Below are 72,089 nucleotides of genomic sequence, written 5' to 3'. Positions count from 1 at the left end.
AGCTTTCCCTCCTCTCATTTGATTGCAATCCACCGTGAAGTTCAGTGGACGCTGGCTGTCATACTACCTGGAGCTCTATGGGGCAGCAGCTCCTCAACAAGTATGTATATATGTGAGGTTTAGGCCACCCTTGACCCTTTCAGTAGTTATCAGCATCAAGTTAAGAGCCGGACATGATCAAGGGAGAGGATAAAAAGCGCAGAAATGATAGCCTGTATCATTTTTAACACACATTTATTACATAGTTGTTTCATTTAGTGCTAAGAATCTATACGTGCACTTTTAAAAATTTACTTTACATCTCCTTTGAGTATCCCTCAAATAAAAGTAAAGAAATCCGAGGTCTTACCGATATGGCACTAATCCTCCTGGGCTGTGTACATACAATGTAGCAAGAAGAACCTTTTCCCCTGTTGATATGGTCATCCAGAATAAACTGTGTTACTTGTGTAGTCTTACCACAGCCAGTTTCTCCACTAATAACGGTCACTTGATTTGAATTTATCATTTTAATTATCATCTAAAATCCAAGGAAATAAATAGTGTTCTTTAGTTAAACTGTTGTACATTTAAATAGCATATAACAACAAATGTCTAGCCACAACAGTAGAAGATATTTAATCGTTTTCTTACCTCCTTCATACCGTAGGAAGGCAACTTCTCACGAAATGTCTAGAAAGCAAGGCAAAATAAATAAGCACTATTATTGGTTACTGAATGAAGGATATTTTTTTATTCCATTAAATGTTGAAATAGGTTATATTAAATTTACAGTATTTACTCTAATTATCTTACAACTCATTCGTTGCTAGTGGGCTTTGATATGTATTAATGCTTTCCAGTATTGAACAAGTGTATAAACCTGTGACAGGAAGTTGTCACTGTGCTGAAAGTAGACATAATAGCTATGAGACAGCACCTGCATTTCAAGATATTTATAATTTGTTCTCTTTTTCTGCATCTCTTCTCTAAGCTGTTGATCCAAATATGTGCCTGCTTCATTTTCCTCAGCAGCATATTCAGAATCCCAATCATGATCCTTTACTTCAGATGATGCTGGCTGCCTTAATTGAGGAGACACGTTGTTTCTGAAAAAAAAATTTTTTTTATATAAACTTTGATAGGATGAATGTTTGTTAGAAACGGTAGCCCTTACATTATCTTTAGCCAGAATCTATAACCCATAAGGAAGCCAAAATCTTCATAATTTTGCACACCTTACACCAATGCCCTTTGTGGCGCAAAATGTATAGAGTAAAAGAAAACAAACATGTCTGCAGTAAATAGTTATAAGAATAACATACCGTTCATTCTCAGTAGCCCACCAGGATCCTTTAGAGCAACTTGACCTTTCATTGTTATTCTGTGCCTGCACAGAGTTCAGCAGTCGAGCAATATGTTTCTCCCTGGATTCATCCATTTTTACAACAGCTCTCTAGAAAAGAAAACAAAAAAAATGTTTGTTTAGCACATAGAATGTGTGATGATCAAAACTCAAGTTTTGTAATAAATTCCTTTCACATAAAAGATTGATGTTACCTCAAAATGTTTTTAGATCTATTTTAGTTTTCTAGTTTTGTTTTCAGCAGAAAACTGCACCAGACTTCTTCTTTCTTCAAATTTCCTGGGGCAGACGCATGCGCAGTAGAATGAAAAAGCCTACTTTTTAGTTAAAGTTTGGCTTTTCACTTTAATGTGCATGCGCAGCCATAGGACGAAAGAAAGAAGAAGCTGGAAGAGAAGTGCTCTGTGGTGTTCACAGGAATAACCCCGGGACGGTGCAGTTTTCATCAGATAGGAGCCCGGGGATTCAGGTAAGTAAACATTTGGCAGCCCCAGGTGCTAAATGACTTTTCTTCTTCTTGCATGTAGGTACTGTTTCTTAATGTGGTGAAGACTATCAAATGCATCAGATAATTGAAGAGCAGTTGCTGCCACTTGTTTATCTGTACCTACAGTGGTGCCTGGACCTTTGTGAACTTTTAATATTTTTATATGAATGTGACCAAAACTTCATCTGATTTTCAAATATAATCTTGCAACCTTTTCCAGCTTTATGGGCATCAACAACTCTATTTTCTGAGGTCCTCAGATGCCTCCTTTGTTCGCACCAAGATAAATATCCACAAATGTGATGTATGTGTGATCAGGCTTTGCTGGATGCCCTTCTTTAAATAAAACCGGATTGTCATCCCATTGGCTGAAAACACCATACTATGATTTTTCTTTCAAATTATATGATAAAGTATTCACTTACTTTTGTCACACGTAGATATTCATTTTTTTACAATAAATACATGACAATGTTTTCTTCCTCTACTTTTAGAACTTGTCAGATGATGTTTTAGGTCAAATACATATAAAAATACATAAAATGTAATGGGTTCATGAACTTTCAAGCACCACAGTATGTCCTATCAATGATTGCTACAATATGCTTACGTATACATCAGGCAACATCTATAAAATGGTAATATAGACTGCACTGCACAAAAAGAGTTCTGCCAAAAAAAACGTTTTGACCGAGAGGTCATGTGATTATTACAAAGTTTGTAAACAAATCGACAAGCCCTCGTGGTTTTAGGCACACTGGAAACAAAGCGGGAGTATATTTCTGTTTAGACTGATAATCTTGTAAGGCTTCTAGCTATACTTCAATCAGAAGCAACCCATATATGAATACAGGCAGCAGGTATACTCCTTCATAATGAAATTCTAAAACCACTTTTATCCCATTTGCAAATCAATATTCTGTGCCTGGCAGGACACTGATCTATGAAAATTTAGACACTATTACTGCAACTATCACATCTGTCCACTTTATATCACTTGCTACTTACCAGAACTTGGGGAAACAGCCTTCTGTTGGAAGATTTCAGCAATGACAAGTCAACATTAACTCCATTCTGTAAGTGATTAGTCGACCAGACTTTTGATAGCACTCTACTTGTGTTTTAGCTTTCGTTGTCCTTTAAAGGGGTGGTTCACATTTAATTTAACTAACTTTAGTATGCCACAGAATGGCCAATTCTAAGCAACTTTTCAATTGGCCTTCATTATTTATGTTTTATATTTTTTTTCATTATTAGCCTTGTTCTTCTAACTCTTGCCAGCTTTTGAATGGGGATCACTGACCCCATCTAAAAAAACAAATCCTCTGTAAGGCTACAAATGTATTGTTTTTACTATTTTTTTTTTATTACTCATCTTTCTATTCACACACTCCCCTATTCATAGACCAGTCTCTTCAAATCAAGGCATGATTGCTAAGGTAATTTGGACCCTGACTACCAGATGTTGCTCTCCGACCCCTTGGAAGTTGCTCCTAGCGGCCTCAAAGTAGATGCTAATTTTTGAATTTGGTTGCATAAATACCATGGGTACTGCCAAACAGAGCCTCCTGTAGGCTGCCAGTCTACACAGGGGATACCAAATAGCCAATTACAGACCATATTTGGCACCCCCAGGAACTTTTTGCATTTTTATGTTACCCTTTTACATATGAATGTGGCTCAGGGGTAAAGAAAAAAAAAAAAGGTTGGGGAACCCCTGTTCTAAAGCCTATTGGCTCCTTGTGCCATCTCTCTCAACCCTTGTGCACGTGGGACTGTATACTGGGACTTTTTGGATTGTTTTTTTCTTATGAGATTAAAGAAGTCACAAAACACCCTCTGTTCTGTTAAAGGTTGCCTTCAGATTAACCTCTTTTATAAACACATCTGTATCCAAATGGTGATTTTTATGGTTTTAGAAATACTAGCCTTTCTATGCTGCCTTTTTAAGTCTACAGCTGAAAATATGCTACAGTTGCTGCGGACAAATTCTTCTTGCTAAATTTACTTTTAAGGACCACTCACATTCATTTTCCACTCTGATTTCATTCCGACGCCATTACTCCCAAGTAACCAGATAACACATTGAGGGTAATGGGCACAGAGTACCTTTTGTGTCCTGCACTTAAATCTCCTCCAGTGTGGGACAATAAAATGTTGCGAGGGAAGTAAAACAAACTAATGGGCCACATAACATCAACACTTTAGGGTCAAGCAACTTTATGAATAAGACATTTTTCAAACATGTTATGGGGCAGATTTATCAAGGGTCGAGGTGAATTTTCGAACAAAAAAAAAAATAGAATTTCGAGCTAGGGAATAGTCAAAATTCAATTAGAATTTGAAGAATTCGAATATCGAAATTTATCATGTTCTGTCTCTTCAAAAATTCAACCTTTCGCCAACTAAAACCTGCCGAATTGCTGTTTTAGCCTATGGGGGGGCTCTTCTAGAACCTATTTGGAGCCAATTGGTGGACTTTGAAAAATCAAAGGTTTTTTTTGGGGAAAAACTTTGAATCTAATTCGACCGAATGCACTATTCCTTGGATTCATACGAATACAGACCTATTCGATCGAAAACAGACCTATTCGACCAAAAAAAAACTTTGACTTAATTTCAGTTGGTCTTTTTGAATTTCGAAGTTTTTTCAATTGGAAATTCGACCCTTGATAAATATGCCCCTAACTGTTCATCAGTCACTGGCCCCCAGCAGTCATACGATCTGCTATTTCGCTACAGGGGCAAACATCTGACTGGTTGCTATAGGTTACTAGACCTGCGCACTGTTGCAGCTATTAGAGCACATGACAAAGGGGTGCAGAAAGAATTGGGATGGGGAAGGAAGAGAAGGGAACACAAGTGTTTGCACAGAGGCTTATTAACTTATAGTAATGGTCACAGCTTTCACCCTCCCCAAACTACCTCCAGCCTCTCTTTTTCTTTGCTTTTATGGCCTTGTCTCCGGGCATACCATAAACCGATCTCCCGGCCTTTCAGATGTGGCGGGGGTTTCTCTCTTCTGCCACCTCTCGGATTCTCCACAGAGCCGCTTTCATACTGGGACGAAAAGCTTCTTGCTCTGCCCCGTCTGCCTCTGCCTCGTCCCCATCCTCTCCGCTGCTCGTAACTCATGCTTCACAGCCGCCTACTACAAAGCAGGAGTAGCGAAAGCCTGCAACAAGTATAAGTGAATGGATTTGAGCCTAAGCAGGCACCGTAGTATCGCCAGCAAAATTATTGCAATAAATGGTATAGCTCTATCGGCTTCCGTACCGGCTTCCGATTACACACATACGTAAATTTCATGCGTAAAGCCGGGTACGACGGCGTGATGCCAACATTTAGTAAAAAAAAAAAAAAAAAAAAAGAATAAAAAAAAAATCACACGTAGTTCTGATAAAACCATGCGTAATAATCTGATTAAAGCAGTTGGACCATATTTGAGCACTTTTTGTGTGACAACATTGCTGGCTTATTGCAGCTCACCAGTAGTATTAAAGAAGTATAAAAGGGAAGAAACACTTGAAGAGATAGACAAAATGTTTGTATTAAAAGCCTGAATAAAACCTACATGCCATGTGAATGAGTACACAGGTGTTGCTCAAAAGTTATTCTCAGTTCAATTTGAGAACAGGCCCATGTATCAGTAGTACCCTCAGTACAATAGTAACTTTACTCCTCCCAAGTATGCCGCATTAGGCGGGAAAGTCCCGATTTTACCTGCCTGTCCCGCCGTCCCGGATAGCAGGTGAAGATGTCCTGCTGTTCGAATCTTCCTTGCTCCTTCCGGGGGCAGTTTCCGGAGCGACGGAGGGGGGAGCACTTGTCTCCTTCGGCTCCTTCCGGCTTGCTTCTTCCGCTCGCGCTGCAGATTGTTTCTCTCCTTCCGGTGGGCGGTGCTTAGTCAGCGACGTCAGTCTTCTCTCTGCATCAGGACGTCACACTAGCAGCCGATTGGATGGTCTTTCTGGAGGATGTGCCAGCAGCTTGATTGATGATCACTCCCTCGGTCCTCTGCGCGTGTCAAGAAGGAATGTCTGGCTTTCTGTTCTGCTGCTTTGCAGTCTGCCAGGCTGTTCTTTTGTTCTGCTGCTGCTGCTGGAGGTGGGATTAGCTCAGGGGCCTCAGCACTGTGAACTGTGTCCCTGCTGCTGCTGCTTTGTGAAATCAACTGGAACTTTTCAGTAACTTCAAGACTGTCATGAGCAAAACCAAGGGGGCTAGATTTTTGTCTGTATTATCAGTTAATGTCATTTTGAAAGGTATAAAAAAAAAATAAGAAAAAAGGGCAACACAAGTTTGTTGATTAATTTCCCTTTTTTCTTACTCTTTTTTTTTACCTTTCAAAATGACATTGCTGACCTTGTTGTGGGCAGTGAAGTACAATGAATACACAGTGTTAGGGATCTCCCAGCATGTCAGCCACTTCAACTCATGTGAGGCAACCCTGATACAGCTGTGGTACAGTAACTAATTAAAAGGATACTTTCACGGAAAAAATGTTTTTTTCAAAATGAATAAGTTAATAGTGCTGCATCAGCAGAATTCTGCACTGAAATCCATTTCTCAAAAGAACAAACAGATTTTTTTATATTCAATTTTGAAATCTGACATGGGGCCAGACATATTGTCAATTTCCCAGCTGCCCCAAGTCATGTGACTTGTGCTCTGATAAACTTCAATCACTCTTTACTGCTGTACTGCAAGTTGGAGTGATATCAACCCCTCCCTCCCCCCCCCCCCAGCAGCCAAACAAAAGAACAATGGGAAGGTAACCAGATAGCAGCTCCCTAACACAAGATAACAGCTGCCTGGTAGATCTAAGAACAGCACTCAATAGTAAAAACCCATGTCTCACTAAGACACATTCAGTTACATTGAGAAGGAAAAACAGCAGCCTGCCAGAAAGCATTTCTCTCCTAACGTGCAGGCACAAGTCACATGACCGGGACAGCTGGGAAATTGACAAAATGTCTAGCCCCATGTCAGATTTCAAAACTGAATATAAAAAAATCTGTTTGCTCTTTTGAGAAATGGATTTCAGTGCAGAATTCTGCTGGAGCAGCACTATTAACTGATGCATTTTGAAAAATTTATTTTCTCGTGACAGTATCCCTTTAAATAAACTGCTCCTCCACCTAGTAACTTCAGCAAGAACAGTACTATTATGAATGAACGGGGGGGGGGAGGTTCATTGTAGATTCATTATAGTACTGCCCTTGCTCAAGTTATTAGGGGGAGGGGCAGTTTTACACCACAACTGTATCAGGACTGCCTCAAATGAGTTGAAGTGGCTGGCAGTGCGCATTCCAAGATTGGCATATGACGAGCTACCTATACTAAAGGACAGCTGGGTGCTTTATGAATAAATGCTAATTAAACGTGTATGTATGATTGAAAATATGTATGCTTGATAGCTTATTGTGTGTCCAGAATATTCATTCTCTGTATATTTCTATTTATACATATTGATTCCCATAGACAGTAAAGTATGAGAGTATAGCTTATTGTGTGCCCAGAACATCCCTTCTCTGTATATTTGTATTTATACATATGGGAGGAGGTGCTTGCCTTTCATGGGATAGTAACATGAGTGCTTTATGATTGGAAGAACAACAAAATCATATATTTAAATATTCTGGTTTTATATGTCTTCAAACAGGGACTTATTTGTAGCAATTTCAGCCATCTTGAAAAATACATATTTTGGCACAGTCTGGTGAGTTTGTTGTTGCAGCAATGTTTATTTTAACATGTTAAATAAAGTTGTTCCAAAACTAAAAACATCTGTGTTGTTGTTTTGTCATTGTTGTTAAAGGGATCCTGTCATCAGAAAACATGTTTTTTTCAAAACGCATCAGTTAATAGTGCTACTCCAGCAGGATTCTGCACTGAAATCCATTTCTCAAAAGAGCAAACAGATTTTTTTTATATTCAATTTTGAAATCTGACATGGGGCTAGACATTTTGTCAATTTCCCAGCTGCTCCATGTCATGTGACTTGTGCCTGCACTTTAGGAGAGAAATGCTTTCTGGCAGGCTGCTGTTTTTCCTTCTCAATGTAACTGAATGTGTCTCAGTGGGACATGGGTTTTTACTATTGAGTGTTGTTCTTAGACCTACCAGGCAGCTGTTATCTTGTGTTAGGGAGATGCTATCTGGTTACCTTCCCATTGTTCTTTTGTTTGGATGTTGTTTACAACTTGCAGTACAGCAGTAAAGAGTGATTGAAGTTTATCAGAGCACAAGTCACATGACTTGGGGCAGCTGGGAAATTGACAATGGGGCAGCATGAGAAATGGATTTCAGTGCAGAATTCTGCTGGAGCAGCACTATTAACTAATTCATTTTGAAAAAAAATTTTTTCCCATGACAGTATCCCTTTAAAGATGCCCTGCAGTAAATGTGCTGTTCTGTAGGGGTGCATGCTATCTTTCCTTTCAGCAGAAGTTTGCATTGCTTTAAACTGGACATCATTTTTATCAACATTAGGTATTTAAAGGGGTGGTTCGCCTTTTTCATTTCTATTGTTTTCAGGTTGTTTAGCAGAAATAAACAGGTTTTTTTTCCATTTTTTCCAAAATCTAAGTTAAGTTGAATGTCCCTGTCTGTGGTGCTTCAGTCTCAGTAATTCAGGTGCAGACTCTGAACGGTTACAATTTTGAAACATTTAGTTGATACATTTCTCAGCAGCATCTCAGGAGTATTAGCAACTATTGTATCAATTCTAACAGCCACCCAGTGATTCTGCTCAGCAGGGACAAAGATAAGAAATATATCAACTAAATGTATCAATGTAGAACAGTTTAGAGGGCCGGTGACCCCCCCCCCCAAGCTGCTTTAGAAGGTGAAAAATACATAGAAAATAGAGAGTAATTGTCTAAAAATGTCTATTTCTGGTGAGCAATCTGAAACCAACTGAACTGAAAAAAGTCTTGGAAGTTGAGCACCCCCTTAAATATAACCTCAACATGAGTCAAAGTGTACTTTTTTTTATATGTATTTTGTAGTTATGGCCTCTATCTATAATAGTAGTTGGGCTGTTCTCAGTCTTGAATATGTGGTGTATCAGAGTACAACTATGATATGCGAAAATTTGTCAGCATGACTGACATATAGCATAGATATATAACTTGGCTTCCCCACCCCAGATATATTAAAGAGTAAACACATTTTACCAGGTTGAGGTTATATTTTTCAGTTTAAATGGTTCCACCTACTGTTAATTTAGCAGTGACTACAATGGTTGGAATTGTTTTACTTTCATCCCCAATGATAGCTTTTACAGAGTAACTACTAACCACTTACTAACAGAAATGGCTGATTACTCAGAGTCACCTAAGAAAAAAGCTAAAAGGCTCTGTCTGTTTAAAGATAACTGGCGGAAAGAGCACCAATTTCTGCAGAAGTCAAGGCGAGGCTCATCATATGCATCATGTGCCAGAGAGAAAAGGATTCTCCAGACAATACAAGACCCCATTTCCAAGTTATACTTTTTATTTTTGCACGCTGTATTTTCAGTATTCAATACATTTAATGTACTTCTGCAAACAAAAGCTCCGATGGTACATGTCTTGCATCCAGCCATGCTGACATTATATAGGGACCTGTTAGTGAGATTTGGGAAACCATCAGTAATTGCTGGGGTACAGGACATAACTAGGGATGGGCAAATTTTTTTGCCTTGTTTCACCGCAGAATAGACTTGTATGGCTGCGTGCGTCAAAAAAAAAAAAAAGACGCTCGACAAAAAAAAATTCACCGCACGTCAAAATTTTTTTTACACCCATAGACTTTAATGGCCGTTGGCGACAAATTGTCGCCTGCAAATTTTTGACAAAATGGGACAAATTTGCCCATCCCTACACATAACTGACATCAGTTATAATGATACAGCACTACATCTACCAGCAAATTAAATTATGCTTGGTTTTGAAACCAGGAATTATGCAAGGAGAGAGAATCTGATTGACACGTCTAGGTTCAAATCATTTGTCAAGGAAGCTGTGAACCAGCAGTCTTCCAGCATTTCCAAATGAGCGAATAGATGAATTCTGGCAGAAATTATCCCTTATCCAAGATTCTGCAGCTGGCCAGCCTCAGTACAGAATCCTTTGTAAACTTGCAAAGTTTATACGTCTGATTCCTCATAGCAATGCTACATGTGAGAGGTTATTTAGCACTGTCAGAAAAATAATAACTGACCAACAAAGTTCCTTGGGGAAGAATCCAATAACCCAACAACCTGGACCAAACGTCTACGAGGAAGCAACTACTGTAAGAAATACATTATGTGCAATTCTTGCTTCCAAAATGAATCTGTTCTCCCAAACAAAGTGTCACCAGTGGAAGCCTTCCCCTAAATCAGCCACTTACATCAGTTTGTCCAGTCGTAGACAGCCTTCCTCTTTATCTAGGTTAGGTCCATTAGCGGCTGCTAGTAGTGAAAGTGTAGCTGGGCCTAGCAGTGAAGCAGTGACTGCTCTTGGAGAATCCTCATCTAGCAGAGAACCATCCTCTGCTGCTCTTAGGGGTACTTCAGCTGTATCCAGTGTTGTAAGTGAACCTTCAGCTGGCTCTAGCAGTGAACAATCCACTGCTGTTGTTATGGAACCTGGGTCTAGCAAGGAACCATGTCCTGCTACTGCTGCTGCTGAAGAGACATTGCATTAAACACATTATGTTAACATTAAAAAATTAAACTGTTATGATATTTATAAACACTATTTAAAGTTTAATCATAACTCAGTTAGTGTAATTTATAATTTTTTAATGTAATTAGGGGAGCACTTACTGAGCAGGGTTATTGGTGGGGGTAGAGGGTGTCTCTCATAAAGAGCTGGCACCACAATGTGCTAATGTGCCATTAAATGCTGACAGCCAGCAATACTTCTGACACACAAATTCACCTTTTCAGCAACTAGTTTTGTCCCTCTTTCTTGTTCTAAAATGTTGGGAGGTATAGGGTTGCCGGTAAAAATTATGCTTGATGTCGATGTTATTAATAGGAAAAAATGGCAAGAATATAAGAAGGCCAGTATTTTTTTCCAGAAAAAGGTGGCAACCCTATATCAGACTAAAATCCATTTCCTTTCCTCAGGCCCGGACTTGTGAAAAAGGCCACCAAGGCCCGGGCCTAGGGCGGCAGGATTTTAGGGGGCAGCATGCTGCTAGGGTTGCCACCTTTTCTGGAAAAAAATACCGGCCTTCTTATATATTTAGCTTTTTTCCCTATTAATAACATTGGGATCATCCATCATTTTTACCGGCCAGGCCGGTAAAATACCGGCCAGGTGGCAACCCTACATGCTGCCCAACCACACCCACATTGGTTCAAAAAAACTGAGGATGTGCAGGCCACACAATCATGTTTTTTAATTTCCCATGCGCCAGTCCCCTTTGCTTCGGTCCCGATGATGAAAATTTGCACGAATAAAGGGGTGGGGACAAGGTTGACGAATGGCAGTGGACCTAGGGTCGCTCGGTTTGTAAATCCAACCCTGAGTAAGAAGCTGAACTCCTATGCTATGATGCTTGGGTTTGGTAGTGTAATCGTTAATTTTACTATAAGGGTTAAAGTTATATATCAGGCCTGACCCAGTATACACAGAGACCCCCTGCAGATTCATGCCCCTTTCAGTAGTCCTATTCTATAGTACTATTCTAAGTCGACCATCATGGACACTGGTTACAAATTACCTTTTCATTGCTGTATCATTGGGGTATCTCCAGAGCAGGGTCTTAGTACTTTGTATGTTTCATTGTTTTATGGTTTGCGGTGCCAGATTGGGAGGTGCAACTCCCTACAAGTGTTCAAGGTTCCTACGTATGCCTCCCACATCATTTTCTTCATCACTGTTTTTCTGTCTTCATATAAACAATGTTTTGTGTGAAGCTGTATAAAACCCCCACCCTGTGCTATGTCTGTGTTCTGCCTCGTGTGAGTACAGAATCCACTCAATAAACTTCACTCTTTACCTCAAGTGATCTCCTCTTTCACGTGAATTCCCACAAGAGTAGCTATAACAATTCCTTGCTAGAGTTTTAATACCTCTGTGGGCCAAAACAATGCAGTGGACAATAAACTCTGCATGATATGGACTTAGCCCTGGGCACAATTAAACCTTCTTTAAGATAATATAATTTATAACTACCTGTGTGTAGGTAGATACAGTGCATGAGGGTTTATTTATGTATACATGAACAGTTGCACAACTGCACTTTTCCTGCAGTGAGTTCCCTGTAGGTATTTGTGTCCAAAAACATGCTTTTCACTTCAGTAATGTTGTATTTGCTGCCACTCAGACTCAGTCCTGCCTACTGCTGTGAACTGGGCACGACTGTGCCTATTGATGCAGTGAACCCCGAATCTACTTCCACCTCCTGACCAGTCAGTAGCTTCAGAATTCCCTTTGCATCCAGTGTCAATAGGTGCTGTGCACTAAAAAATTGGAAACAGACATCACTTGCACAACGAATACTAGAAATGATGCCTGGCACACTTCTGCACAATTACGTGAACAGTTGTGTTTATTTTGAAGAATTGGACACAAATGCATCAGGCGCAGTGCAATTACATCAGACACATTGCCCCCTTGTGCCTGCAATGACACTGGAATCCTGAGAAAAATGCTGCATTGTGAAAAAAAAAAATGAGAACGGCTGGAAATTGCACATTGCTCATTGTACTTGTAGATGTAAATGAGGCCTATGATGTACAAATGTTTTTGCCGCACTATACTTTAAGGACAACTTATTTTTTTTTCATCATAGATTTTTATTGGGTAATTTTGTTAAGTAAGGAGCGGGTACAGAAAGAAGAAAAGGGGGAAGGGGAAATACACACCATTAGTAACGCAACCAAAATATGACAAGGACAACTTGTTCTGTGCACAAAAACTTATTGCTTTATGGATGTCTCTGCAAAAAGGAGAACGCTCACAATATCCTGCTTTATGATAAAAGAATGAACAATTTTTTAATGGGGATTTGAACTGAAAATAACATTTTGCCTATTGAAAGAAAAGTGTAATTCTATACAATTTCCAATAAACGTTGGAAATATAGCCTATGTTTAATAGAGTAAACCCATTGTTTTGGGGCTAGTTTCCCTTTCTGCTACAAATTTTACCTGCAAGTTTGCAAGTGACCATTACATTTTTCAATGTGTCACATTTCGTAGATACCCTTGAAACTTACTCTGCATTTTTGCTTTTGAGAGAAGTGTCCAAATCTACCCAATAATTTCCAGAGCTGCAAAGTGAAATAAAACGGTATCAAATATTAGGCATTAAGCAAATATACAATTTAACACAATATACAAAATGTTGTCTAAATATAATTAATGTATTTTACCTATCAATCCAAAGTTTTCTTTTGCCATTACATATGCACAAGTCATGCATGTAAAGCTGCTTCATTGTGATAGGGGAAAAAAACTTCACTTACAACAATAATTCTTATGATGTATTTTAATCATTGTATGGGGTGTTATTCAGTATGACTTTAATAGCACCTTGAATCCAAGCTCTGCAGTGCTTTTCCACTTTAAATGTTTGTTACTTTTATAACTAAAGAATAGTGTGGCATTTGAAAGTGACTTGGTAATCTTAGGATCCTCTGTATTGTGTAACTGCCTAGTAACAGGGTTATCCTTAAATAAATATAAAACTGTGTATGAACTGAGCAAATAGGCATATTCTCCCACCCCCTCCCTTTAAAAAGGTGCTGGACGTGAAAAGCCTATCAGACAAATGTGCAAGTTTTTGGTTTGGCGTCCCTCTTAAATCAACAGAGATTCTAAATTGATCTGACTTTCTGCCAGACTAACTGAGAAAAGCATCTTCAAATATGTAATTTGGACCATAACAGCTAAACTAGCACACCACGCAGAGCTGCCTGCCATGTTTTATTTGCATTGCATATCTAAGTGTGAGAACAGTATAAGGATGTTGATGTTTTTCTTAAGCTCAGATGTACAGATTGTGCTAACAGCTGTAAGTGGGACTCCCCTGAAATAAAATGGCAACGTTAATTGCATCTTGGAAGTGGCGTCTGTCTCATCACTATGTCAGTTGTTTGGCCACAGTATAGATTAAACCATTAGTCACAGGAGGTGGTTTAAATCTTTATGCACCCTTTATCCAGTCATTCAGATAGATAGATAGATGGATAGAGAGAGAGAGAGAGAGAGAGAGAGAGAGAGAGAGAGAGAGAGATGATAGATAGATAGATAGATAGTTAGATAGATAGATAGATAGATAGATAGATAGATAGATGATAGATAGATAGATAGATAGATAGAGGTCAGAAAGATAGGTAGATAACATAGATAGCTAGAGGTTAGATAGATAGATAGATAGATAGATAGATAGATAGATAGATAGCAGTGGCGTAACTAGATGTTGCTGGGCCCCACAGCAAATTAATTTTAGGGCCCCCAACATATCCAGTGTTTGTCCTGTTTTAACAATATATGTTGAAATTGCTCATCAATGAGAGCCTCATGGGGCCCCCTGTACCTCCTGGGCCCCCCTGCAGCCGCAGGGTCTGCTTCCTCTGTAGTTACGCCCCTGATAGATAGGTAGATATATAGATAGATAGATAGATAGATAGATAGATAGATAGATAGATTACATAGATAGAAGAGAAAGAAGGGGTTGTGATGATGAGAACCCACAATGTTTTGACTATGAGGTACTTCCTTACATTGCTTTTACTTTACAGACAGCTTGCTTGGACCAGTTATGCAAAAGTTGCTCCATTACCTGTTTTTATAACAGCTTATGGAGCAGATAGATAGATAGATAGATAGATAACATAGATAGATAGATAGATGATAGATAGATAGATAGATAACATAGATAACATAGATAGAAGAGAAAGAAAGGGTTGTGAAAGGGTAGTTGTGATACCATAGATAGATAGAGGTCAGATAGATAGATAGATAGATAGATAGATAGATAGATAGATAGATAGATAGATAGATAGATAGATAGATCGATTACATAGATAGAAGAGAAAGAAGGGGTTGTGATGATGAGAACCCACAATGTTTTGACTATGAGGTACTTCCTTACATTGCTTTTACTTTACAGCTCGGCGTGTCTTCTCCCGGTGCCGCAAAATCCAAGATGGCGGCACCCATACAGCACACGTGGGTGCCGTGACGCGGGCGCAGTGACACCGGCACAATGACGTCATGAAGCGGCGCTGAAGATTCATCATAAAAGGGAGCCCTGGACTTTGCCCAAGTATAGGAACTGTTTGTTAATCGTTCCTTGGTGATCTAATATTATTGTGATTGTTTATTTGGACCTTGACCCCTGCCTAGACGTTGATTCTGCTAAATTTCTTCCTGCCTTGTGAACCTTTTGCCTGTGACCTGACCACATCTCCCATTTAACCCTTTGGCTACCTCGACCTGGACTTCTGCCCCTGGGCTTCCTCTTTGGTCCGGACTACTCCCTGGTGGGAGCGGATAGGCCCCCTGGCACTCACTAACTCAGCATGATAGACAAATCATGCTGCTTAAAGGGGTTGTTCACCTTCAAAACACTTTTTTTTCTGTTCAATTGTTTTCAGATTCTTCACCATAACCAAAGACGTTCTTCAATTGCTTTCCATAAATTTTATTTTTTTCCCAAAAAATGTTTTCTCTTGAGGTTTATTTTCCCCCGAGGCTGCTAAAAGTCCAAATTGAAAATTCTCCTTCTCAAATCTGCCAACATCACATAGAAGTCAATGGCAGATGTCCCTTTACAAATGGAAGATATCATGATCTGTGCAGGGTTTCATACAATAATCTGAAAAATTCATGTTTTTTTGGGTGAAAATCAGAAAAAAAAATCATACGTCTTTTCCCACACCAAATTTTTCAAATTATTTTATTGATAAATAAGGTAAAATTGTGGATTAGAGTTTGGTCGAAGTTGTTTAATAAAATAATGAGAAAAAAAATTGTTATTGGTAAATAACCCCCTAATTGTCATTCTCGTACCTTTTGGAATCACCTTCTGTCTTTAGTTTTCTGGTTTATGTATAAACTATGCCACTGCAGAGTGCAAGGTATAAACCTGTGAGAGAAGTGCAGATGTTAAGTTAAGTTGACTATAAGGGTTATTTTCAACACACTGGGGAAGTGCAACAAGGCCCCCTTAGAGCCCATTCTCTGTTCCTGTAGCAGTCGTGCCAGATAAATGAAGACAGTGAAAGACTCAATATTTTCTCTAGCAATTTTATATGGACTTTGATTTAACTTAGCAGGTCATGTTTGATCAATGACATAATCTGTTTAGACAAAAGTTCCTTTACATCTGTTTATCTATAGGGGGGACACAGAAAAGCTGCGTATTCCCTGCAGTGCATACACCTAAGGACTTCTGCATACAAATCATTTTAATTGCTTCAATCAAAAATACCTGATGTGTCACAGCCCTAATTGAATAGGCAGGAGAATAGACATGGTTTAATAGACACTATGCAGAAATGCTTCTGATTAGGGAATCCTCTTGCCTATCAAATTAAACTTTCCCCATGGGCTTCTACACTACAGATCTTCCTTAGCCCTAGGGATTGTAAACTGCTTACTAAATAACTGAATATTTTAAAAACAATGCAAAAAATATTGCTGAGGTCATTAAAAGAAAGCTATTAGTTTCTTTGGAAGACCAATAAACCTTCAAAGATTAAATTCACTACCGGGGTAATAAAATGATGTGTGCAGCAGTTTTGATACTCCTGTTATATGTGCCTGTTTAACGAAACAGTTTAATTATCTGTAAGGTTCCCTTTAATGGGAAACATTTATCCAGGTTATTTTTATTTTTTGTTCCCTGATGAGATAAATATCCCTTCAAGATATATGTAATATTACTCAGAGTAAGCTTTGTCAGTAAGCATATATGCTTGTGGAACAGTTAGAAAAAAATGAGCCCCCCTCCCTAAACCGAATGCAAGAGCTACAGCCATAAATGATTTATGTTGGTGTGTGGCCCTATTTGATATACATCTGTGATTTGGAAGCAATTCTTATGATAATTTTTAGTTCCACAAAACTCTGCAGGGCATAAATCAAGATATCAAAGTTGTTTTTCTCGCTGTACATTTTGCAGACTGGTATTATAACTGTGTAGACAACATCATTAGCCACTTATAGCACAAAAAGCATTCAGGCAAGTCCTCAGACTGGGGGCATGTATTTGTTTGTCTGTATACAATTTGCTGTAAATCAAGGTACATGGTTATGGCTACACCTGCCAAGACTCATTGCCTGAATGGCAGGTTACTATTCACCATCCTAAGATCCCTGCTTGAAAAATTGTATTTCTATTCATTTGGATGCTCAGATGCTCATATTAAATTTAGAGCAGGGACATTATACTCATCTTCAATAAAACTGAAAGTTTGTAGTCTACAGATTCAAGCAGTCTTGTCCCGTTTATTATGAAAGAATCTCTGTAACTACAGCGATGCAAAACTTGTCATTCTGATCATTCCTCCAAAATAAACAAGCGCCAATGCAAAAAATGTAACATAAATGAAGTGCACTGAGGGTTGGCTCTCTGAAAGTAATTGAATGATGTAAAAAAAACAAGGCAATGCAGATGTAAAGCTACAGCCTAAACCAGTGTACAATAATACTATGTAGACAGGTCAGTCGCTGTCATTGTCCCTCTGCTAAGCACCACCCAGTGCAATATAAATTTGCAGTTTAACAACCATTTAGGAAACTTTAGTATCCATTAATATTGATATAAATGTAATTTTACATTTCTTTTAATGGTTGCCACCTGACCAGTCTTTCTAGGACACTCGCAGAAGGAATAGGCAAGATACTCTGAACTCTGAAAAAAACTTAGTTTTTTGCAGAAAACTCAGAACAATTCAGAGTTTTTCGGGTTAAACTCAGAAGTTTTTGGGCATTTTTCTTCATAAATAAGGCCCATTCTGGAATTCAGAGTTGCTCATAGTTGGATATTAGAAATACTGAGATAAATTAGGACCTTGATAAATATCCCCCTGAATCTTTGAAAGACTACAACACGAACTCTGTGATAATTGCCAAATGGAATGATAGGTGAGCCAGGGATTTTGCGTCTTCAAGTGAGTTGATCCCCTCAAAGACTTATCTCTAATAATTCTGTGTTGGTATTGGTTTGCTGGAAGGGATATTCTGAAATCTGTTGTAAGCATACCAAAATCTATGAATGCATAACCGTGATAAAGCTATACTGATGGATTTGTTTTCTCTTATAGCTTTTGCTACCAATATTTTTATAAACCAGCAGTTCTTTCAATTGCTGAGAAGGGCTATATAACTGAAGTCATTTTGTGTATTTTAGAAGTATTACTTTAGTATGTTACAAAGAGATGTTATTATTTTATGTTGCTTACAGAGATATTCTTATTCAGTGCTGCGTAGCAAATACTAGCACATTTCCACTCTATAAATGCCCTATGAAAGGTCAACTGTTGTCCATCCTTTACTGCTTATCCTTGCTTTGGGGGAGTTTCCCACCTGGGACCTCTCAGTTTTCTGGGATACTGAATTGTTTTGTACAGGGAAAATAAATATTCCATAAAATGCTTCTTCTTCAAATAACAGAGACTAAATTACATCGTTTAAAAGGTGGAAAGCACTGTCATACTGGTTTATTGCATTTTGGTTGATTTAAGCAGGCCATTATATTTAGAAGGAAGAAAATTGCCTTCCTGTAACATCCATAAGTTGATGTTGCTTATTTGTGATGTACATGAATAGAACAGAGCTGTGTGCCTAATTCATGTTAGTTTTGTTATCCTCACAGCAGAAGTGCTTGTAAGATTTTGAAGTAAGGTGTATATTTATGTCAGTCCTTAAGCAAAAATGATACATAATCATCAGAGCTCTGCATACATAAGCTATTTTCAATCTCTGAGCATTGCCTACATTTAGTTTCACCCAAAGCTTGAATTAGGCTATTCCTGAACAAGAATATACTGTCCAAATTAAATTAGTACATGACACCAGCAAATAGTTTTAAAATTGCCCCTTTAGGTATATACTTTTCCACAAATACACTTTTTTGACACAAGTAAATGTTTAATTTTTCATGCATATGTTTTAAAAAATTGTTCTTTTTAAATGAACTCCATTCTCCCTTTACATGCATATGTTTTAAAAGATTGTTCTTTTTAAATGAAATACCTCGTCAGTTGACTATTGAATCACACTAAAAGCAAGATAATTTAAAGGTTTTGTAATAATCAAAGACTTTGGGGGTTGATACATTAGGATAATTTACCCATGGGCAGTAACCCATGACAACCAATCAAATCATTGAATTCATTGTTCTTCCTGCAGCTGGATGGAAAAAGCCAATCATTGATTGGTTACTATGGGTTACCACCCATGGACAAATTTGCCCAGTTTTAATAAATAATCCCCCAAAACAACAGCTACTGTATGTGTTATTATGCATAAAGTAAATTTTAGTGAAATAGAGAGAATACAATTGTAAGTTGTAAAAAGTTCAGTTCAAAGAAATATTTGGTTGGTGCTTTTCTACATGAAAACAAAAGATCATCTTTGTCTTGTAGATGGAAGACATTTTCAGCTTTGACATAAATGTCTTTGGTGTAAGAACAGTATGAATTATGAAGATGCCTGTCAGGCGGTTGTCAAGGAAGAATCCCTTAAACAAGTCATAAATATACAATTATCTATGCCAATTTTAAGACTGATTCATGCTTCTTCAGTGCATCTTTTTCCCTGATATGTTATGTCAGGGCTACAACAGAGGGCTTCACATCAGGTTCTAGGAAGGACTGAACTTGGTAAAATAAGGTATTTTCAGCTTTTTGTCTATATACTTTTTTTAAAACGTTTCTGAAATATAATGATTTGAAGAAAGGATCAACTGACCTCTTAAAGGGATGGGTTACATTTATGTTAACTTTAAATATATTATAGAATGGCTAATTCTAAGCAACTTTTTGATTGGCATTCATTTTTTTATAGTTTTGAATTATTTGCCTTCTTCTGACTCTTTCCAGCTTTCAAGTGGGGCTTCACTGGTAGCTGTTGGCCAGAGACAGTACCTCTGGCAAATAACATGAGTTGGTTATAAATCAGCACTTAAAATATATGTATTTAAAGCTTTGAGCTCATGAGAAAAAAATGGGGAACAGCTCTAATATTGAAGGAGGGTAAATTGAAAAACAATAATATTGAGAATGGCTGTATGCAGTTACATTTGACAAGAAAAATAGTTTTTACACAGTGAATATTATTTTTTAAAACTAAATTAGGATTGCTTTGGGAAATTTTTTATTGTCTTGTACATGCTATGCTTTAATTTAGCATTTTTTTGTTGGTGAAAAGCTAATATCATACCAGCAGTGTTCTTCAAAATCCTGGGGCTTGTTTGTTATTTGACTGACCTCTGATTCTGTTATTGACCAAAGAGTTCCCTGATGTTTGTTCTGAATCTGTGAGAATATCTGTAAATAAAATCCCTTACTCCTCCTAGAAGCCCCTTCCACAATCAATATTTTTGTTAAGCCTGTGTATTTAAGTGTCGGACACACATCTTGTCTGCATATTGTACATGCTGGAGTTTTCATATCCAAGTGATAACACTACCAAATCAATTTGCAGAAATCCATGAATAAGAATCCATCCTTTCTTATTCATATAAGCAGGGCCGGGCCAAGGTATTTTGGCACCCTAGGCAAGGGCTTCAATCAGGGCACCCCCCACCCAGTCCTGCATTATCATTTCACACCTTACCATTTATATTGCCCCCTGTACCTGTGCCAGCACCTATCATATTGCCTCCATTTGTACCTATGCTAATTGCAGCCAATCCTTCAGATTGCCCCCAATCTGTGCCTGTGCCAACATAAGCCAAAACAGCCATCATATTGTTACCCCCAATCTGTACTTATACCAGCGGCAGCTAAAAAATCCATCATATTGCCCCAAACATCTGTGTACCTGTGCCAGCAGCCATATCATATCATATTGCCCCTAATTTGTATCTGTGCCAGCAGGGGGCAAAAATCCATCTTATTGCCCCCAATTTGTATCTGTGCCAGCAGGAGCCAAAAATCCATCATATTGCCCCATCCTCTGTGTATCTGTGCCAGCAGCCACCATATTGCCCCATGTACCTGAGCCAGCAGCAGCCAATCCTTCATAGTGCCCCCAATCTGTACCTTTGCCAGCAGCAGCCAAAATAAAATCCACAATATTGCCCCCCCCCATATATGTACTTGTGCCAGCAGCAGCCAAAAATCCATCATATCATCTGTTTACCTGTGCAAGTAGCAGCCAAGATATTGCCCACAAATATGTACCTGTGCCAGCAGGTTTAGGGTTTAAAAAAAAGAAAGAAACTTCCCCTGAAAAGTGTGCCCCCCCATGATTGCGCCCTAGGTGGGCGCCTACTCTGCCTACCCCTAGTTCCGGCCCTGTATAAGGAAAAAGAAAATACATAAATGAATTTTCTAGCATAGTACTGTTCAACCTATTACACATAGAAGGCTAATTGTTTCTCATACCACATGTTCTAGGTCTGGATTATATGAAAATAATAATACTATACAAAGAAGTCTATGGAGCCCTCAAGCAACCCTGGAGCCAATAAAATCCATTGGTCACACCCAGCCCACAGTCCTCCAATTGGACAGCACAAGGGATGCTGCTCATTCCCATTTAAAATACATAAATAGACATAAAAAATCCAGCCACACAAGTTATGTGACACACCGGCTAAAGGCCAAGCAACGTAAAGCAAAGCTATACAGTATGTGTGTAATGGCAACACAATAAGAATAAAATGCTAAATAATATTTGAGCTCCGCCCTGTGGGATATCGACTAGGCCCTCTTTTTCCTAGGCATCTACTGATAAGTTGGACTTCCTATACTAGGGAAAGAGCAATTCTGGAGCTATAATAATATGGAAATGTCCTAATACAGAACTTGGGAGTGACGTGATATAGGTCTCAAAGTTTGTGCCAGGTTATGGCAACCCATAGAAGTATTTTATTCAAACTTGTGACCAGTATATGCTAGGTTGGATTGGCTGCTATGGGTTAGAGCTGTGTCAAGATTGATGGATTGTAAGAACTATGGTAATTGGCTTTGTCAGATATTGTTATAAATAATAAATTCCTCGTGCCAAGCAACTGCAGCAAATGCTAATAGATCTTAGCATGTAGGGAAACAGATATTATTTGTTTGTCATTGGTCAGGCAACATCATGTATAGAGTGTACAGTTTAGGGCAGCCATGGAAATCTCTTCAGATGTTGTTCAAATACAAGTCCCAGCATCACTCCGATCAGTGGGGGATTAATGTGGGGGGGGGCCTAGGCTACATATAAACAGGCCCCCTTCTAGGCTTCTGCTGGGTCCAGATGTCTGCAGATCCAGGCACTTATGCACCTAAGCTCTCAATGCTGGGTTGGGTTTTGGCTCACATGCATCTGGGAGCATGCACACACTTAACCTGCCTTCTTCTTCCAGCAGGTGCACCTGACTGAACCCAACAAATAAAAATAATTATTAAAAGAAAACAGAAAATATAATTAAAAAAACTAGAGGGGCCCTGATCACACTAGGCCCCTAGGCTATAACCTAGGGTAGCCTGTGCATTTTTAAACAGGAAACCACGTAAAATAAGAAAGTGTGTGTGGTATGACAATGTTCTTTGTTGACCATTAGGTAGAGGAATCTTACAGGGGACATGGAAACATTAAATACAGTATATATCATAATCACTAGGATGGTACTAAAAGCCAAAGATGAAATACAAATAAATATTTTTAATTATCAGCATAAGATAGGTTTTTCCAGGAAATATTAGTTACTGCCATTAGAGTTTGGATGCCTTCAGATGGGCAGTCAGGAAGGCTTTATTAAAGATTTACACCCCTTTGGTGGATGAACATAGCAAATCTAAAATCAGATTTGTCTTTATTTACCTGCTCAAAATGAGAAAATATTTTTGAAAGAGCTTTACAAGTAGCCTTGTAAGATTTGCAGATTGTAAATTAACCTGAATTGGTAAAAATCTATCTATAAGAAGCTGCACCTATTATCTACATCTGCATTTCTTCATAAAAAAAAAATCTGTTTTTTGAGTATTGTGATGCATGGTTTTAATCAGCAGTGCATTGCCAAGCTGTATTTCAGTATCTTATTCATAGAGAAATACATGCTATATGAACTGTAAATAAACATGTGAGGAAACTGTCGATAGAAAGCCATTTGCAGATTTTAACATAGAACATGAAATAACTGCATACACATGCTCGTCTTAATCATTTATTTACCAGTAACACTTGGATGGGATTTCAAAAGGCAGCACAAAATGTTAGTTGCAGTTTAAGCATCAGGTACACCTAATACATTTTTATACATTGTATTGGCTATATAAAAAATCTCTTAATGGTTTGCACTTACATTCATCATAAATCTATCTCCCCATGCTAGCCTGGTACGCTTTGTGTTGTTTCATTGAGCACCTCGCTAAACTGAGCTCATGTAAGTGTGAGTCATACTAACCAACCAAGCACATCCATTTAATGTTTTCTTGGAAGGGAGAATCTAAGAAGTCTTAATGGAGCAGACAGTTTCTAACCATCGGTATAAGAATTTATGAACACTACTTTCTAAAATGTCAGGAAGGGATAATTATTGTGACCACATTATCCTTTGTACAAATATCAAAGCATTTAAAATAATCTAATCCTACAAGAATATATGGCTCTTCAATATTTAGCTATGTGACCATTTTATCACAATTCAATTCTTTTTTATAATTTGTAACTGAATCTTGAATCTGGCAGGTACAGTAAATGCTCTTGTATTGTACTATAATAGTGGAGATAAGACCGGAGAGTTGCCATAGCAGAAATGTAGGTGGCTGTGGAAATGCAAGAAAAAGAAAATACATAAATAAATAAAGTAAAGTCACAAAGAAATAAAGGGCAATATGCAAAACATTAAGAAACAGACATGCATGTTTGCCTCTATTTTGTGACAGTTACTTTCCTGTATGGCTATTGACTGGGGCCAATAAGGCAAAGCATTTTGCTCCAAACTCTGTGCAGTGAACAATCTTCTTTTTTGTTGGTATTAATGCAATGTTCAGCCCTCCCATTAAGCAAGCATACTTAAAAATGTAAGTTTAAAACTTGTATTTACAGTCTACCATAGGACAGGTGGTAAGGACAGATTCTTAGCACCCTGTGGCTGCCGGCACTCCCTTACTTGCGCATCTGTATACATGGAGGAAGTGCATGAATACAGAGCAGCGCTGGTGCTACCTGCTGGGCCTGGTGCAAAAACATGGCAGTTTGTTCCTGTTTTGCCTGCACCCTGCATGTCGCATCTGTTTTTGATCCTGTACACATAACAGTATTTTCTTTAAAGCAGAAGTCAGCCCTCTTTTTTTCCCTGTTTCTAACCAAGTATCCACGATAAATGCTTGAGGGTTGACTTTTCTTTGGGTTGTATCTTTAATATCATAAAGTCAAAGGTCATACCATTTAATAGTCTAATCGTTTTTTAAGGACGACTGACAGTGTTATCTTATTTTTTCAGACATCCAAACCATTCTCATAATAAATGTAAAAAAAAGTTTTATACAGGTGATATGTTTTTATTCCCAGTGTAGAAAGGCTGATGTGTTAATATGCACTCTTAAATACGTTTAGTTTTTTTTATCTTACCTAGTTAAATAAATCAGATTTGTATTTGGAGACTGCTCAAAGTAAAGGGTTAATTTGTAATTTTTTTCACAAATCATCACATGATGCCCATCAATGATGCCCATCAATCAAGAGTCAATACTAGTGGCCATTAAGGTGCCATTTAGGTGTCATTAATCATTTTAGAATGACATTTAGACTATTATGATGCTTATTAAAAGTATGATTAAGTGATTAAGGCTACGATTAAAGGAGAAGGAAAGTCTTCTTGCACTTGGGGTGGCAAATTTTAGGCACCCCCAAGTGAATGCATTTACTTACCTGAAAAAAAACAGTGTTCCTATCAGCAGAAAACTGCACTGGCCCGGGGTTCTTCCAGCGAGCACCACGGATCGATCCTGTTCCGGCTTCCTCTTTCTTTGTGCGGCTGTGCATGCGCAGTAGAACTAACAGTCAAACTATAACTAAAAAGTCAGCTATTTCGATCTACTGCACATGCGTCTGCCCTGGGAAATTTGAAGAAAGAAAAATTAGGAGGAGGATCGATCCGTGGTGCTCGCTGGAATAACCCCGGAATGGGGTTTTAGGTAAGTAAATACAATCACTTGGGGGTGCCTAACGTTTGGCACCCCCCAAGTTCAAGTAGACTTTCCTTCTCCTCTAAGTGCCCATTTTTGACTGAGGTCCGGTTTGTGCCAGCCTTTGTTCTGCATGGTTGTGTTATTAAAAGTAAGCAGGTTCTCTGTGGTTTAGAACATGGTGTTTTTAATTTGTGACAATGAATATTAAATGTCTCACTGGCAAACGAGTTTGGCTGTTACTGATCTAAATATGACTGATGACTATGTTTCCAAACATTTAAAAACATTGAATTCCTTTCATTCATACTGCTGCATTAGAAATGAGGCTATTACTGCAAAGCAAGCAGATACGGTAAGTTAGGATAGTTAGAAATGTGCACTTTGCAAGGCAGTTTACTGTTAGTAAAGCTCAGGAAAAATATACTATAGTGATAATTGCGTTGACACGTTATTTTTTTACACTTGCTTTAATTGTCCCTATCTCTCTCCCTTTTCCTGTAAGCTTTGTTTAACAATTGTATTTCTTCTTGGTAGCTGTCCCTCTCAGCATGCTGCTTTTTACTGTTTTGCCTGTGAGCTTCCACTGTATCTGGAATGGAAATGTTAATGTCGCTGTCATGGTTATTTGTTGGAATGATGAGTGAGTAGGAAGCTGTTTCTCCTAGGTCACATGAAACAAAGCGATTTTCTTTCCTTGAGTAGCGAAGGGAAGGGGACCTGGCTTGCGTTGAAGATTGGCTTATATTGCTTATGATTGAGACAGTGTCCATGGCTTCTTCATTGTCACAGATTTCAAGGACTTCCAGGTGGATCTTTACATTTGTGTCAGGAAACTGGTTTGGGGAATCCTCCTTATTTGGCTCATGGCCCACACTTTTTGATCGGTACACCTCCATCTTCTTAGACGTCGGAGTTATCTTTTGTCCATCACTGCTTACTTCATAGGTAGATAGGGAAAGGGTTTTACCAGTGGGTGCATGAAGTGAAACGGTTCCTTGGAAAGCACACAATGGAATAGCCAGAGCTGCTCCTGAACGCTGAAAAATAAATATATAAATAAGTTCAAAATATAAGGAAAATGATTGTACTTTAATTTCCTATCACTTTTAGTCATTTTGGTTAGCCTTGGTTATTTATTATGATTGGGCAATGCACACAATCTCTAAAGCACTGGAGATTTACTGTGTTACTTTAGTGTTACTTACACCAGCCCCTGCAACTACTTCATTACATGATCTGTACCAAGAGGTGATGAACAATGTGGCTTTACAATTAAGAAAAAACGGAACACATTGTATGTTTTCCATCAATGATTGGATTTACAGTCACTGAAAATTGTGTGACACTCTTTAAACCTTTGAAGAAATGAGATAGGAACTTTAACTTTAGCACAGGTCTGATTCAGAAGATTACCGAAGCAGCTGAAGATGGTGCCCGTGAACTCCGCTGGACAGACTCTGCACAGAGGGGTAAGTAAGGAGTTATGGGCATTTGCCCGGGGGGGGGGGCAGCTAGGCTGGGGGGGAGGTCTATGTAGGGTAGGGGTAGGGTTTTTTTTATTAAGGGTTTGTTTCTCCTTTAAAGGAGTGGTTCACTTTTAAGTTAACTGTTACTATGTTGTAGAATGGGCAATTCTTGGCAACTTTTTCATTGGTCTTTGTTATTTATTTATTTTTTAGATTTTTTTAAATATTTTTTAATTGTTTGCCTTTTTCTTCTGACTCATTTCAGTTTTCAAATGGGGGTCACTGACCCCATTTTAAAACAGATGCTTTGTAAAGCTACAAATGTATTGTTACTGCTGCTTTTTATTACTATTCAGGTCCTCTCCTATTCATATTCCAGTCTCTTATTCAAATTAGTGCATGGTTGCTAGGGTAATTTGTACCCTAGCAGCCAGATTGCTAAAATAGCAATCTGGAGAGCTGTTGAATAAACACCCTAAATAATAAAAAAATGAAAATCAATTGCAAATTGTCCTGGGATATCATACTAAAAGTTGGCTGAATAATGAACAACCCCTTTAAAAAATGAATCTTAAATCGTTTACAAAGAGACATTGGTCATGCTTGTTGCTTCTATGGAAGGATTGTGCATACAGAGCAATAGGATATCATGTATTTGTAAGTTTTAGAGTAACGCTATTACTATGAGCTTTGTTAGCTATGGTAGCTACAAGACACATGTATCAATATACTGTTTACAAAATAGAATGATTTGTGTATACTGTAAGCTACTGTGCACTGTACTGTAGAGCAGAGCCGGGCCAACCCGGCCAGGCGCCCTAGGCAACCTGGCCGGCCACTGCGCCGGCTGAGTGTGCACTCGATAGAGCATGCGCGAAGCTGCGTTCCAGCGCGCATGCGCAGAAACACATTTCCACGATGGATAGAAGTGGCAGCCGGGTAGAGACGGGACCGGACATGGGGTAGGCGACTGAGCAGGTACGTGCCTGGTGCCCCTCCAGCTTTGCGCCCTAGGCACGTGCCTACTCTGCCTACCCCTAGTTCCGGCCCTACTGTAGAGTTCTGCGCGGGTCCATTTTTTGGAACCTGCACCCGCATCCGCAACCCACATTCTTACCCGATTGGACCCGCTACCAACCTGCAAGTATGTTATCTGCAACCCAGACCCGATGACCATTAAGAATCAGGAAGTGCTGTCATTGTAAACCGGAAGTGACATTATCGGAAGTAGGCATGATCAGAAAAAAAGGATTAATACAGGAAGTGTTTTTATGTACTTTATGTACTTTATGTGTTTTTATGTACTTTTTATGTACTGTACCACATTCCCTCCATCCTAATGTTTTATAAGTATGCCTTCATAAATATGCTGCCAGTAATGTATTGATCTTTTTTTCCAGATCCTACTGCGTCCCCACAACACTAATGCTAGCATTTCACCATAGAAGAATGTACTGCAGAGCCCAAATCTTCTTAAGTTAATATTTAAATGCAGCTTTTGACATAAGGTAACTTTATTTCTTATTAAATTAAACAAAAGAACAAAAGCTTTCCACACATGCCAAAAACTGATTTATGAGCAGACAATGCAGAAATGCTATTATTATAGAGCATGTCTAATGTCATTAGAGACAAGTAACTGGATCTTAATTGGCACTTTGGCTTTCAATTTATTTCCCTGTCTATATTAAAGCACTTATAAAAGAGTTAGATAATATTTTAGGTATGCATAAACTGCAGATTTGAATTAAACACGCAGGGGTTCGCCCCGCTATACCTGCTATCGTGTGTTTGGTGATTCTTTGGCTTCATGATTACTGGAGAGGTGCCGACCTCTCTTCCAAACACGGGGCGGAGAAATTGGAGAGGTTGGGGAAAGAGGAATCTTTGTTGCAAGGGTTCAACAACATGACATCAACAATGTGTGACATCATCAATGTGTGGCCGCTACAAAACTGCATCCTCTGACCTTTGCAAATACTGAGGGTCATTTATCAACACTAGGCAAATTTGCCCATGGGCAGTAACCCATGGCAACCAATCAGATTGCTGCATTCCTACTTGCAGCTTGCTTCAAAAAGCTAATCACTGATTGGTTGCTATAGATAACTGCCCAAATTTGCCCAGTGTTGATAAATGAGCCCCACTGTTTGCTCTATCACTTTATACTTGCAACTGTAAAAAAGGGACTCATTATTCTGTTGTTCTGTACATATTACTGACCATCATGAGATACAGTATATTTGAGCAGTTTTGTAATCTTTAATGGTGAAGAGAAGGATCTCCCACCTTAACAGTCTGTTTAAATTTTACAATTCGCTTGACACTAAAGCTGGAACTACACGGCGCACGTCCTTGCGATCCGACGCGATGAGAGGGAGCGCAGGCGTCGGATGTGCCGAATCTAATGTGAGTAATACAAATGTCTCATTTACAAACTGATTGCATATGACACAACACAACTGTCGGATTAAGACGCAACGTGCAGCGTTCACATCCGACAGTCGTGTCGGATGCAATCAGTTTGTAGCTGCAACATTTGTATTATTCACATTAGATTCAGCACATCCGACGTGACGCCTACACACATATATATATACATACATATATATCTATATTTATATATATATATATAGATATAGATATAGATATATACTCCTGTAGGCAGCGCTCTGCCTGTAAACTTTTACTCGGGTGCACAGTAAATAAAGTAGACATCAGTGCCAGGCCAAGCCGACTGGGTGCCCAAGGCAACCCGACCAGCCAGACTGCTCCCCCCGCGTCTAAACGTGAACGCGCCTGAATGCAATTTGCGCGCGTATCAAAAGAGAGGAATAAGGGGAGAGCATCTGATGGGGGGAGAGAGTGATGGGCAGGGAGACCATCAGATGGGAGGGGAAAGAAGAGAGGGCAACACAGGGCAGTCAGCAGGAACTAGAGGTAGGCAGAAGATAGCAAACAAGGGAAAGTTGTGCTCATCACAAATTTTTAAAAACATTAAGTCGGGGTGCAATGAGGCTGTCACCACAAAATTCACATAGAAAATACATGAGGTTCTCTGCACTCAACCCATTATCAATATATTAAGGATATTGAAACATTTTTTACCGGCAACTTACTTGCTGCTTTCAAAGTAAAACTCTCAAACTTGGAAAGCAGAACGTAAGTTACATAGTTAGTTACATAGTTAAATTGGGTTGAAAAAAGACAAAGTCCATCAAGTTCAACCCCTCCAAATGAAAACCCAGCATCCATAAGTTGCGGGTAAAACTTATATATATTTAGAATGCATATTTTAATGCATTGCACTTCATTGTTTTTTGTATTTAAGCACTATTGTACTAATTTTTTGCACTAGTACATTGTTATTTAAAACTTACAGAGTTTTGGAATGATCAGGGTACATTTCACTGCTTGTTGTACTTGTATAACGTTGTATGTGTCAAATAAAGGAATATATCTATCATTCAGCCAACATAAATTTGTGACTAGTGTAAGATGTTTACATGTCACTGCTTACATTCTGTATGCCCATCCTACTTAGTTGGCCATTGAAGATGGGCGAAGAGAAGGTGAGGATGGAAATTAAGGTGGTCCTCAGAGTAGAGGTCCCACTGTCTCATCGGCTTTCTGAATTCCAAAACTGCATTATGAAGGGTCACACCAAATGATTTATATTAATCAAACAGCTATGGCAGTTACAGTTAGGAAAAGTATACCCCAGAATAGTTTAGGTCTCTATACAGATGTAATACATAAAACAGCTCATATGTAAAACCCTGTTTCATGTAAACAAATCATTTTCCTATTAATATAGTTAGTTTTTTTAGTAGCATGTGCCATTGTGTAATCCTAAATTAAACATTGCCATTTTAAGAATTAAGGCCTGTCTCTAGTGATGGACGAATTTGCCACGAATTTCACGAATTTCCCTAAACTGGCAAAAAATTTGCGAAACAACGATTTTGACAACAATTCTTTGTCGTCAAAATGGGCGTTGGCGTCAAAGTGAATTTTCAAATTCAAAAACTTAAAATTTCGAAGTTATTTTTGGGTACTTCGACCATCGAATAGGCCAAGTTCGACTTTAATTCGAAGTGAACATACTTCGACTATTCGACCATTCGAAAATCGAAGTACTGTCTCTTTAAAAAACTTCTACTTCGACACTTAAACCTGCCAAATTGCTATGTTAGCCTATGGGGACCTCCTAGAACCTATAGCCAACATTTGGCTAAGTTTTTAGAAGTCAAAGGTTTTTTTTTGAAAATCGTTCGATTAAATCATTCGATTCGAACGATCGAAGATTTTACTTCGATCGAATATGGCCATATTCGATCAAAAAAAACCTTCGACTTTAATTTCGAACTATTGCAGTTCGATGGTCACTTCACTTCGAAATTCGACCCTTGATAAATCTGCCCCTTGATGTACTGTTTATTTAACTCTGGAATATTTAATGACTTAGTAAAGAAACAAATTGACGGGGATGCCTAACCTTCATAAAAATAATTAAGCATAGTGCACTTTTCCCTAGTGTCGATTATTAAAAGTGCTGTGAGATCCCTGACAGATAGCAGCATAGAGAACTGAAGCCCTTGAAGACTGGCCCGCAAGCAATCCTTGGTCCCCTCTCGAGCAATCAGCAAAAACAGCCCGTTTAAAATAAAAAATAAATTATACATTTGCTCAGTGGAGTGCTTCATAAATATTATCATTCAAAGAAGATTTTAATGTCTTTTAAGAATATACATTATTGATAATTCAAGCTGATAAAGGCTGTTTATTGTTTCTGCAATTAGATTGCCACCTTTTGGAATAAGAAATAAATCTAGCACTTGCATCCATGCTATAGTTTGTTCTTGAAGACAATTATTAAAACCATTAAAACTTTGTAAAATGTATAAAGTTATAAATCGTAACCCAATCTGATGTTACTTTTGAACAGCAGACCAAAAATACTACCTACTGAATATTTTCTCTGGGAAGCAAATGCCCACTGACTACAACTGAAGCAAATGCCCACTGAAAACTACGTGTCACGAGAGGTAACAAGTTGTTTTTATTTTTGTCAATGACAGAATGGAATGAGGCACTTCTCCACTGGATAAAATATGCTTTTGGATAAATACTATTTGTGCTATTAGTCTCAAAACACGAAGCCTGCCAAAATTGTTTCCTTATATCCCACCGGCGAATGGTGCACAAAGCCAAAAAATATTGGCACTATAAAAAAACAAATTTGTAAAGAAAATTCAAATCAAAACAACAAGTAAATAATCACAGGAGGACACTCACAACTCACCCCAGTCCCAGGGTGCAAGTCCACAGTAATATTCTAAAAAAATGTGAGTGCTTCCAAAAAAAATTAATGAACCAATGAATTAAAAAAAATACTAAATATTTATTACCTTTCGACATGTCCCAATAAATATTTTATATTTTTTTAATTTGTTGGTTCATTAATTTTTTTTGGAGGCACTCACATTTTTTGGAATATTACTGCTTTTTAAATATGGCAAAATCGCAAACTGTGAATATTTATGCACACACATACAACCATTTGTGAATAAATATGTACTGGATGAACTTTATAAATGACCCCAGTGACAGTTACAATGAGGATGCACAGTCATGCAGTGTAGAGGATCTTGCAAGGCCCATACCCAGGGTGGGGTGGTGGGAGCAGTGAAAAATGCTTACATCACACACAACTGACATCACACACAACATTTTCATAAAAAAGTGCATTTCCTTTCCTTTGCTGGTTTGATAAACTATCCAGCCCTATCTCTGCATTTCTATAGTTTATTCATGAATGTGACTACATACAGTAGATAACAGAAACACATTCTGCTCTTTAGGGGGCAGATTTATCAAGGGTCGAAGTGAATTCGAGGGAATTTTCAAAGTAAAAAAATTCGAAATTCAAAGTAATTTTTTGGATACTTCGACCATCGAATAAGATACTATGACTTCGACTTCGAATTCGATTCAAAGTAAAATAGTTTGAATATATATATATATATATATATATATAAGTACTGTCTCTTTAAAAAAACTTTGAATTCAATACTTCGCCAAATTAAACCTGCCGAAGTGCTATGTTAGCCTATTGGGACCTTCTAGAGCAGTTTTGTAAGTCTAAGTAAAATCGTTCGATCGATTGCTGAAATCCTTCGAATTGTTCGATTTTACTTCGACCGCAGGATAGCCAAATTCGCTGAAAAAACGTTGAATTCGATATTCAAAGTATTTTAATTCGATGGTCGAATTTCGAAGTATTTTTTATCTTCGAAATTCGACCCTTGATAAATCTGCCCCTAGGTGTTAAAAGTTCAGCAGCAGCAGTGCCAAGCTCTAATTACCCTTTCAATCTTTTTCTCCAGGCCATGTACCAAACAGGGTCTAAGAATTTGTACCATTTTTTTCCTTCACTGGAAGGAATCATTCCAATGTTGAAAACAAACTGTTAAATTTGAAAGCTTCTGTATTTTTGCATGAGCACAAGCATTGTTACTGCTAAAAAGCTTTATCAATCTTTATGCAATGTATTGAGCAACATAAATACACTGGATAAATAAATGCCTTTGTATTCCAAAGTTCTAGTTTATACAATCCAAGACATTATTATTATTATTATTATTATTATTAACATGTATTTATATAGCGCCAACATATTGCGTAGCACTGTAAGACATTCTCACATCTGTGTATAACATTATGACCATATGATGGACTCCCTCCAGATTCACTTTTTACTTTGTTGTGCATCATCTTTCTTTCCAAGCAATAACTCTCCTGCATCAGCTGCATTATGCATGAATATACCTGCTCCCTGACTTTATTATACAGCCTATCCATGGGGTGTGTTTTACTGATGTGAGACCCTTACACTGAAAAGTCAGCTCACATTAGTGTCTAGCATTTATGAGTCACACCTCAGTATCCATCCAGGAATCCGTGCTTTAAGCAGATTCTGTTTCATTTACTTGCCTGCGCTGCTTGGGTTCCATTGTTTTATTTTGTTTGAATGTTTAATACTGATGTCAGTGCAGGTAAAAGAAATCATGAAACAGGAGGGTACACATATAATGGATTTGGTTATCACAGTTGTAAATATAACCTATTTTGGGAGCCAATAAAGAATTTGCTAGAGTATACAGCTTGCATTCATTTCTGTCTGGGGAATCTGCTGTGATTATTATTTACATTTTGATGAGATTTTTTTTTTTGTTTTAGTACAATGGAGGTTCCGGCACTAAAATTTATATCACGCCAGGAATCAGCAATATGGAGCCCTTTATATGTTGTTGAACTATAACTCAGTCTAACTACATTAGAAGCCTAGATCAAGTAGTCCTCTTATTTTGCAGAATGAGACGTTTTTATGGTACAGATTTTCTTGGTGGGATAATTAATTAATTAATTAATTGATTGTTTAGCTTTTCACACTGTTCAGTTTTCACTCTGTTGGTAACATCTATGCAAATGTCAAGATGGAATACTAAGAAATGCATTCAAGGAATGATTCACTGCAAAGACACGGGCAGTTTAACTAAAGAGTGAATTGTCGCCAGCGACCGTTTAGCACACAAGTGGAATGCGAATACGATAATTCACTAAAATGGGATTTCTTCCCAGGCGCCGAGTGGTGGTGACTTTTCTCCAACGTTACTTCTGCAGTGCAAGCATTTCATAGTGAAGAAACACTAGCGTTTGTGCCAAAAATCCATTAGTGATCTTGTGCTTAGGTCAATTTGCATACGGCAGGTAATTTAAAGTTGTATGGAGTTCTTTATTATAAATGTTGGTGTAAATGCTTGAAGTTACCATATTTCTTATACATGTCCAGGGAACCTTAATAAAGACAAGAGAGTTAATATAATGCCCCACACATAAGCCCACTGTAAAATGATTAGGAAATGTGTGGAGAAAACTGGTTACCCCAAAAAAGTTTGTCAGGCAAAAAAAGTTTAAGTCAGCACTTTAGCAGACAATTCCGCTTCAAAAAAGGATAAGTCACCAGCGTTTTTTGAGCTTTGATGCATTTACAGTTCACAGGATATGATGTAAATGACAGAAGATTGAGGAAGATCTAGCTGCTTTAAAGCACTTCGCCTGGTCTGAGGTGGCAAAGCCAACTCTGGTGAATGTGAATTTTGGTGGCATTTTAGTGAATTTGCGAAGTAAGATCTGTTTGCCAGAACAAAAAGTTGCCTGGCGATAGAGTGCGAGTGACCGGCAGTCCTGTTTGCTAGCATATTGGCTCCTGTGCCTGTTAGTAAATTGGCGATGTCCCTGCAGGTGGCAAGGCTGGCGAAAAGTCTCTAGCGTTAGCCACTCCGCTCTTTAGTAAATCTACCCCATAGATTTTTGTAACAGCAACAAGGGTACGCATTTCTATATAAGTATATAAATTTGCTTAGCACAGGTTCATATAAAATGTGGACACTGTGGGAGTTAGTAAGGTTTGTTAAAAAAAAAGTTTGTCCTACTCCAGTAACCATAGCTTCAAACTAGAAGGATCATTTACTTTTGCAACTTGCTCATATGAATCCCATTCATAAAAGGTGTATGTATGTAGGGAATGTTCTGCCCAGCTTAGTCTGATAAATATTGTGCAAAGACCAATTGCCACTAGGAACCCTGAAATTACCCCCACCCTGGATATTCCCACAATGGTTTCATATAACTAGCCATGAATGACTTACACTAAGAGAATCACAACTTGCCATTATTAAAGCTGTGCCAAGACTATGTTATACTGTATGAGGCCCAGACCTGTTCCATGTTTGTGAGATTGAAAATAAAGAAATGCAAAAGAGATGGACGTAACAGTGCAAAGCAAATGGATTTACAGTACACAGAACAATTGAATAATACTTCTGGCAAAATGTCTTGAAAACCAACTAAAATAGAGTCATTAATTAATATGTGAAAGGATCAATATATACCAGACATTGATAAATGGTATAACTAATGAACTGAACAAGATCAAGCACATGTTATTGTGCCAAAAGAAAATCTTTTTTTCTCTATGGAATAGTTAAATAATTTAGTTTGCAAAACATAATACTGGCCCTGGTTGTAAATCGTATTCATGCAGCACATTATGGCTTTTGTCATGTCATACTCAGTAGCTACCTACACTACAGGAGCCCAATGTATAATAGACATATTCACTGGACATACAACAGAGCAAAATGAGAAAGGCTTGTTGGGGGCATCGATATTCAAGCTAGAATTTACAATTAGTTCTATGTACAGTATTAGGTGCATAATTCATAACCCTAACCCACTGGGCTTTAGCAGCCGTTTAAAGTAACATGATTTTGGTTTGGATCCATAATGTACAGTCATTAACAATTTTATTTTGACAGGAAAAATCTTACCCTGCAACATGTAACAGGTTTATTTTATGATTTCTATTATGAATTAGGAGTAATGTTGGTCAAGTTATGGTCCATCTCCCCTGCTAATATCGTGACCATGTTGAGCAATATTCAGTGCTATATACTGTACCTTTACCATTGTGGCCCCATCCTTATAGCTGGCACAATGGCATGGGAGCCATTTGTATCTATGCTGTGCAGTAGCTTTTATTGTTTGAGTTGACTTTTTCATTTGCACTTACACATGAAGCAAAGTCGAGTTCAAACTTTCTGTACGCACAACTAGGGATGTCGCGGACTGTTCGCCGGCGAACTTGTTCGCGCGAACATCGGCTGTTCGCGTCCGCCGCAAGTTCGCGAACGTCGCGCGACGTTCGCCAATAGGCGTTCGCGTCAAAATCGTTCGACCATTCGACCATTCGATCGCTAAAATCGAACGATTTTCGTTCGATTCGAACGAAAATCGTTCGATCGAACGATTAAAATCCTTCGATCGTTCGAATCGAACGATTTTCGGATGTTCGAAGTTCGCGAACTGTTCGCGAACTGTTCGCGAACTGTTCGCGAACTGTTCGCAAATTTTGCCGGTGTTCGCGAACGGCGTTCGCGAACACATTATCGGCGGTTCGCTACATCCCTACGCACAACATCCTTCCTGTTGAAATGAACACTGTGTGCACTATGTGCCTCAAATGCTACAGGGCTGATTATTAAATTCTGATGCTAGTTGCACTGGTTTCTGTGCTGCCATGTAGTAATTATCTGTATTAATTACTAATCAGCCTTATATTGTGGCATTTATATTCTATGTGTACTGTATATTGTGAATGGGTCCTAAGCTCAGTAAGTGACAGCAGCACAGAGCATGTGCAGTGAATCAGCAGAAAAGAAGATGGGGAGCTACTGGGGCATCTTTGGAGACACAGATCTTTACTGCTAAAGGCCTGTGGTTGCCCTGGGCTGGTACAGAAGCCCAAACATAATGTACAACATTTCTAGCCCACTTCTTTAGTTAGGCTTTAGTTCTCCTTTAAGATATAATTATTTTGTTTATAACCATACAGCAGTTTCACCCTGTCTATAGTAAGTAGTCTCTGGGCTGCATAATCCATTCATCCTAATTCTGTGATGGTTAGTGTTGGCAGAAAATCACATTCAACAGCTAGGTAACTGCCTTTCTTCACTCTGAATCATCGGCCTGTCTTTATATTCATGTTAAAATGAGAACTATGATTTTGCCAGTTTTTATAAAGGACTATAAGACCTTACAACTAACTTCAGATAAGGCTGAATAAATGATACAAGGATGTGCAACACCATAAAAAGACAAGCTAGCCATCCTGAGTTTGTTGCCTCTTAATAGTAGGCGCTTAATGGTAAATGTGGTAAAAGGAGTTTTGTTTTCACTAATGGGGTCATGTAATAAAATGCACTAAGTTTGCCCAAGTGCAGTAACCCATAGCAATCATCAGGTAGCTGTTTAAAAGCAAACATTTTATTGGTTGTTATGTATTACTGCTTGTGGGCAAACTTAGGGGAAGATTTATCAAGGGTCGAATTTTGAAGTCAAAAATACTTTGAATTCGACCATCGAATTGAAATACTTCGAATTCGAAGTTCAAATTCAAACTTTTTTCATCAAATTTGGGCATTCTGCGGTTGAAGTCAAATTGTTCGATTGAACGATTAAATCCTTCGAATTGAATGATTCAAATGATTTTATCGTACCATCGAACGATTTTACTTTGACTTCAAAAAAAAAAAAATGCTGTAGAAGGTCCCCGTAGGCTAACATATAGTGATGGGCGAATTAGGGGCGTTTTGCTTCGCCGAAATTCCCTGCAACATTCGCGAAACGGCAAAAAATACGTGAAACGGCCGGGCTAGTTTTTGATGCCAGCGTCCGTTTTTGACACCGGCATCCATTTTATTTTACGCTGGCGAATTTCTTCCGCAGTTTCGCAAATTTATTCGCCCATCACTACTAACATAGCACTTCGGCAGGTTTAATTTGGCGAAGTATTGAAGTTGAAGTTTTTTTAAAGAGACAGTACTTCAATTATCGAATGGTCGAAATATTCAAACTATTTTTCTTCGAATTGAATTCGAAGTACATTTGAAGTCGTAGTATCTTATTCGATGGTTGAAGTATCCAAAAAATTACTTCGAATTTCAAATTTTTTTACTTAGAAAATTCCCTCGAATTCACTTCGACCCTTGATAAATCTGCCCCTTAGTGCCTTTTACAACATTTGGGGAAAGAGAGAGTAAGTGCATTCTGAATTGTGAGGAGTAAGCCCCTTCTCAACTGGCTGCTGAAGCTGGCTAGGAATTAAACTATTTATATCAAAGAAGTCTTTCTGTCACCCCCTTGAGTCCATAGGGACTGCCAAGTAGCTGTTATGTAACTCCTATTTGTGAGTCACTGTAACCTCTGCAGTGTGCAATTTATTAAACAAGCCTTTTGGTACATATTTTCTAATCGCCCGCCATTTCTGCTGTATTTGCAATTTAACTCATGTCCCAGATGGACTAGTGTTTCTGGACCAGGAACCCATCCCAACACTCTTACAATTCGACAGTTGCTTTTATAATGCTAAATGAACTACTCTATTTAAATAGGAGAGGTGGATGTTGCTGGTGTCATGCTAAACACATATTACATAAGCAAGTGTAGTGGCCTTGATGGTTACAGGATTGTGCACAAGCCATGAGTTGATGAGAAAGAGCAATATAACGCCTATGGCTGCAGATAATTATTCCCTTAATACAGAAGATTTGTAGAGGAGGTTGGACAAGTGACATCCATTCAGTTCAATCTTTTCACTAAAATTGTGTAATAAAGAATTATGTTATATTAAGAGGCTTTTTATTACGTTCACTTTTAAAAGGCACAGTTTTTCTTTGGGGGGGGGGGGATAAAAACAAAACATTAGTTATGCTGCTGCCGAGCAAATCATTGTGCTCGTAAACCTTTCATTTTGGAAATGAATCATATCATATGCTCATGATTTCACTCTTGGACCATTACTGTAAACTGATCGTAACTCATTATGTCACTGCAGTGTTCCTGTGTATTTTCAATCAATGTGACAGCCTGTCTGGAATAGCTGGTGGCTATTATGTGTTTTAGAAACTAGGACACCATTTTCACTTAAGGACCATATTTAGCAGTGCATTAACTTTTAACAAGCTCAGAGATCATTAATATCAATAGTTACAAAGCATTGTTAAAAATCGTCACAGCTTGGCAGCGGTTTGTTCATTATTTGGTACAGTTTACAAAATACCTAATGGATAAAGAACCCTTGCAGTAAATTTTAAGCATATTAGAGGGGCCCTCTAGCCATATACAGTAGCTGTATGATGCCATAGGTTTTCTGCTTCATACAGGTCATGGAACTGTGAATTGATATACAGGTATAGGATCTCTTATCCGGAAACCTGATATCCAGAAAGCTCAGAATTACGGTATAGCTGTCTCCTATAGACTCCATTTTATCCAAATAATCCAAATTTTTAAAAATGATTTCCTTTTTCTCTGTAATAAAACAGTAGCTTGTACTTGATCCCAACTAAGATATAATTAATCCTTATTGGAAGCAAAACCAGCCTTTTGGGATTATTTAATGTTTAAATGAATTTCTAGTAGATTTAAGGCATGAAGACCCAAATTACGGAAAGATCCATTATCCGGAAAACCCCAGGTCCCGAGCATTCTGGATAACAGGTCCCGTACCTGTACTTGTTTTGGATAGTTACGCCAGTGGCATTTGGTCTGCTGCTGCCATCTTAAAGAAAACAATAGAGCTTTGTATAACACATATATAATGTTGACAGGCACCCAAACACTCGCTTGGTCTGCCTTCATGTATGTACATTATGGGGATATTCATTCAGTAGTACAGGTATGGGATACATTATCTGGCAACCATTATCCAGAACGTTCCGAATTACAGAAAGGCTGTCTCCCATAGAATCCATTTAAACCAAATAATCCAAATTTTTAAAACTTATTACGTTCTTTTTTGATACTTTGTATTTCTCATATTTCTATCCACACCCTCTCCGAATTATATTCCAGTCTCTTATTCAAATCCGTGCATGGTTGCTAGGGTAATTGGGACCCTGTAAACTGGAGAGCTGCTGAATAAAAAGCTAAATAGCTCAAAAACCACAAACAATAAAAAATGGAAACCAACTGCAAATTGTCTCAGAACATCACTCTCTACATCATACTAAAAGTTAACTCAAAGGTGAACAACCCCTTTAAGACACAACTCCACAGTTTTCCCCTTATCTCTGTCCCTTGTTTCCATCCTTTGTTCCTGTATTTCACACCATCCATATAAAACATTTTTAACAATTTCATGAATCCACAGATACAGACTGGAAGTTGGAAATGTTTTTCAGAGAAATTTACAAAATAAAATCCATTACAAATCTATACACGGTTTCTTACTGCTCTGCAGGGGAACAAACAAAGCTGCTTGAGTTCTGCATGACTGGGAAGTAAGGCAGGGGCTCCTCCTGCTGTTCATAAGTATGATTGTTTCCCTGCTCAGCAGTTAGGGGCCGTCTAACAATTCCTATCCACAGCATTAAATGAAGGGAGAATTTGACTGCAAACAGTCAGATTTCTTATAAAAATGGTACATTTGTTTTAATTAAAGTATATTGGAGATAGGTTTCTTTTTCATTAAAGTAAAGTAAATGGGATTTTATTTGTTTGCCTTTACATGCCCTTGAAATGATTTGCTAACTAATGTGAAAACATTACACAGAACATTCAAAAACAAAAAGGTTGCATTTTAATAGCAAAGTATTACTTTAATACACAGTGATTAAAAATTGGGTCAGATCTGCCTGGAAATATGTTTTAATTAAGTTTTACTTGATTTATTAGTTAATGCCTATTTAATGGAAACTCACATTTTGTGAAACTTTCAGAAACCCCTGAACCCAAAATGATTGTTTAATACTTTGATCTCTAAGGCTCATACTGACGGGAGTTTCACCCTTTGGTCAGTTTACTTGTGTTCCACCACAGGGGGGGGCAGAATGAAACTCAGTCTGTATTTCTCTATAGTGTTGTACTCACAAAGTGCTGAATTCAGGTGGAACATATCATTTGCATGAGAAAGATAATTTGTACTAAATTACTATTTTTTTTTTAACTGAAATGACACACAGGTGTTATAAACTGGCAAATACCGAAAAACAGTAATTTCCAGTCAGGAAAGTGTTGACAACTGAGAAACAATTTCAGACTGCTAGGAAAATGGCAGCAAATGTTCAGGAACTCCCAGCTTTTTGGCAGCTCAGTCTCTCTCTCCAGGATAGAAATGGCAGTGGTCTCAGGCTCAGCTCACATGCCTTCTAAAGTGGCACTGGCTCAGTATGATACTAGCTCTAACTCAGATCATTCCCCTTTCATCCTCGCAAATCAGCTTAACCCACTCACACAATCAGGGCCGCAACTAGGGGTAGGCAGAAGAGGCAGCTGCCTAGGGTGCAATAATAGGGGGCGCTGAGCAGCTACTGCTAAAATTGTCTTCTGCCTACCCCTAGTTGGCACCTCTCAGTTACCACCCTTCCTTCCCAATCTTTCCTCCATCGCTGTCCCTCCCTTCCCTCCATCGCTCACCCCTCTCCATCGCACGCATGAGCACATGCATGCAGGGGGCGAGGCTTGCTGGGCGGGTTGCCTAGGGCTCCTGCACACAAAATAATTATATAAATACTGCAAAATTTAACCCCAGCACTCCAATATATAGCCTCCTATTTTTTAATTTTATATTATGGGGAGGTGGCTCTCTCCTCAATGCTTGCTCTCCCAACCCCCGCCTAATGGTGTCTTTGGAAGAGATCATGCTAAACAAAGAGAAAAGCAGGTATGATCTTTCTCTCCCCAAAGATAACATTCTCTTTTTTCACTTAGTTAAGACTGACACATGGACACTGCCTTGACGAGGCGTGTCAGCTTATGCATAATTTGTACAAACTTTGTAATTAAAAGTTTATTTTTTTTACTAGATGTTACAGTTAAGTTGTGCATAAATAGTTTTTCCCAGGGGGCTATATATTGGAGTGCTGGGGTTAAATTGTGCAGTCTGTGTATCAAGCCTCACCCATGTGCACCCAATAAAATGCCTCACCCATGTGCACCCAATAAAATGGGATGAGCGGCATTTCAGTGTGTTTTTTAATTTTATATATCCATATAATACACAAAAGCCATGAATATCCTGTAAATTATATCCTTATAAACGGTGAGTTCTGATGTCATCAGTTATAAACGGTGAGTTCTGATGTAATTTCTGTCACATGACTCACTGAAATTTGTGTATTATAATAAATAAAGTACCCCCAGTTGCAAAATATGAGGATATTAGAAGTTACCTCGGAGTTCCATGACCTGTATAAAAACACTCGGCCTTCGGCCTCGTGTTTTTATATGGTCATGAAACTCCTTGGTAACTTATAATATCCTTATATTTTACAAGAGGGGGTACTTTATTCACTATATAAGCGCACATGCTTTTATTCACATCATGGGATAATAATATCTTTTTTTGTCATTCACAATCATGTGAGATGAACAATGTTTATAACAAATGACCTTACTAAGAGCAGTCTATGCAAATATATATATATATATATATATATATTATACAATGTATTCATGGCTTTTGTGCATTCCTTATAATAAAAATTAAGGCATGGCTTACCTGTCGAGGCGTTCTTTCAGATTTACTCCTGCACCACTCCCAATCGGTGAGCTCTGGTTTGCGACCCTCTTCATGAGACAACCTCCTTTCCTGCCCATCATAAAATGTAGATTTATCAAAGTTTCTGACACCGATTTTCTCTGTCAGAAGATGCCCAAAAGTTTTCTCTTTGCACTGCTCCAGTTTTGCTTCCGTATGAGGAGTTTTCAGTGTATTCATATCTCTCAGCATGGAGCTGTCCTGGAAACTTATGGTGCTGAAATCCAGCATTGCTGAATTGAGGATTCGGTCACAGCGTGGTTCCTTCATGTTTTCACAATCATAGTTGATCAAATTATGATAGGAGGTGGAATTTTCCCCTGTAGGGTGATTGTCCTGCGATATCTTATAAATGCCATAGCCTTTATTGAAGGATAAGTTGAAATCAAGCCCTCTTTTTTTGACTAGAAAAAACAATCAATATTGATAGATTAGAAATAAAATGTATGTCATCGTTCTTAATTAACAATGCATTGTTTTCTAAAGCAATTTTATAACAAATGCAGATGCTGCAGGTGGTTTCATTCTAATTTAAGATCTTGTAAGCAAAAGCTTGGCAGCACCTGAAGTATATTGCACACAAAACCTTTCTGGCAGTCCAACTTTTGAAAGAAATTAAAGTGAATTAGCCCATTACTATATACTGTATAACCCTTATTAAGGAGTATTTATAGAAACATCTATATGCAACTGTATATTATTGCCCTCTGTTGCTTTAAGTCCTCTAATTATTTCCCCAAAAGTGCAGAATTATCCTGAGTAATACTAATGGCCATATAATACATCACAGTTTCCAGTCATCACCTTTTCATTGCATCTGCACTCACAGTGCTGAATAACACTGCAACAATTACAGTCGGTGGTTTACCCTGTCAAGCCAAATGGAGCTTGGATATACCTACACTAACAGATAACGATTTGGCGACTGGGCTACGGCACCTCCTACCGCCTTTGGTGTCAGCTACGGACAAATTGATACAGGTTAAATTTCTTCATCGCATCTATATGACACCAGAGAGACTTAACCTGATAAAACCGGATAGGTCAAAAATCTGTCCTAGATGTGGATTGGAAACCAGAAACTGGTTCCACATGATATGGTCCTGTGTTGAGATCCAAGGCTATTGGACACAGGTCTTCACTTTTATTTCAAAAGTCATGGTGCTTCCAATTGAACCTACCCCATCTGCTGCACTACTTGGATTAACAATGTAGCATATGTGAAAACACTTGAAAAAGGGCCCTTGTTGCCCGAAACATGTCGTGTGGATGCATAATAAACACTAATTAGCAGGTATTCTGCTTTTTGCCTTTTGATTCACAAATTCTACATTTGATATTTTTGGCAAGGGTTTCCCCAATAGCAATATAGAGGGATCCATAAGGATCTGTTAGGAAAAAACATGTCTTAGGAGGCGTGCTACTTCACTGGATACTAGGCTGCCATAGTGTTTGTACCAAAGTTCAGTGCTCCACAGTTCCTCCAACTGTTTGGAGTTTGGAGCAAAAGCAGGAAAAAGTTTATGAAGCTTGTCTGGGATATGGTAGTGAGAATATCAGCGATTTAAAAAAATTGTTATTTTTGTCTGACACGTGATCATCCACCTGGCATTTTCCCAAATGCTAGTCCAGTCTAATAATGGATATGGGAGAATGGAGTCCCATTTGTTCATACATTTATGCCTATCTTGGGAACCACCCTGAGGGGTAGTGAAAATGTTATAAAGGATTGAAATCCAGCCCTTTTGTGGAAGCCCATCGTTGGCCAGGATTTTAAATGCTGTTGGATGGTTGGATTTTGCAAAAGTTGCATATGGCTGTGGAAAATGGCAGAGTTGAAAGTATTCATATTTCCTAAGACTGATTTGCAGAGCTTTATCCCTCAGGTTGGTTTTGGAGAGGAAGTATTTTATTATCTTGGGGGCTCAGGATATCTCTAACGGTGTATATATTTGTTTCAGCCCATCTATTGTAGAAGAAGTAAAAAGTGCCTGCTAGGAAGTTTAGGTTCTTTAAGTAAGTTGTACTTTCAGACCATTCATAAATTAGGTTTATGTTTAAGTTTAGACCAGAGTCGGGTCGCTGAAACTTTGATGGAGGAGTTTGCATTAAAGTGATTTTGGAAAAAATTGACGAATTGAGATGGAAGTCATTAATCACACAGTTTTCAATTTGACCCCAAACAGTAGGTTATGACCAGTGGGACCAGGTTAAGAGATGTCTCAGTTATGTAGCTCCATAATACTTTTGTAAATTAGGTACACCCAAGCTGCCACACCTTAGTGCTGACATCATTACTGATTCTATGCTTATGGTGATTACAAATAAAATTGTGAAAGTCTGAATGTCCTTCATTATGCTGGTATTGCCAACTGTAACGTTGAAAACAGATATAAATATCATGTCGAAATATTCATTCATATGGAGAACTATATCTTATGGCTAAATGCTACGGTAATGTGCAACTTGTCTGTACCAGCATCTTGTTTTCCCCTCTGTTTACTAGAGCATAGCTGCTGGCTGACAAGCAAATATCAACAGTGCTGGAATGTGATGGCCAGTCATTTCTGTAAATATGCCAAGGGCTATTTATTAATAAGGTACTATTCTACTTGTCAGCCAAATGCAGGTAATCTTGTGTTACAGCCTTTCCCAGGCTGAAAAGTTATCATCTGCTCTAAACTAAATGCAAACACTAAGGCGATTATAATTATATTGCTCATGCTTGATAGAGTCTCCCAATTCTTGATGTTTTTATATAAAGTAATTTTTCAGGTTATATTTCTCTTACGAATATTATGAAAATCTGAGAAAATGTTATTTGTTTCAATAAAAGACAACCAGAATTCATCAAAACATGAGCATTTCCTCATTTTGATTACATCATTAATAGGGAAACCATTCTCTGCTTACAAATCAGATTCATCATCAGTTTTCCTTTAATAGACAGTGCTATATATTAAGGCATAGCTTATTCTGAGTGCATCTACAAACTACAGTATATACAGTAGATGCAGTCTTCCACTGTATAGAGCACTTGTAAGGCCCCATCTAGAATATGCCGTACAGTTTTGGTCTCCATCACTCAAACAGGACTTATTGTATTAGAGAGGGTACAGAGATGGGCAAATACGATGGTAAAAGGTATGGAAAATCTTAGCTATGAGGAAAGACTGGCCAAATTGGGGATGTTCACAATGGAGAAGAGATGCTTAAGGGGTGATATGATAACTATGTATACATATAAAAGGGGATCACATAATAATCTCTCTAATGCTGTCACGACCGGCACCCGATACCAGAACAAATGCCAAGCACCCTGGTCTCGGCTCGGCTTCACCAGTAGTGTGACCACTGTTGGGCTTCGGGAGGAGCCCTCAGTTTACTTGGGTGCCACCTGGACTTAACGAGGGGTGCAAGGCAAGATGTTCTGGCTGGCGAAGGGGCACGGCAGTTAGCAGAGTCTTTTAGGCCGAAGGTCACGGTACAAATGGAGCAGGCAAGAGAATCGTCAGACAAGCAGAGTCGAGGCAGGCGGATATCAGAATCGTCAGGCAGGCAAGGGTCAAACCGGGTTGTCAATCAAGGGGCTAAGCAGGAAGAGTTGTCGTAGGCAGGCAAGGGTCAGGATACAGATTTCAGAATAGTCAGGATACAGGCAAGGTCAAACACGGATAATCAGACAGACGAGATTCAGAACAGATGCACAAGGCTCAGGAAACCACTAGAAACAAGTTCTATCACGGGCACTGGCTGGGGGTCAGAATGGGCTTTAAATACATTCAAAATTGGCGCCAAAACGAGCGTCAATACGCGCTGACGCAATCACGCCAGCGCGCCTGTACCTTTAAGAGGCGTGCAGGCACGCCGCACGCGCCCTAGAATAATCAAGATGGCGCCGGACCAGGAGCGCGGCGGCGTGGCGGCCGTCCACGCCGCCGCACACCAGGTAATTTTATTACAAATGCTTTATTTACCAGTAGGTCTTTCCAACTGACACAAGGTTACCCATTCTGATTAGAAGAAAGGAGGTTCCAGCTAAATATTCAGAGGGGTTTTTTTTTCCAGTGAGAGCCGTAAAGATGTGGTATTTTTTCCCTGAATCAGTTGTACAGGCTGATACATTAGATAGCTTTAAGAAGGGGTTGGATGGCTTTTTAGCAAGTGAGGGAATACAGGGTTATCATCATCATCATCATTTATTTATATAGCGATGTCAGGATATGCAGTGCTTTACTGCAGTTATAGCAAACAGGGAATAAATTGTGGATAACAAACAAGGATTACAGAGTACAATAGGGTTAGAAGGACCTAGAGATTAGAGTTTACAAACTAAAAGGTTAGGGTACAATTGAGACTTTAGGATTATATAAACACTTTGTCATTTTTGATACAGCAATGATTAATTAAGGCACATCAAATAAGCCTCTTTAAACAGGTGGGTCTTTAAGGAGCGCTTGAAAGTTTGGAAGGAAGGAGAAAGTCTGACAGCTTGTGGCAGAGAGTTCCAGAGAAAAGCAGAAGCCCGAGAGAAGTCTTGTAGACGAGAATGGGCAGAAGTGATCAGAGGAGAAGTGAGGCGAAGATCAGAAGCAGGGTTATGGAAGATAGCTCACAGTACAAGTTGATCCGGGGAATAGTCCGATTGCCATTGGTGTCAGGAAGGATTTTTTCCCCTCTAAGGCAAATTGGAGAGGCTGCAAATGGTTTGTTTTGCCTTCCTCTGGATCAACTAGCAGTTAGTCAGGTTATACATAGACTAAAAAGGTTGAACTTGATGGATATGTGTCCTTTTTCAACCTAACTTACTATGTTACAATGTTACTAAGTACAAGGCACTTAAATTACTTAATTATAATGGAGTACATGGGAGCTGGTATACCGTATTTCAGAGCTTTCTGGAAAATGGATCTGTATTATTTAATTAGTTGTGTAGGTGCTAATAATAGCCCTGTGTTTGTGCACAAATTGATGTTACAGGTTTCAGAACAGTTTCAGAACAGTGGGTCAGGCTTAGTAAAATGAAGACAATCACACAGGGATTTTTTTCCCTTGAACTACAACCAAAATATCCTAATGATTGATTTTGTAATGGAGTACTTGACCTTAACATTTATTCTGATGTCAAGATTGTTCCCCATTGGCCTAGTCTTTGGAAACAGAACACACTAATATACTTAGAGGATGGACTACATTAAAAGCCACGCGTGAAAAAGTTATCGTTTGATTGAATATGACCCTCACACACAAATGTGGGTATTGCAGTCACCCCCCTTTAAAAACTCAAAATTTTGGGAAAAGTGAGAAATTATATCAACATTTCCACATAAAATAATGAGTTAGCTGTTGACATTCTTAACACCATTAAGAAAAACAACGTCTAACATTACAAAATGTAAGATAATGGTCTGTCTCTCGGTAACTATATAATCTATCAATCTAACTGAACTATGTAATCTATCCATCTATATATACCTAAATAGTGTCTAATTTCTAGGTTAAGGGAGGGAGGGAGGGGAGAGAAAGAGAGCTACATATTTTTTTGAAGGTTACACTTAATCAAAAACTCTGCATATGCATAAGGGATAGTATCAAGATTTTGTGAACATTCTGCCATTTGATTATGGATGATTAACACGTTTGTCTCTTTTTACAGATCAACAACAAAAACAACAACCATCACCCATGGGACAATCTTTTCTGTAGCATAAAAATGTAGCATAAAAAAAAAATATAGCATAAAAATAGCAACGTGGACAAAAATAATAGTACATATTCTAAAACTTTAACTACAGATGGTGTTTCAACTGACACTCCTAATCCAACAGAAAAATAAATGCAATTTGTTCATCATCCTGAAAATGTAAGGGAGGATCATGTCATCATGCACCAACCATGTTTTCCTCGCTGGCCAACAACACACCCATATAGTGTTTATGGTATAACAATGCCCAACATATATGCTAGTAATAACCCAACAACACCACCACATTATGATGTTCCAACAGCTAGGATAAGTTTTACATAGCTACCATCCACTTCCTCATTCCAATGTGTCTCCTTATATATGGCCTACAAAAAAACTTATTTTTGCAACAATTGATGCCAACAGCAGCAATGTCCTCTACAATTTTAACAAATACTTTAATTACTGAAACAGCAAACACTGCATTAAAACAAAATAATCCAATAGCTTTATTAAGTGTTTGACATTGTTAATAATGCAAAAATTTGTAGTGAACAAAAATGTACACAACACAAGTCATCCTGTAAGTGAAGTATAATGTGAGGAAGAAGAAGACAATCAAATGATGATGCTATATTTTCAGAGGAGCTAGAGGAGAATCAGGAACCATTAGAAGATTCTGAAGATTCTGAAAGTGCACTGGATCCATTCCATGTGTTGGATAACAATTCCTATGGAAACACAAATAAGATGCTGTAATGATATGGCGAATTTGCAGTGTACGAGAAATAGAGACATTTTTAAATCACGTTAGCAGTTAGTTAGAATGGAAAATCAGAATTATGATTTGGCACAACACTGAAAAGAATGGAGTACAATCAAACTGAACTCCTAAAGCAATATTTGACTATAAAACAACACCTGTCAATACCATATCTAGAACTGACAACACACCATCCACTTCTGAATTGTTATACGACACAATGGACAAAGAAAAATAGATTGTATTAACAAGATTGCCTAGTGCCAAGTGTTATAGCATGTCCCACTTTAAATATTCCCAAAAAAGGTTAAGAAATAACAGTTAAACCCACAGTATAAAACCATGATTATTTTTGGTCAGACTTTATTATTGTCCTGATGTGTCTAATTTGCTATAGGGAAACTGCATCTGGGTGTAATATTTGCAGCAAAGTGACTTTTTATTTGACACCAATGGCCAGGTTTTTGGAAGTGGATAGAATTGTATTTTTGGCCACACAACCACAACAAAACCATCCTGTTGTAAGGAATTTTATTTATTTTTAGTAATACAAATGGTGGCAAAGAATTGTTTTTTTTATTGATCACTGAAGGGTCAACATTTATTTGCCTAAACTATCAACTAATACAGAAGGTTAAATTGTACAGTCTCAATCGTGTACTCCAAACCTACTTACATGTAGTCAAGGTTTAATTCCAATTCTGTAGAAATGTGTAGTTTAAGGGAAAATTTAATTCACACACATACATGTAGAATATTGTTTTATAATTGAAAATCAAACATATAGCTTTGCTTGTAACACCTACACTATTGATATGTTACTGAGATGTCTGGTTGCTAGGGTACAATTTACTATAGCAAGCAGCCTGTTTGAATGAGAGAGTGTGATGTGAAATGGAGAGGGTGTTATCGAAGGAAGATGTTGATAATGTTTCAGTAAATACCAAAAGAGTACCCTCACATAAAAAGCTATTTTGTGTGGTGGGCACACTAAGAAATGTTTAGAAGCATGTAATGTGCAAATTACACTTGTCTGAAAAATAGACAGGGCCAAACATTCTGCTTGAAAAAAGAATGAGTGTACAGCATGATATAAAGGACATTGAATGAAAACTAGTATGTTGATAGATGAAGTAGCAGGCACATTTGGAAACTAAACGGCTAATCAGAATCTCATGTGTGAGAGCATTTTAAATGAACTTACAAGAGAATTGTCCACTAATGATTTGGTGCCGGACCTGGTTCCCACGTTGGCCTGGATCTGCAGGATGAACAGGAGGATCTTCAGCTTGCTCAACACCTTCAATAGTTTCAGATTATTGTAGATCCCCCAATAGCTGATTACCCACTGCAATATGATGTAAAATGCAGGCTGCTAAAATGATATTGCACACTTTACGACAGGAATACTGTAGAAGACCCCTGAATGGCCCAAACAGCAGAAGCTCATCTTCAGTAAGCCAATCCAGGCTCAATGACTTGTCTGGCCCTTTGATGAGCTGCATTGTACATTTCTTCACCAGGTGTGACTGTATTAGCAATTGGAGTATGCAGCCAGGGTCGGCACCCATAACCAGCATCTCCTGAAAAAGATTGGAATTCATGCTTAATATAGTGAGTTTTTGCATTCTACATAAATTAACCTTTATAACATTTTTACACTTTACATTGCTGTTTTGGCATTTTAAATTCTGTCTACAATTGCATTTTAGTTTTTATTTGTGGGGGGGGCAACAGGAGTGAAGAGAAAAAGCTCAAACAAAGGTTAGAGTGTCAACTAATTTACTCCTAATGGAAAGATTCTATTTGAAAGGTTAATCTTTCATCCCTTTGTTAATAGGCCTGTTATGAGTTTTTAGTAGTAACACATCTCACAAACATCATATAAATGAAGGGACTTCACACATTATGGATGGGTTTGGACAAAGAATAATTTGGAATAGTTCATGTTCATTAACAATTGTTTGATACTCTTTAAACAACATTACTATGTAATAAGAGTTCTAAGATGTTTGACATGACTAAACTATGCCAACATATTTAGTATTATATGGAAAGTTGAAACAATACTTACCTAGAAGCCAACCACCACTTAATTGACCAGATTCAAAATGCCTGTAGTCTGATGAATTGTGTAGAATATAAGAAATATATGTGCTTCCAGGGAAGGCAGCAAACCAATATTTGCATCACAAATGATTTCAGTGTTGACTGAATGAAACTGCTTCCTCTTGAGGACAATTTGCTGCTCACCATGAGGGACAATAAAGCCACATGAGTACAATTTATTGCATTAAGAAATCTATTGCACCCATGACATTAGGCAGACCTCCTTGGACATAAACATCCCTTTTCACTTTCAGCCACTCTTGTCTGGTTTCAATAAATGATTTTTTTAAGAGCTTGAAGAACTTGAGTCAGTGATTGAGAGAAAGTGGATTGAGACATGCCATTGGCAAGACCTTCAGGTAACTGAAAGCTGCCAGATGCCAGAAAATGACAGGTTGCCAATAACTTGGTGAAGTCTGGAACTGTCGTGTTTGTAGGTGCCAAAGGATCAATGTAATTTTTGATAAGCTCATAGAGATCCATGAGACACTGGCTATTAAGTCAAAATTGATCAATGACTTTAGCCTCCCCTAAGCCAGCCAGAAGACCATGGCTCTTTCTGGTCTTGGGGGACATTCAGGTGCTGCAGCAACTACTATTTGATCACCAGCTGAGCAGCCATTCTAACCTGCAATTTTAGGTGAAGTCTCCTTGCTCTTCTAAAGGTGGCCATACACGGGCAGATAAAGCTGCCGATATCGGTAGATTAGACCAATTTGACAGCTTATCTACCCGTGTATGGGGGCTTCCGACGGGTCTACCCGATCGATATCTGGCCACAATATCGAACGGGAAGGTTTGATTTTTACCCAACCGACCTGTCAGAGCCCCTTGGTGTATCGTAATCCGATCGTTCGACCATACGGCCGTTAGTGGCATATCGGGGAAGGATCCGCTCCTTTGGCGATGTCGCTAGGGTACAAAACATAGTATTGTAGTACTATTCAAGTGTAAGGGCTCTTACTGATGAGATGTTGAAGCTGTGCTCCCCTGCGTTCCGTTTTTTCTGCGTTCAGCCACAGTGGAGCGCAGGAATAGACACATTTAGCTTTTTTCAATGGGGCTGTACTCACACTCTCAACATTTGATGAAGTATACATTGGTGTAGCTGGAAATGGCTTTTAAAAACATGTTCGACAAGGCACAGGTGTAAGAATAGAAGACGGAACCAGGGCGAAATGGCTTTAGCTATAGGAGAAAGAACATTTCAGACAGTTCAAAGTGACCTAAGTGAGACTGGAATTATCGAAAACGACTTCACATGTTAACCGTTTCAGGTTGAATTGCGAAAAGTAAGTGTTCCCGCTACTTTCAATAGGCTGTTAGGTAGCAAAAATACAGGTAATGGAAAGATATATTGGTCAATGAGATAAGTGTTTAGTGAATTGCTTAGCGGATACAGGAAATGTTGCACTTATCACATAAAAAGTACCATATTGCATTGGATTGAATGTGGCCCTTTATTAAATAAACCACATTTTCCCAAAAGCCACTTGTGCACAAAAGGTCTGAAATTCTCCAAAAAATGCAGGTAAACAATGAAAAACGTGGTTGCTAATGTTCTCAATGTTTTTTCCAATCATTTTTTTGCCCTAACGAAACATATTAAATTCCCCTATTCCCCTATATCCTCTTATCATATATATTAATCACTGTAACTATCTGTTAATTGGCCCTTCCCTCTGGAGATGTCTATAATGATTGCTGTTGCCAGGCTTTTACGCCTTGGCAACCACTCCTTCACTGAAATGTCACACTGCCAGTCTCTACATTGACACCTTTCAAAATAAAATTCAAACTACTTTCCCTCCCATTTAAATCGATTTACAACTTTGTTCCACGCTACAATTTTGAGATTATCCACAATACAGCCATGGGAAGTATGTGGTGAAAGTAGGGGATAAGAAGCTGTGGGGATTAGTTTCAAACAGATACAGAGATACTTTTATAGAAACACTGACAATCTGTTAATATTTAAGCAGCCCTTAAACATCGCCTTTTCTTTAGGAATTTCAGGGCCACTGCTCCAGGCCAAGTTTGAAAGGTAAACTTACAACTGAGAATCTGGCACCAGGTTAGAGCTGTAGTTTTATCCTCTATAGTATCACATATTATATATTTTCAAATGCTACACACAAAGAACAAACGACACATTGTAGAAGATACTTCTTAAACCTAACTGTTACATCTATAGCAAATTAGGCATTTTGCCACTATATTATTGTTTTTATACAGGAGGAATTGACTGTTGACTATACTCTAGCTGCTGTAAAAATAGACAGATTCAGTATAGAAGGAAGATGTTTCCATAGCATTCTCTATACAGATGGAAGGTCGCTGAGATTAGACTAAGAGAGTTGATTGGAAGGGATTAAAGGGACAGTGAAAGCAATGGCAGAGGTAATGATGCTAGAAATAGTTAATACCTTCAACAAATGATTGGTCAGAGGGTATTCTTGCTGGATAATGTTGATCAATGCTAACATTTTGCTTTTCTAGATTTACACCTCTTCTTCCTCCTTCACCAAACACATACACACACATAAGATTGATAAGGTATTGGAAATGGTTTAGAACAATGTGATTACAGATAAGGGATCGATTATCCAGAAACCCATTATCAAAAGGTCTGAGTAATGGGAAGGTTGTCTCCCATAGACTCCATTTTAATTTAATTATTTAAAAATGTTAAATTCTGTTCCCTTTTTATCTGTAATAATGATAGAGTACCTTGTACTTGATCCCAGCTGAGATAATTAATCCTTATTGGTGGGAAACAATTCTATTGGGTTTATTTCATGTTTAATCATTTCTAGCAAACTTAAGGTTTGAAGTTCCCAATTATGGATATACCCCTTATCCGGAAAACCTTAAGTCTTGAACATTCTGGATAACAGGTCCAATACCTGTAATATGAAATAAAAATACAGGTATGGGATTTGTTACTTTGGAAACCTGTTATCCAGAAAGCTATAAATTACAGGAAGGCCATCTCCCGTAAACTCCATTTTAAGCAATTATTAAAAACAATTTCCTTTTTCTTTGTAATAATAAAATAGGACCTTGTTTTTGTTATGTTTATTTATTAATCAGTGAACGTTAAAGTTCACTATTTGAACTTGAACTTGAATAATCAGGGGTTAGCATGCTGCACCTACCAGTGGTTGAATCAGAAGGTCCTTAAATATACAGTCGGAATGGGCATCATCACAGTCAACACAGTTTATATCCAGCACACCCAGATTTCCATTGCACAGTCAATATCTGATCTAAATTACAATATTTTCCTCAGATACAAGGTCTGATTTTGGAATATGTGATGCAATCATGAAATACTTATTGCTCTACATGTAAATCAATCTGCTGACTTCCATGTTTGCTGGAAAACCCTAAACTGGCCATGAATATTATTTGACAAAAAGTTTCAATTCTTATGGACTATGCTCTGTGGTATGTGGTGGTCCCTTACTATAAGTTTGTGTGAACTTTAACTGAACGATTGTTGCTTCTGAATGTTTCTACAATGACTTAGAAAGTTCACCTTGAAAGGAACAGTTCAGTGTAAAAAATAAAAACTGGCTAAATAGATAGGCTGTGCAAAATAAAAAAAATGTTTCTAATATAGTTAGTTAGCCAATGTAATGTATAAAGGCTGGAGTGACTGGATGTGTAATATAATAGCCAGAACTCTTCTTCCTGCTTTTCAGCTCTAACTCTGAGTTAGTCAGCAACTTGAAGGGGGGCCACATGGGACATAACTGTTCAGTGAGTTTGCAATTGATCCTCAGCATGCAGCTTAGATTTAAAAGCAAATGGTTATGCCCCATGTGCTCCCCCTCAAGTCACTGATTGGTTACTGCCTGATAACCAATCAGTGGAAACCAAGAGAGCTGCAAAGCAGGAAGTAGTGTTCTGACTATTATGTTAGATATCCAATCACTCCAGCCTTTATACATTACATTTTTGGCTTTCTAACTAAATTAGAAACATTTTTTATTTTGCACAGCCTATTTATTTACCCAGTTTTTATTTTTACACTGAACTGTTTTTTTAAGTCAAACGTTTTGCAGCTCTAGCAGGTCATATATTGCATGCATGTACTTGGTGGAAAGGTGGAATCTTATGTTGGTGACATATTGATAGCCATTGAACATTTCAGTACCACCCATTCTAATGCTACTGTTTGTTGCTGGAGATTATGTGCTACCTTATATATACTTGTGTGAGCACAAGATATTGCTAAAATTGCCACTAATTAGAAGTGGCACATTAATATTTTTACCTATATACTATACATATCAATGGCATCTAATGGGCCAAATGCAGTCACTATCACTTAAATTGGCTTAGCGTGATGACTTGGGCCACAAGGGCCACATCAAACTGATTCACAATAAGTTTGTAAGGTGTTTCTTGTGTACCCTGGCTACTATTTAAGGCCTAGTTCTTAAAGAGTTGATTGTTCTCTCAAGGTTTACAGGTAACCTCCTAAAATACGGTTTAATTTTTATCTCTTTCCATGACCAATTATTTTTAAAAGTTTTACATTGTTCATTCAAAGTAACTCCCCTAAATCATCAATCCTATAGTTTTTGTTACCTAAAGAGCTCTAAAATAAAGGTTCCAATGGTGCAGTGAGCTGAATATAAACTCAAAAACACAATTTTGCTGAATAAAAGAAATGTTTGAAAGGAATTTGACCTCCCCGAATAGCTGGAAAGAGGCAGCTGACGAAGGCAAATAATTCAAAAACGAATTAAGTTGCTTAGAATAGGAAATCCTATAATATACAGGTATTGACCTGTTATCCAGGATACTCAATGCTTTTTATAGTGATGGGCGAATTTGCGCCGTTTCGGTTCGCCAAAAAATGTGCGAATTTCCCGCGAAATTCACAAAACGGCGAAAAATTCATGAAACGTTGTTTTTGGACAACGGCGACATCGCGGCCGGTTCGTGAATTTATTCGCCGGCAGCGAATCGTGCAAATTCGCCACGGATTCGCACCTGCCAAATAAATTCGCCCATCACTATTTCTGAATAACAGGTTTCAGAATAACCTAATTGTGAACTCCTTTGAAATTAAAGTTTTGTTTAGATTTTGACCCAGACATAGCCCAGGCAGTATTGAGTGCATCACAATTTTATGTGCAATTTAGGGCTACTAGTTTATGCCTAGTTTCTTCTCGTTCAATAAAGGAAAGAAACCATCTGCCCCTACAGATGCTACAAATCTCACTTGAAACACTTTTAAATAGACACATTTGAAGTGATTGCAGTTTAGAGGCAGTCGTTCCAGGACCTCTGCTGCTCTGTATACAGTAAGTAAGCAATGCTATGTGTAATGTGCTACTCAGTACTGCGGAAGAATGTGCTTATTGTGCAATTCTGACAATTAAGGGACACTATGGGGCTGTAATTCAGGAAAGTTTCACAGAAACAAAATTCATACAAATGTGGCTTGTTATAAATAACAATAAAATAATTGTCTTTATTCCAAGAAAATATAAACCCTAACGTGTTGCAATGGTGTAGCAGGTGCAGGATAGCTAACAGCCAGAGCAACTCCTGGGGCTGAAGCATACATAGCTCTACAGCTGCACAGATTTTGGACTTAGCACAAAAACAGTGAAATCGATCAATAGTGTGTCCTCCTTTTAATGACATAATAACGCAGTTGTGGGTAATGGAACATTGGCATTTTTAAGGCTTATGCTGCACAGGGTGATTTAAATACCACAGTAAAATCTCCAGAGGTTCCCTGTAGGTTAAGCAAACTGACTAACTGACTGGCTGTAAGTAAATTCACAGTACAACCCCTCTATAGGTGCAACTGTACATGATTCAGAACAAGAGGCAGGAAGGAATGAACAGCACAAAGTGCAATACGGAAGTGCAATGAGTACATTTTGACACAAGTACCTTTTAATAGGGTTGTTACGTGCAACTCACTGCGGAAATTTTGCCACTTGCACGTGTAAATAAACCCTGTGATCTAGTAACCCAACTTCAGTGCCAGAGCAATTGTATGCTGTGACATATGGCTACAATAATGCATCAATACAATAGTGCATCCATCCTGTGTCTTCTGATAAATGGTGTACAACTGCACCTATTGATGCTGTGGGTACCCTAGAACTACCCCCACCCAGTAGCTCCAGTAGCTCCAGGATTCCCACAGTGGGTTGTTTCAATAGGTTCAGCATGTGCCCATATGCAAATGCCATTTTCAATGCATGCTCCTGAAGTGATGCAACCTTCGCTCTAAAAATGCGAGACACAACTTGTACAACAAAATGCATAAAAACGCAAACTCAATTTCATCCATTCAGGGCCAGAAATAGGTGAAGGCAGAAGAGGCATGTGCCTAGGTTATAGTGGCAGGTGGTGCCAGGCACATGCTTCTTCTGCTGCCTACCCCTATTCCGTGCCTTGTCCCCTCACTGCTTGGAAGCTGAGGCTTATTCTCTGCAGTACTTGGTCATCATTGTGCTCATGCCTTGGTGTCATGGTAGGCAGCAAGTCAACGTGTGTTCACAAGGTGGGGACTGTGAGTTGGCCGGCCGGGTTGCCTATGGCGCCCCACCAACATGGCACTCCTCTGAATCCATTTGACACTCAACTGTGGTGGATGCAACACAGAGCAAACACGTGATTACTATGGAATTGTGGGGTAGGAAACATGCCAATGTACATAGAAAACTGCACTCTGTGCACCACACTTGTATATTGCTCCTATTGGGTTTTGTTGTACCTGTGGCAAAGTTTGTCCTGTAACAGCAGCCAATTAAAAAGTATTTATTGGCAGTATGAATCAAGCATTTAGTTGAAATGGGTTTTTAGAATGAAGTCATATTTGGTGGTTAAATTACCCCCATTGAATGCATTCCTTAAACAACTGTTAATTTAAATGTGAACCCTAAATGTGCATTCATTATTAATCTCTGCAATTAAAAATGATGTGCTACCAAATATATTTTGAAATCATGACAACGATATCCTACTTTGGTTTTCTTCTGCTGGCGTGTCATATGTGTTCTTCTTGCAGTTAATGATGCAGCCACATGGCAGATGGCTCCAGTGCTCAGACAGGACAAAGAGCGGAGTGGTGGTGGCAGACAGTAAACTTAAGATGAAACTCAGGGTCTCAAAAGAGAGGCTCTGAAAGCCAACAATGTGCTGGACAACCATTTGTATCTAGAAAGTAAACATGGAGCATGGAGTCAGCAAATGCAAATAACAAAATAAGTATTGAGCAATATGGCAGACTCAAGTGAATGCTGATTTGGCTAGATCAATAGAAGAATAACAACAATACAAATAATAACACCTGAACTGAAGTTATCTGTTTAATATATAATACTGCAATATTGAGTATGGGCAAAAGCATCAATCTTTCATGCAACACTACTTTCAAAATAACGTAATATAACCTTTATTTAAATCTTAAGTTACAATTACTCTACAATGTTGATTTATAATAGTTTCATGAAACACCACATTCAGACCCCTGCTCCATGAGTCTACCCTCAGCAAGGAATAGTCTTCATGTAACATTTTGGATTCATGCCTTTATGATTAGGTGACTGTAGCATTCTCACCCATTACATAATTAATGCCAACCCTATTCCTTTCTTATAATCATATTCACTTCCACCTAATATCTGTATTTAATTTACACCACTTCACAGGAATTATATTATAGATGTCATATTTCATATATCATTTGGCTTATCAATCTTATCATAATGTTGTAACTAAAAAAAACCCTGTCTTTGTAAATACATGCATCTGCATAGATTACTTATATGACCAGGAAATGTGCATTGATCAATTTCTCTTCTTTTTCTCTATGTCTGTAGTTAATTTGGCCAGATCAGTAGCACTTCCATTGTATTTTAGTACATTTTTATTTAGGTGTATATATATATATCTATATATATATATAAATAATATTTAACAAAACAAGAAATGTCAACCCCTAATTACTTAGCCAAAGAAATATTTTACCACCCTGAACATCTTCCCCCAGGGTTACATCTACTTCAGGCAGAAAAACTGAGAATCAGAGGAAGCACTATGATAAAAAAAAAAACACATATTCCCCCCACCCCGTGCATCCCACTCACTAAAACTGCCATTAGAGAAAGAAACTTTATTGTTCAGCCTAATAGGTGTGATATCACAGGCAGCCATGTAGTGTTCTCTGCATGTTAATGGATAGAGGTACCAAGGCTTCACTGAATTAATTTCTGCGGTGCTTTTGTCCTTTAATCCTGCACCCTGGCTGGGCTACAGTCATGCTGTAATGTTTTCCTTAACCATTTCCCATTGCTCAGGTCCTTTAGCAGAGATTATTTATATTTATATTTTGTTCTACACAGCTCAATCATACTGGCATCACGAAAACATTCAACCACTAGAAATAGTTTTTGACCCCCCCCCCACTGACCTAATTTAAAAAGACATCAAAATGCCTCTGGCTTTATAGTAAAGGTGTCACATATGGATGAATTAATCTGCCTATTAAACTTGTATGAACCACATCCTCCTGTATTATTAAAAGACACAAATAACATATTGTAGTAGTGAAGAGTGAGTCTTTACCATGATTGGCAGCCACAGAATGACTTTAGTCAAAGCAAGGATCAAGGAGAAGCGCTTCTGAGCATACAGTACTGTGATGTTCCTGCTGCTTCTAATACTGTTTGAGTAATGCTGTACATCCCCACTTGTTTCAGCCACGTTCCTCTTGAACACTGCCTCTGGGTTTACATATTTCTCATTGAAATTCTTCAAGGTTTTGCCATTGTGATTGTCAGGAGACAAGGAAGAGGCATTGCTGCCCAAAGGTGTCGTTGGGGTGAGATAACCTTTGCCAATATCTTTGTAACGAACATATTGTTGCTCATCGCTGCACAGCAACTGGTGGGTTAGAGGGGCAGAAAGGATGACCAGAATACAAAAGCAAAGAGAATAGATTCCAAATAAAAACAAAATGTAAGAACTTGTGCAGTCAGTAAAACATCCCCAGGATGTAGTATGAAATCTTCCCCAAGCAAATAAAGGAATAGCACTTATTAGAATACTAATCACCCATATCGTTACAATGGCCCAATAGATTTTAACACATGTCTTGCTGGATTCGCTGTTTCCTAGTTTATTAACTGTATAGAAGTTGTAGCAAATAATGGAGGATGCCTTGAAATTACTTGAGATTCCTTGGAACAAGTAGATAAATGCTGCAGCCGAGCACAGAGGCTGGGGAAGAGCCTGGGTTGTCCACTGTTGCAACATAAAAATTGACGTGGGTACAACACTGACTAAGTCATCCACAGACAGGGAGGTCACCAGCAGAGACAGAGTTGACCTGCTCTTTATTTTCAACAAGGAAACCAGTGAAATAATGCTCCCCACAAACACTATCACAGTGATTAATAGTGTCAGGCTGAAAAGTAAAGCATTGAATGTAAATGGTGGCTTTGGTATGTCCATAATGCCATGATCTAGTGCAAACCTGGTGCCGTTTGTTGGTAGTAGAGTTGGTGTTAAAGACATTGTCCCGAGCCTGTAAATCTCTACTTAATTCTCCAGACACACTTTACTCACAGCTCCCATGGTGCACAGCTTTCCTTTGGGGCTGTATTATCCGACTACCAATTTGCTGTGAAAAACTTACTTTTTCTCTTCAAGCTCCTCATAACCCGGGATTTGCTCAGTACAGAACAGCCTGACATCAGAGATTACATTCCAAGCATAAAACTAGAGTATTTCTGGGATTAAATAAAGTAGCAACAGAACAGATATATTTAAGAGCTAACGATAAACCCCCGAAAAATATGTTGCTGCCTTTCAGGACACTGATGTCCTTTCTTCAGGTTGGACTCTCAGCAAAGCCAACAAAGCACAGGGAAATCCTCACTTTTACACCAAACAATGAAAGTAATTATTCACAGCGTCAAACACGAAAGCATGCAGGCATTGTCCTTGTGAGTAATGAGTTTATAATCCATGGAGTGAAGGCAGAGTAGTAGAACGGGACAGCTTCATGCAATCCTTTTTGGAAACCACATATACTATATATCCTGATTGGGAGTGCTGCACGGAGGTCTGGCACGTTCAATGCACGCTGCCTACGTGAGAACTGTAGTAGAGTGAGATGCTCTTTGATTTCATCTGTGCTGTTGAAAGCTGCAGGAGGGTGGAGTCAAAACCTAGCAGTTTAGAGAAAGGAAGGGTCTGATATATATATTTATATATTGCCACAGACTTGCCTGAGAGGCAGCAGCTATGTAATTATAACTGTCATGCGGGAGGGAATGCACTGGAGCTGTGTGTGTATGTGTGTGCTGCTACTAAAGAACGTTGTGCTGTTTTCAGATTAGTTACAGAAATCATGTCCCTTCTTGTACAACAGAGAAAAGTTTCTGTTACAATGGCAGTCATTAGTTACTAGTTTTACTATTTATAAAAAAAAAAAACATATTTGTCCAAGTAGGGGATGGAGGGGTTGGAGGGATGATCCATAGCTCGTTCAAAGCAACAGATTTGCCATTTTGGCTGAAGATGCTGGGAAGGACAGCTCTGAACTGGCATGTATGGAGCAGACTGACTCTCAGAGCACCCTGGGAGGCAGTGTCTCTAATATGGGCAGAGGAGGGAGTGCAAAGAAGTATAGGCAGGTTTTAGTTATAGGGGAGTCAATTATTAGAAGGGAGCATTGGGTAATCTGTCATAAGGATGCTTCATGCCGAACAGTCTGCTGCTTGCCTGTGCTAGGGTTCGGCATGTGGTGGAACGAGTGGACAGATTATTGGGAGGAGCTGGGGAAGACCCAGCTCTCTTGGTACACATAGGTACCCATGACAAAGTAAGAAGTGTTGGTGAAGTTCTTAAGAATTATTTTAAAAAACTAGGTGTAAAGTTGAGGGCCAGGACTTTCTAGGTAATTTTCTCAGAGATATTACCTATGCCACGAGCAATGTTAAGGAGAAAGTTGGAGCTTAGGGAGATTAATACCCTGAATTTTAGCTAACAGCTAATTTTAGTGCCTTGAGGGCTGCCCTTCAGAGCATTGATTGGGGCATTACATTTTCTGCTAAAAACACAGAACAGAAATGGTTGTTATGTTGTAATGGTTATTCCCTTAAAAGTCAATGTAGAAGCACCAAAAACTACCATATGTGGCTTAATATAGACGTTAATAGGAAAGAAGAGAAAGGTGTTTAAAAAACTACAAGTTTGTGGGGACAGAAGCTACATTTAATGAATATAAACACTATAATAAATGTTGTAAAACGGAAATCCTGAAGGCAAATCATTTTCCCCTTCTGGGGCAAAATGGAGAGGCTTCAAATGTTTTTTTTTTTTACTTCCTCTGCATCAACTAGCAGTTAGGCAGGTTATATATAGACTTGATGGATGTGTGTCTTTTTTCAACCTAACTTACTATGTTACTATATGATACAGTAAATATTACACTTGTAACTGCATTCATGTTTACAGAACGATTACAAGAAGAGAAGTGGTCAACTGTAGCACTCAAATTGATAAAGTTGCAGGTGGGTCCTGTTTCCAAATTAAACTAGTCAAATAATATCAGAAATGTATGAAGAAAACGAATCAGTAGTCTTAAAAACTGCAAAGTATATAATGAGGTGACGGATTGCATTGCATGCATTGTGAGTAATTAAAGACAGTAACATAATAATATTAATAAACTTGCTCATAACCAATGAGTTATAAAATATTTTAAGTATAACAATTATAGTATACCACAAGAAGACCATCTTTGTGCACTGTCGATGGTGATATAGCCAGTTTTTAGCAAGTTCTTTTGACCTTATGCAATTGCATTTATGGATTAAGGGCAATTGCAATTAAAGGAATTGTTCAGTGTAAAAATAAAAACTGGGTAAATAGATAGGCTGTGCAAAATAAAAAATGTTTCTAATATAGTTAGTAAGCCAAAAATGTAAAGGCTGGAGTGATTTGATGTATAACTTGTCAGTCAGACACTACTTCCTGCTTTTCAGCTCTCTTGGTTTACACTGACTGGTTACCCTGGCTACCAGGCAGTAACCAATCAGAGACTTGAGGGGGGGCCACATGGGTCATTTCTGTTGCTTTTGAATCTGAGCTGAATGCTGAGGATCAATTACAAACTCACTGAACAGAAATGTACCATGTGGCCCCCCTTCAAGTCGCTGACTAACTCAGAGTTATAGAGCTGAAAAGCAGGAAGTTGGATTCTGGCTGTTTTATTAGACATCCAGTCACTCCAGCCTTTATATATTACATTTTTGCCTAACTAACTATATTAGAAACTTTTTTTATTTTGCACATCCTATGTATTTATCCAGTTTTTCTTTTCACACTGAACTATTCCTTTAAAAGCAAGCAACTGCTAATTTGTGGCTAACTTGTGTACAGAAAGAAACTTGCAATTAAACCTACCCAAGGCTTACTCACACTGAAACCAAAATGTGTCTATTTTATTCATGAATCATAGTACAAAATAGTCTCCAGTCTCACCAGTACTGGATACAGCAGGTGATCTTTAGCTGACTTCAATATTTCCTGTATATAAGAGAAAATATAGTTAGAATATAGTTAGATTCTTACCTTACTTCAAGAAAGCATGTCAGGCTATAATAGCTAATAGCTCAAAAGAACAGGAGAGCTCATTGCAAGGAGCCCACAGCCTTACCATGTAAGCGCAACAAAGTGGAGAGGAGCAGTGTTTTATTCACTGCTGCAAGTATCAGGGAAAATATTTCACTGTGTAGCATATGCCTAGCATTAATTAAAATGAATCAACTCCATTTAGGGCTTTATTTGCCCTTAAAAATACTGTGCTGCAGGAACCAAGGGGTTGATTTACATTTTGCAGGCATGTTTCTTTCATCAGAACCAAATTAGTTTGATTCATAGATTATACAATACAATACAATAACCTGTGTGTTGAATTACACGTATGAGAGCACTTGAGAAAGGAGGTTGTACCTCCGAAACGTCGTGTGGAGATCTCAAATAAACCACTGAATCTGTAGCACAATTGCTGAAGTGTGTGCCATCTGATTTTTTATTTTTCACATTGATTAATAGATTACAATGGAAAGTAGCCTGATCCATAAAGTGTATACACCTCCCTCCCATACATGCACTTAAAAGGGTCATAAACGCAGACAGAGAGAAAATATGATTCTAAACAAATTTCTCATTTACATTCATTACAGATGTTCTTGGCTGTGCAGTGACCTTGAAAACTGAAATATTTTATTATATTAATTAATTTGTTGTAATAAATTATATCTTTATGCCAACTTTTATTTTTACTTGTTGTTTTAACTTTAATGCAGATTATTTAAACAATTTCGTTTATGTTTAACCATGACAATAGAAGTTATTTAACAAGGATAGGACAGAATACAAAATGGAAGAAACAGGGACAAGATGCCAAGTTTAAATGCACTTTGCTTTCTGCCCCACTGAATATTAGTTCCAGAGCACAGGTTAGTGAATAAGAACTAAGGGGAGCAATTTTGTGCTTGTGTTTGGGGCAATTAGTGAATAACACCTATTGTATAAACAATATACAAGGGGTCATTTACTTAAAAATTAAGTTGCAGTTGTGTCAATTTGCCTATAATCACTGTGCATGGGGAGTCTGCACATAATTGTATTTACTAATACCTTATAATTACTGTATAAAGAGCAAGGGAGGGTGTTGCCATTCTGCTTAAGAGATGGGATAACAATCTCACGTGAGTCTGCAACTTTCTTTAGACAGAGGAGAAACTGCACACAGACACTATGCTTCTCTTTCTTCAAGAAGACAAAACTTTATTAACACTTCTGCATTAGCAGACAAAGATCATGTTACATGACACATTATCAGTATCAATTAGGGTTGCCACCTGTCCGGTTTTGACCTGAACAGTCCGGTATTTTGAGGGGCTGCCCGGGTCTATACTTCCTGCCCGGTTTTCCAAATAAGGAAAACCGGGAGGGATTCCCTTGATTGACACTGCGATCGGCCAATCGCTGATCGCCGCATCATAGCCCCGCCCACTGATGTCCCGGATCTGCCCACTGACGTCATAGCCTCGTCCACTGACGTCACGCCCGGTCTCAGACAGACATAAAGGTGGCAACCTTACTCACAATTTTTCTCATATTACAGAAAGACATATTTAGCATAAATGTATGGTACACTGGTTTATACTCAAAATATGTAATCTACAAATTCTCCCAGTTTAAACTTTGTTACTGGCTTAGTCATAACATCTGCTCCTATTTTGTTTGTGGAACAATACTCAAGAGTTATGTTTCCATCACCAGTACAGATCTAAGAAAATGGTATTTGATATCAATGGGTTCTTTGCGAGAGCTATTGCACATTTATTATCTTCAAAAAAAAATGTACTCATTTTGTCTCATTTTGACATTCACTGTCCATTTCCTTGAGTATCTGCCCAAGGTATAAACTCTCCTGTGTGGTAGCAGCCAGTGCTGTATATTCAGCCCCACAGGATTGTTTTTTTACTTCCAAGAAATCAGTGCACCATTTGTGGATAGACTTAAACAATATCCTGTTGTGCTCCTTCTGTCATTTAAGTCTGAGGCCCAACTAGCGTCACTATATGCCTCAAGTTTTAAGTTCTCCTTACATTTTCTGTAGCATAACTCAAAATTAATACCTTTCAAGTATCTCATCACATGTTTAACATTAGTCCAATGTTGTTCATTTGGCTCCGAAGAGTGTTGAGACAGTTTACTTATCACCCATCTTAAATCTAGTCTTGTACATGTCACGTAAATTAAACTGACATGTACTGCCTACTACCTCCCGATACCTTTTAGTATTTGTAGGATCTAGGGTTGCCACCTGTCCGGTTTTGACCCCGACAGCCCGGTATTTTGAAGGGTTGCCTGGGTCAAAACTTCCCCATGATTGATATGGCGATCGACCAATCGCCAATCGCCACATTGTAGCCCCACCCCGACATCACTTCCGCCCCCTTCACATCACAGCCCCACCCCTTCATGTCCCAGCCCTGCCCCCCTGCCCTGACTCCACCGGTTAGAAAGGTGGCAACCCTAGTAAGATCACTGTTGTCATTAAAATCTAGTTTATGCTCTCAGGGAGTATCTTTGATATATATTTCTTTTGATTCATTTTTATCACTTCACCAGTTTGTTCAAAATTGATACCTACTGTAGAAAATATTTGAGCTTCCCAAGATCTTTCATTTTGAACCTTGTAGTGAGCATTGCTTTCACATCATTGAGTAGTGTTTCATTGCTGGCAGCAATAATAATAATAATCATCCACCCATATCAATAGTATTGCTCTCTCATTTACAGACTGCCTTATGTATACACAATGGTCTACTGAATTCTGTACAAATCCATTTGTGTATGGGTAGTTATATAGCATTTAGTTCCAGTTTCTACCTGATTGTTTCAGACCATACATTGATTTATTCAGAACTAACCTTTCACCTGTTCAGTCTTTGATCATCATCTGATCATCATTTGATCTCAAATCCCTCTGGTTGGTCCATATAAATCTCACTAATCAATTGGGGCATGTAAATAAGCTGTTTTCACATCCATTTGATGAACAACAAAATTGTACTGTATTGCCATTTGCATCAAAATGCGTATAGAAGTGAAATTCACAGTTGGAGAAAAAGTCTCCATGTAATCAGTTCCCTTTACTTGACTTTATTCTTTAGCAACACAGCTAGCTCTGTATGTTTCAGATCCATCTGCATTGCTTTTTATTGTATAGACCCATCTATCTATGATTAAGGGATCTAATCCCCAAACGCGTTAGGCCGTTTGTAGCAGCTTAACTCAATAAATATTTCCAGAAGTGACGTCTGCCTGTGGAGTTTTTGAGACCCATCTACCCCCACTTAATTTTTACCTTCTGGTAGAGTGGTCAGTGTGAACGTATCATTCTCTTTTGGTAAATCTATTTCATCTTTCATTGCATTAAGCTGACCCGCATCACATTATCAGTCTTTGGTCTGACACAGTATTTCTCAGTGTCCTCAAAACTTCTTAACTTGTTTTAAACTCAGTAAAAGTTAATTTTCCATCGCCTTGTGTGATATGGATAGCAAAGGGTTTAAATGATTCAGGTAGGCTCTTAAGAATCATTGCAATCAAAAGTCCATCACTTACGTGTCTCTCCAGCATTTGCTGAAATGGCTGTTTCTGCATGTATTACATAGTCTGTGACACTTTCATTTGCAGCTTTTTGAAGAGATGTTAACTCTGTATATAAATAATAATCTGTGGCTTAGCTTTGCCAGAATAGCCTAGAAACGTTATCTCCCATAGTTCATAGTTCTTTTCATCTCCATCAAATATCAGCCTGCTTCATCGGGTTCCTTCCTCTTTCCTGGGCCCATAACAAGTTGCCATTCTGCTTAAGATCAAGCTCAATCTTACGTGAGCCTGCAGCTTCCTTTAGACAGAGGAGAAACTGCACACAGACACCATGCTTCTCTTTCTTCAAGAAGATCAGTATGAGAGCACACCCAATCATGCATATCTTAACAGAGGCAATACAGGTTTATGGAAGATAGCTCATAGTACAAGTTGATCTGGTCCGATTGCTACTTTGGAGTTAGGAAGAAATATTTTCCCCCTCTAAAGCATATTTGAGAAGCTTCAAATTGGATTTTTATGCCTTCCTCTGGATCAACTAGCAGTTTAAAATAGAGTTAAAAGGTTGAACTTGATGGATGTATGTCTTTTTTCAACCTAACTTACTATGTTACTTTGTTACTAATACAGACACCTTGTTGGAATACAGCAGCAACTTTTAGTGATCAGCAAATAAATTCATCAGGCGTGAATTTGCAGTGAATTTCCGTGTTTCGCCACCGGCGAATACATTTGTGGAAATTCGCCAAAATCATAAAAATGTGGACGTGCGTCTGAAATGTCGCACGAGTCAAAACCGTTGTGCGTCAACGCCCATTGAATTTAACGTGTTTCACAAATTTTTCGCAGTTGCACGAATTTCCTGAATTGAAAACTGAAAACTGAAACTGAAACTGAAGAAATTCGCCCATCACTAGTGACTTTGTTCAGCAGAACCATACACAACCATATGTAAACTACCAGGAGTTAATAACACTTAACATTTAAGTTCAAGCTTATCTCCTCAATCAGTAGAGTATTAAGCCCACCTCTGCTGCTTCACAGCAAGTGGCCACTACCATGCCATGATCACTGCCCCTTAATGCATAGGACAAGAGCTGAGTGTAAAAAAACACCTACAATAATTACTGTAGGGGCACACAGGTTTACTTTGTTCCTATGGCTTTAAATCCCTACACTTCATAATCTCCCAAATTGCTGGACAGGTGCCCATGTATCTAGTTATCTAATTTTCTTGTTTGAGTTATTGGCCTAATGACCTATGACCACGTCTTGCCACACTGTAATATGCCTGGACATTCCATCCTAGAGGTGAACATTCAACTACCCTATTACTTCCACATGGTGCCACATTGTGCTGTCTCTGCTTACCTGTCCTGGCATTCTAACATACCTTTTTTAATTGCCTCTGTGGATCATGAGTATAACCCTGTGGATCTATTGTCTGGGACAGTAAAAGTTATTTTGTTTGTTTGCTGCAAGAACCCACTGGCATCCTTTCTTTACTTTAATGCACAGTAGCATATGTTTGTTGTAGTTCAACTACACCATTCCTTCATAACTTACACTTAGTGAAGGCCCTGTCTTTTTGTGTTAGAGTCCAATGTAACCCGTGCTCTATTGCTGTAGCTGTGCAATACACCATTTGGTCTAATATTGCCCAAAAAAACATATATCGCTGTGACTAATTATCAATGTATTAATTTATTTAAATATAGTTTAACATGCAGTCCGGGCCCCTTGTCCTCTATAGTTACGCAGTTACATTGAGTAGAAGAGAATGAGAGTATGTGTGAGTGTAAGGGGCACACTTCTTGTGCTGTGTAAATTCACTGAAAAAACAGTGTAAAAAGCTGGGTAAAATAAATGGTAAATTTATCAAGGTGTGTTTAATTTTACACCATGTGAACCCCAGCTTTGACGCCGTTATTTTACATTGCTACCAGCAGAAGTCACATAAGAATAAACATGTAAAAGTTCAGTTTTTTGCCCCATTTTTTACACAGTGAAGTGTGGCAATGTGTGGTGTATTATCCCGCCGTTTTTTATACAACATAATAAATACATTATCACATAAGAGAATGTGTGAGTAGAAGACTATAAAAGTATATGTGAGTATAGGAGTATCAGAGAATATGTGAGAGTATGGGTGAGTGTAGGAGTATGAGATGAGAATATGTGAGTAGAAGACTATGAGAGTATGTGTGAGTATAGGAGCATGAGAAAATGTGTGAGTAGAAGACTATGAGAGAATGCTTGAGAATAGGAGAATGAGAGAAAGTGTGAGTATAGGAGTATGAGACAATGTGTGAGAGTATGTGTGAGTGTAAGAGGGTGAAAGTGAATTTAAATATGAGAGTTTGGAATACATAGGGAATAAATAGCATATAGAAATTTAACCTTTTGCTTTCAACGTAATCCAACAATTTGTGTTATGTTTTTATTAAAGTTGTGGCAACATATTGTGCCCTGCAGCCATGTGCATCTGTTTTTTCTTTTAATATCTACATGTAATTAGTGTAATAAGCTATTATTTGACAGATGCTTAGGAAAACTAGATAGCAGAAAATGGGGGATATATCCATGCTATATTTCACTAGGGTGTTTTGCAAATGAGCCGTTAGAATTACTAAAATTCTGTTGTGTTTGCTCTCTTATGTTCCATTCATTACATAAGAAATAATATTCTATCATCCTTCTCTCTCTAGTATGCATCTGGCATTTTCTAGTATGCATTCTGTAAATTTTTATTACCATGCTTAAAGGGATACTGTCATGGGAAATTTTTTTTTTCAAAATGAAACAGTTAATAGTGCTGCTCCAGCAGAATTCTGCACTGAAATCCATTTCTCAACAGAGCAAACAGATGTTTTTATATTCAATTTTGAAATCTGACATGGGGCTAGACATATTGACAACTTCCCAGCTGCCCCAAGTCATGGGACTTGTGCTCTGATAAACCTCAATCACTCTTTACTGTTGTACTGCAAGTTGGAGTGATATCACCCCCTCCCTTCCCCCCCCCCCCAGCAGCCAAACAAAAGAACAATGGGAAGGTAACAAGATAACAGCTGCCTGGTAGATCTAAGAACAACACTCAATAGTAAAAACCCATATCTCACTGAGATACATTCAGTTACATTGAGAAGAAAAAACGGCAGCCTGCAAAAAAGCATTTCTCTCCGCCCCACTTGCACCACTTTCTTCATTAGGAATGTTGTTTTTGGAGAATATTTACATCCCCTGTATATTTCAGCTCTTTGTAGGAGCCCATTATGCAAACTGGACTGTTGCTTGAAAGGGAGGCCCACCACCAAGCTACTGTCAGTTTAGAAGGTGAATATTATAGGACCATATTGGGTGCTGCCAACCAACTGTTGTCTGTGGGGAGTTGTTAAGAGACTTTAACTTGCTTAAACCAAACTCAGAGACCTGAGGCTTCAAGATCTTTAATTTTTTGCAAGAAAAGAAAAATTGAGAACTCACAGTTTGCCTTTAAAAATAATTATAACAAAAAATTAGATGTTAGTAGCACACTTTGACCAAAATATGTAAGCTCACGTGTCACGTCAAGGCCCCTCATTTGTAGGTGAGTCCTACACTATTGACATTCTAAATTGGCAGAGCATTTAAAATCAAGTCCCAGAGGAAACAGTGTGACTGATGGTACAATGAGGGGCCTTGACGTGGCACGTGAGCTTACATATTTTGGCCAAAGTCTGGTATTAACACCTCATTTGTAGTAATAATATTAAAGGCAAACTGTGCGCTGGCATTTTTTCCTTTTCTTTTTGTGAATGAATATGTTTTTTTTTATTTATGCCAGAATATGGAAATGTGGGTTGGACTGAGCGTAGGCACAAGGATGCGTCTGGCAGCTGGTCAATGCGTGAGACTGAGCACTGGCGATTTCGTTCTGTCTTTCATTTTTTTGTACAATAGCAGTAAGATTGTCTGGCAGCGGAGCAGTAACTTCTTCTAGAGTGCTAATATGACCCTCCACTTCAGTTGTGTAATCTCTTGTTTTCTGCAGAACCGGCCAGGACTCAGGAGGTAAGTCATACAGGTTTCTGCTTTGAGCAGGTATCACTGAACAAGGTGGAAAGGTAGATGACGTTTGGATAGCACAGCTGAGAAATTTCAGGACATACAGTAGCTTCTTTTTAGCACTTCGCCTGGTCTGAGGTGGCAAAGTCAACTCTAGCGAAAGAAAAAACGTTCAGTAAAATCTGCAATTTACTGAATATTTGCGGAGTAACGACCTCTCTCCAGAGCATAAAGTTGCCTGACGATAGAGTGCAAACGAATGCTAGCGGCGGCCTGTGCCTGTTAGTGAATTGGCGATGTCCGTGCAGATGGCAACATTGGTGAATTGTTGCTAGTGTTAGCCACTTTGTGAGTTAGTGAATCTACCCCTTAGCCTCTAAGGGCAGAGCTGTTAATTTGTCTGTTTCTTTTTTGGGAATCAGTCCAGCAGGATAGGAGTTAATTGTATTTTTGCCTCTTCCAAGCAGCTGCTACAGGAGCCTTTTTAAAAGTTACTTCCCCGTCGGCTCATTGAGCAAACAGGTTCTCCCGTAGTGCTAGGATGTTTCTC

General features: G+C 38.4%; 2 protein-coding genes across 6 annotated transcripts in view; both read right to left on the bottom strand.

Moving 5' to 3' along the window:
• Positions 1–5,752, bottom strand: part of dhx36.S (DEAH-box helicase 36 S homeolog) — a 38,095-nt gene extending 32,343 nt beyond the window's left edge. The window contains exons 1-6 of one of the 5 annotated variants that reach the window (XM_018265749.2): positions 5,556–5,752; positions 4,758–5,007; positions 1,305–1,435; positions 920–1,088; positions 634–672; positions 350–520 (exon numbers count right to left, since the gene is read on the bottom strand). In XM_018265749.2, the coding sequence (XP_018121238.1) occupies positions 350–520; positions 634–672; positions 920–1,088; positions 1,305–1,435; positions 4,758–4,967 (720 nt within the window). In that variant the 5' untranslated portion in view covers positions 4,968–5,007; positions 5,556–5,752. The other 4 variants (XM_041564925.1, XM_018265751.2, XM_018265750.2 and 1 more) reach the window with 4 other exon arrangements.
• Positions 5,753–25,169: 19,417 nt separating this feature from the next.
• gpr149.S (G protein-coupled receptor 149 S homeolog) lies at positions 25,170–61,489 on the bottom strand. Its single transcript, XM_018265748.2, has 4 exons — positions 59,915–61,489; positions 58,312–58,504; positions 42,711–43,153; positions 25,170–26,155 (listed from the first exon to the last, which is right to left on the bottom strand). The coding sequence occupies exons 1-4, from the start codon at positions 60,863–60,865 to the stop codon at positions 25,586–25,588; spliced, it is 2,157 nt and encodes a 718-aa protein (XP_018121237.1). The 5' UTR covers positions 60,866–61,489; the 3' UTR covers positions 25,170–25,585.
• Between the last annotated feature and the right edge of the window lie 10,600 nt (positions 61,490–72,089).

The sequence above is a fragment of the Xenopus laevis genome, chromosome 5S (assembly GCF_017654675.1).
Source record: "Xenopus laevis strain J_2021 chromosome 5S, Xenopus_laevis_v10.1, whole genome shotgun sequence".
Lineage (NCBI taxonomy): Eukaryota > Metazoa > Chordata > Amphibia > Anura > Pipidae > Xenopus > Xenopus laevis.
The sequence above is the reverse complement of the archived record's forward strand: the minus strand, read 5'-3'. Positions and strand labels throughout refer to the sequence as shown.

What these genes read in the sequence shown, in the direction of transcription:
- gpr149.S (XM_018265748.2), bottom strand. Translation starts at nt 60,865, where the DNA reads ATGTCTTTAACACCAACTCTACTACCAACAAACGGCACCAGGTTTGCA. An exon ending in GCCAGCAGAAGAAAACCAAA is followed by an intron (nt 43,154 to 58,311) that starts GTAGGATATCGT and finishes TGTTTTTTCTAG; the next exon opens with TCAAAAAAAGAGGGCTTGAT. An exon ending in CTGAAAGAACGCCTCGACAG is followed by an intron (nt 26,156 to 42,710) that starts GTAAGCCATGCC and finishes TTTATTTTTCAG; the next exon opens with CGTTCAGGAGCAGCTCTGGC.